Raw genomic sequence first — 60,948 nt, forward strand, 5'->3', positions numbered from 1 at the left:
TGACCTTACTACATAACAGAAACACTTTTGCCTCAATGGGGGGGGGGGGGCTCAAAAATAGCATATTTTCCCATAAATAGGTAAAATATGAAAAAAGCGGAGGTGATTTCGGCGACCCCCTAAGGGGGGTATATTCCAATATTCCAACACCTCTTTATATGTAGCAGACAGAGGAAGTTCTACTCTTTTGTCTCCATATAGTTTAAAAGCAATAAAAGTGGTTATTACTACATAGCAGAAACACCTTTTGCATCAATAGGGGCTCGAAAATAGCACATTTTCCTATGAAAAGGTAAAATATGGAATAAGGGTAGGTGATTTCGGCGCCCCCTAAGGGGGGTATGTTCCAATATGCCAACACCTATTTTTATGTAGCAGATAGAGAAAACTCTACTCTTTCATTTCCATATAGTTTAAAAATAATAAAGGTGGCCTTACTACATAGCAGAAACACTTTTGCCCCAATGGGGGCTCGAAAATAGCACATTTTCCAATGAATTCACAAATTACGTAAAAGGGGCAGGTAACTTCGGCAGTTCCCATAGGGGGTAGGCTTTGCTGTACCATCACTTCTTTATATGTAGCAGATAAAGGAAACTCTACTGTTTCGTCTCCATATAGTTTGAAAATAATAGAGGTGACCTTACTACATAACAGAAACACTTTTGCCTCAATGGGGGGGGGCTCAAAAATAGCATATTTTCCCATAAATAGGTAAAATATGAAAAAAGCGGAGGTGATTTCGGCGACCCCCTAAGGGGAGTATGTTCCAACATGCAAACACCACTTTATATGTAGCAGATAGAAGAAACTCTACTTTTTCGTCTCAATATAGTTTAAAAATAATAAACGTGGCTTTACTAAATAGCAGAAGCACCTTTTGCCCCAATCGAAAAATAGCATATTTTCCCATTAATGGGCAAAATACGCATAATTATCGGGTAACTTCCGCAGTTCTCAGAGGAGGGAGGCTTTGCTGTACCAGCACTTCTTTATATGTATCAGATAAAGAAAACCCTACTCTTTTATCCCTAAGTGGTTAAACAACAATAAAAGTGACTTTACTGCAAAGCAGAAACGTCTTTTCACTTCGATGAGACTCCAAGAATGTCGAATTTTCCAAGAAATTGGCAAAGTACGAAAAAGGATGGGGCTTCCAGCAGTCCCATAAGGGGGGGGGGTGTAGGCTTTGCTGCGCCCTCATTTCTTTATAATGTAGCTAATAGAGAAAAATAGTCTGTTACAGAGGTGAACAGGGTAAAAATGGTCAAAAATTTTATTTTTTGATATGTTATAGCTATTACCATTCTCTAAATAACAAAAAAGTTTTAAGTCTCGAATACCTTTATTTTTCCTTAAAATGACTAATTAACAGCTAATTATTACATAGACGTCAATGTAAATGTGAATTTTGAAATGTGTTTTTCTCAAATTGGACCTGCTGCACATAAAATGGTGTCAAAAGTTAATGCAACATTGGATCACCCTAGTATTTTGCAGTTATAATCTTGAAACAATGTAAATTTTGAAATGTGTTTTTCTCAAATTGGACCTGCTGCATATAAAATGGTGTCAATAGTTAATGCAACATTGGATCACCCTAGTATTTTGCAGTTATAATCTTTGAACATCAATAATTAAATCTGTACCAAAAATAAAATAATTATCTATAATTGTATGCATATTAATTATACTAATTAATTAACAGTACTTAATTTCACATTTTTGCCCCCAAAATACCTGTCACTGTATTTATATGCTTGGCAAAGTGACAATATCATGGGTAGAAATGTTTATTGCAATGATACACAACATTTGTACTAAAAATTAAGATTACAAATTAGATAATTAACCAAATCTCTCCGGTTTACTAATTAATTAGGTTGCAGATCCGAGCTGACATACACATGTATTCCATTGCTGCATATTTTCAAAATTGTCAATTTTTATGACATTTAGCTGTTCCCTGCTTTAAAACGCCCAAAAATATGAGGATAACAGTCATATTACATATTATAGTAAGTTGTTAATTAGGTTTAATTAATATTTTATCATTTACCACATCCACCGGCTCCGCATCCACCGGCTCCGCCACCCCTGTTACTTTAAACTTAATGTGCTATAGTTTTTGTTCCTGATATTGTATTGATTTAATTCATAGTAATATATTTAGCCTATAGTTCTAGCTTCAAAATGAGATATTCCTCAATAAATTTGGTCAAGATGCTGTGATGTAGCAACAATTTATCCATGGCACCATGCGGAAAATTGTTCATACCCCACCCTTTTTGCATACCCAGCTTATGAAATGCGACCATATACATAATTAATTTAGGGGAAATAAAACAGTGAGTGTTCTGCATGAACTAAATTAGTAATACTTCAATTAAATAAAAAGAAACAATGTTGCAAGGATCTCGTTGCCATGGCAACAGCTTATTTCCCTCTCAAAAGGTAAAAATAATGATTACATGTAAAATACATGTATGATCATCACTCCATTTTCAATCATTTTTGAGGTACTAATCGTGATATGTTTGTGACTAAATTTATAAATATAACATCTTAAGTCATTGCCATGGCAACCAGATAACATCTAATTAAAAAAACAACAACATGGATGACAAGGTTATGGAAAGGTGAAAAGTACAATAAAAATTAACTTATATGTACATGCATAAAATTTGACCTACTCAATTAATTTAGGGGAAATAATGCAGTGAGTGTTCTGCAGGAACTAATTGGAATGATACAGATTGATGTTGCCTTGGTAATACTTGAATTAAATAAAAATAAACAATGTTGCAAGGATTCTGTTGCCATGGCAACAGCTTATTTCCCTCTAGAAAGGTAAAAATATTGATAAAATGTAAAATGCATGTATGATTAACATTCCATTTTCTATAATTTTTGAGGTACTAATCAAGATATGTTTGAGACTAAATTTATAAATATAACATCTTAAGTCATTGCCATGGCAACCAGATAACATCTAATTTAAAGAAAAAACAACAGGGATTACAAGGTTATTGAAAGGTGAAAAGTACAATAAAAATTAACTGATATGTACATGCATATAAAGTTTTGACCTACTCAATTAATTTAGGGGAAATAATACAGTGAGTGTTCTGCAGGAACTAATTGGAATGATACGTATTGGTGTTGCCTTGGTGATACTTGAATTCAACAATCAAGGATAAAGATCAATGTTGCAAATTGCCTGTTGCCATAGCAACGGATCATTTAGTACCAGTTTTTATTTAAAAAAGGCTATAGAATCTTATTTTTCTTGCATTTCCCCTAATCTTAGTGTGTTAAACATGATTGATATGTTTGATCAAGGAGATATCATCTCCTTGGTTTGATGTAAAATGTTTAAATAACATCTTAAGCTATTGCAATGGCAACCAAATAATATCTAATTTACAAAAATATTAATTTGGATGGCAAGATCATGGACATGTGGAAAATATGTACAGTATAACTCAATGTGCGAAAGGTTAGGCCAGTCATTTAATTTTGAACAAAAAATTCACTTAGTATTCTGCATGAGTTCATTAGAATAATAAATTGATGTTGCTTTGGTAATACTTGAATTTAATGATAAATATTAGTAATTCAAATGTTCCGTTGCATGGCAACAGCTCATTTCCCCCCAGAAAAGTATAAGCAGCTTTGATAAACAAAAACATGGTTAAATCTGATTTTTCTTTCATTTCCCCTAATTTTAGGGTGCTTAGCATATATATGTTTGCTGTTAATATGTACATAACATCTTCATCCATTGCCTTGGCAACCAATTAAGATGTATTTTATAAATAAAATACTTAAATGTTTGACCAGTCATTAAGTTTTGAACAAAAATAACAGTGAGTGTTCTGCATGAGTACAATAGCATAATAAAACTGATGCTGCCTTGGTATTGGTTGAACTTAATGATATCAATGTTTGCAAATGTGTGTTCGGTTGCCATGGCAATGCAACATTTTTTCCCCAGACAAGACCATCTATGATTTAAAAAAATACCTAGTGGAATGTTATTTTTCATTTATTTCCACTAAGGTTAGTGTGCCAAACATGCACGTACATTTTTTTGTTAAATGTATAAATAACATATTAAGGCATTAATATTGCAATAACATAACACTTAATCTAACAAAAAAGAAAACATAGCTGACAAAATAATGAACAGACGGAAAATACAATAAAATTAACTTAATATGCGCAAGATTGGACGTGCTCTTTTAATTTTGAAGTAGAGTTACATTAAGTGTTATGCATTGTTTCATTAGGACAAAAATTACTTATGTTTTGGTAATGCTTGAACATAATGATGAATGTCAATGTTGCGAATGGCTCCAGAAAAGTACAAATTTCGATAAAAATATGTATATTTATTTCTTTTTCCCTTATAGGAGGGTGCTGAACATAAAAATGCTGAATGATAAGCACCATCTTATTTCATTATACATGGCATCGAAATAAGACCTACAAAAATTGTATCAGAGTCTTTTGGGCTCAAATAAATGCCCGAAACTCTAATTTCGATGCTGGACAATTTCGTTCAAAGTATTTGCAGGCGGCCATTTTGAAGAAAGCGTCTTGGGATTTGTGTTTTAAAGCTGTTCATCATATGAATATATAAGGGGATTATAGAGGTTGATATATCAAAGTCTCAAGTCTATTTAAGGAGTTGACATGGTCTTGATACCTAAATAAAGGTAAATACAGTAAATCAACTTTTACATGGAGATCATTGAAATCATGCCTTGTCTGACTGTTTTAGCATACTTGGCTTGAAATATGATATCAAAGCACTATTAAGCATCATCTGCCAGAATACGCCTTTTAATTCCTGCATACAAATATCAGAAAATATGAAAATACTTACCTGATTTTCTTATTTACGAGATAACTCATACATCTACTTGATTTGCTAGTTCAGCCCTCTGGACTGCCATACCCGAATAGAACTCCCAAGGATTTAAAAAGCGTGAGCGCGCCCTCTCCCGTTCAGGCTTACTACCCATGATCACCGCGCAATTAGCGTCCATCTTCCTCACCTTTCACAAGCCCATACGTTGAAACATGTTGCTACGCAAGGCGGAGGGTCGGTGGGAGGGTATCAAGTAGATGTATGAGTTATCTCGTAAATAAGAAAATCAGGTAAGTATTTTCATAATTTACTTCAATAACTCCATACATCTACTTGATTTGCTAGACCAGCACGGACTCAAACCGTAGGGAGGCATGTTTTCAATTGTAAGCCTAAGAAAATTTAAAAGAAAAAAACAAAAACAACGAAATTTAGGGAGAGGGGGAAAAAGCCGCAGCTGCTTTAAGCGCCAAAGCAGCAAATCTCGCCTCGCTGGACGGAATGTCCTTCAAGTAGAAAGAAGTGAAGGAGTTAGTTGAGCGCCAAAAGGCGGCCCTCAAAAATGTCCTCGAGAGGAATGCCCTGTATACTCAGGAATACTAAGTATCATGGGCCCTCGGCCTAGTGTCAGGAGAACAACATCACCTGCTGACTAGAGCGTAAGAATCGAAATTTGTTGAAAATTTCAACAAGAATCGTGATCGGAAAACTGAAGCTTTTAAGGCTCAGTAAGTGATCAATCGACCAATCTGAGAAGGCGAGATATCTCAGAACCCCTACCGAAATTTAAGCGTGCCGCTTGCTAGTAACTAGCATGCGACTAGCAGGGCACTCGCTTAATAAGCGAGTGCATGCTAGCGAACAGTCCCTGCTCGCTAAAAGATCGCTTAACTATTACTCTGCACGCATATCACACGCTTATTAAGCTAACCGCATGCTAGTTACTAGCATGCCGCAAGCTTGCGCAAGCTAGTCGCACGCTTCCCGCAAGCTTGGAAATTTCTGTAGGGGAAGCCTCCGCGTGGGAGAAAGCGCCCAGAATTCGATATCTGTCTCAAATGCGTGAGGGCAGAAATCTGCAGAATTCTGATAGAGAGCTGTGGTAAAAAGTTACTAGCGGTCCGAAGGGGACCAGGAACGACGGAGAGTAGGGATTTAGGAAGAAAACCACTCGTAAGGCAGACAAGGGTCGAGAAAGCGACTGAGTGCCATCCTGTTAATAAGGAATGCCGCGGACATGTTGCCTATGTAGAATAGAGCAGTCTGGTCAAAACAGCTCAACCGGGCGTGTCAGGGATACAGCGCGGTACACATCACGACAAAAGTGTGTTAGACCGAGTGATCGAGAGAGAACTCAGGATCCCCTTTCTCCCATACTGATTGAAGCACCCATCTGAGGGTGCAGTGCCCGCGGTGGAAGAGGTGGCTTGGCTCAAGCCACCATCGCCGAGAGAGCCCGTGAGGCTAGGCTGCGATGGCTGTCCGCTGGGCGGGGGAATCCCTAGCAGCAGCAAGTGTCCGCCAGAGGGAGCTGGCGAAAAAAAATCTGTCACGATATTACGTGTAAACGACCATCAAGAGATGCTCTAAACGAACAGACATCGCCAGATATGATACCTCAACCGTTACATTCCCAACGGAATCGAATGAGGTAGCAACGGCCCTGTCCTATCAAGTTAGGGACGGAAACTGGCTAAGAGTGTCGAAGTCCTCGCTTGAAGAAACAAGCGAAGGAGACTTGAGGAAGTAATCACAAAATTTCCATCAGTCTGCGGTGAGAACCAGTTGTTTATGAAAACAGTCACAAGGCCTGTTTCTCAGGTGATCGTAAGAGCGAGCACCGCCGGCGCCGGTTGCGGCAGCGTGGAACAGTCCGATATCGGTAAGATAAGGAGCTCCAAAAAGCTGCGGGGGGCGGAAAAAATGACGCCCTAAGCAGCGGGGGATGAGAATCTAAATTTCTAAAAGAAGAACTCCAGTGAAGTAAATCACTTACATGGAGAGGCTCATCCACAGTCGGCCCGAGAGAAGGCGGGTCGTAGTGATCGTGGTTAGAAGGCATAAGCATACATCCATCCACTGTTACATCATCCTCGGTCGTGCGGTGACCCTGGCCACATGCCTTGCATGGAAGGAGGATGAAAGCAGCATGCGGGGCGACCCGAGTGTGCCGTGAAAAAATTTCTAAGAAAGAAGCCGATTCGACTAACGGGCACGGTAAAGACATCCACCGTAGACCACTCCGCACAAGGAGGGAGCGGCGGAGACGCCCGCAAGATTGACCCACATAGAGGGCAGTCTATAAGATAGACAGTTAGAGCTCGACCGATGGTCCGGCGGTGTACAGTTTGGTGTGAACTCGCCGACCCGGTACGGTGGGTGTGCCCAGAAAGTAGGCATAGAATGCCGACAGAGAATCCTGGGGCTTTAAACAAGTTTGAACGCGCGTACATAGCCAACAATCTCATGAGATGTACGGCGGTTACTTTCCTCCGAGATGATGTTTACCCAACTGGGAAAGACTCGGGGAACAGCTGTGAATGTCAACAGGAGGGATATCTAGCATATGAAAAGCTGATTCCTTCCACGTATTCGGTGCGGGTGCTGCCGGCGGTGTCCGGGGGGACGACCGGTGATGGCAGCTCGGGCAGGGTTCGTACGAGCCGCCCGAATACGAGACAAATAGGTTAACATAACCATAATGCACCGGGTGGTGAAGGCATAGCGATTATTAAGCACAGGAGAACTTTTAATCGCCGTGACATTCAGATCGGATATACATACTCATAAGCTCGGAGAGCTATGAGATAGTGAGACATACCGCTGAGCGGTGATGGTGCTCATATCAGAGTCGCCCTCTCTTCAGCGGCGATCGCTGGAGAACGGGTGTCTGTACTAGCCCTGACTCTGGCGTTGCAAGGGTAGGAGCTAAGTAAGACAGGGCACCCTTACTTTCGAATAGAAAGTGAGGTTCAGGCCAGAAAAGCGACGGTCCCGTCGCCTGGGCGGACGGTCCGCGGACGTGATAGGTTGTCCTCTCAAAGCAGCCAAACATTCTCACGAGAGAAGTGCAGCATGCGGTATGTAAGAGATTCATACCTCCAATCTACGGGCCCGCTTAGGGGGAAGAATGGAGAGAGTTACCGCTGAAGGAGTCGTCGCCGTATGTGAGCTTGACGTAGAGGGCGAATTCGGGAGAACCTGCATAATAATCGCCCCCCCCCCCCTGCCTCTGCCTTCTCGCTAGCCTCGAGAGGCTTGAAAATTTCGAGACGGCGGCGCCGGAGCCTGGCGCTTCCGGGCAGCAGCAGAGCGGGGGTGGGTTTACACCCACGGAGCTGGCGGCTTCCTCGTCGTAGGAGCCGCCTCGTCTAGAGCGACCCCGTCACTTTCCGAGACCCCCAATTCGGCCGATTGAGCTCGGAGCGCCTGAAGAGGCGGGGCGAGAAAATATGGACTCCCTTGCTTCATCAATACCCCCACTCGGAGGGTAGATGTGAGGTAGATACTTGTCAAGCAGCGCCTGAGCGCTTACTGAAAAGTCGACCGCGGGATAGGGGTTGTCCTCGTAAAGGGAGTCTCGCTCTATGGACTGAACCGGGGGGTTGTCCAGTAAGCGCCGGGGTGGCCCCGCGTGCCGGCTGGGACACGTGCTCTGAGATCGACGAAAATGCTGGAAAGCACACGCGATCTTGGGGCACCCGGTTAGTCGGTGCACTGGCTGGCGATTTAACAGAATCGCTCGAGGATTTCCCGGGTGTCTGGTGGTTATTGTCCACTTGTCTCGCTTGATGCTCAGGGGCATCAGCGGGGTGAGTAGACGTCGAGGGTGGGGTGAACCCGCACTACTCGAAAGCAGAATGTAGCAGCATGAATAGCTGTAACATCTGACCACCGAAACAAAGGGTCTGAAGGAGGGACGCCCATGGCAACAGGGCTGGCCGACCTCACCTTCGACCTCTTCTTCTTCGCGGCCTCCGCCGGTGTGGCCGGGGCAGAAGAAGGCACAAGAGGCACGGGTGATTTCTTACGATTTGCCGCCCCTGGCAGGGCGGCCGTCAACAACAAAACTTCACCCGAATCTGACGGGGTCAGATTGTGGTCACAGTCTGATGTGTGACGCCTCTCGCGGTAGCAGAATGTAGCAGCATGAATAGCTGTAACATCTGACCACCGACACAAGGGTCTGAAGGAGGAACGCCCATGGCAGCAGGGCTGGCCAACCTCTCCTTCGACCTCTTCTTCTTCTTCTCTTTCTGCGGGCTCCGCCGGCGTGGCCGGGGCAGAAGAAGGCACAAGAGGCACGGGTGATTTCTTACGATTTGCCGCCCCTGGCAGGGCGGCCGCCGACAATGAAAATTCACCCGAATCTGACGGGGTCAGATTGTGGTCACAGCCCGATGTGTGACGCCTCTCGCGGTAGCAGAATATAGCAGCATAACATGTATGACTGTAACATCTGGCCACCGATAAGAGGGTCTGAAGGAGGAATGCCCATGGCAACAGGGCTGGCTGACCTCTCCTTCGACCTCTTCTTCTTCTTCTTATTTTGCGGGCTCCGCCGGCGTGGCCGGAGCAGAAGAAGGCACAAGAGGCACGGGTGATCTCTTACGATTTGCCGCCCCTGGCAGGGCGGCCGCCAACAACGAAACTTCACCCGAATCTGACGCGGTCAGATTGTGATCACGATCAGATTGTGGTTACAGTCTGTGTGACGCCTCTCGCGGTCAGGGGCTGGGCGATCTCTCCCGATGCTGTCAACGGAGGACGACTTATACGGCAGAGATCCTGACCTGTGCCGGGGGGAGAGAACCGCACTCTCCCTCCGGACTTCTGGTGACCCGGTAGCCGGTGGGTCGCATAGCCCTATGGGTGCTGCGGCGGCAGGACCTAGTTTAGGCTTGGAAGCCTTGGCTACCACTTTTTCCTTTGTCCGAGACCGTGGCACCACAGTCTCGGCCTTCCTTCTCTTAGCATCCGACCGCAAATTCGGAATGCTGATCGACGCACCCTCATACTCACCGCCGCTGGGCGCTCACCGCGGCGTCCTTCCTGCTCGCCTGGAGGCGGCCGACTTCTGTAACTTGCAATCGGGACGGTCCCCGTGGAGGGCACCAGGTCCTCTGGGGCTGTGTTAGTCCCATTCAAAGATACCTCTCTCTACCCTGAAAAAGGAAAAACAAAAATTTTTCTTTTTCTTTTTTTTTTTTTTTACAAAGATCTCGCTTATATTAAAGGTGGAGACCGGAGTGGTCTTTCCCTCCTCCTAAAAGGAGTTTGTTTGAGCAAACAGAACAAAACAAGAGGGGAGGGGTAGGGAGGAAGAAGAAACTAAGAATAGTTTAGGTATCTGCCTGTAAGAAAATAAAAAGGAGGTCGGAGACTTTGAAAAAAGAAACTCCTACAAGGTTCCCCTACTTTATTCTCTTTTTTGTGCCCGAAGGAAAAATTCGAAACAAAAATTCAAAAATGAATGCAAGTTCAGAAGAGAACGAACTTTCCACCTGCGAAGAAACACAAAAACAAGCATTTCAGAGCAGGAAGAAAAGGGATTGAGAGACAAATAATTCCAGATAAGAGAAATTTTACGATAATTTCCAAGAGGAAAAAAAAAGTAACCTCCTGTGGAAAGGTAAAGAAATTCAGAACAGGAGGAAGGAGGAACGTCTCTAGTAACTATTCCAAGAGGAAGAACGACACAGTAAATCCTCAAAGGGAATCGTAGAGCCCGCCTGTCGAAATAAAAAATATATAAGACTAGGAGGGAAGACGGAATTGAACGAAGAAAACAATTCCGGGACAGGTCAAAAAAAATTTCTAACAGGAAGGAGACCCCACCTGTAAAGAACAAAAATTTTTTTTTTTTTTTTTTTAGGGGGGATTGAATAACCAAACAATCATCAGGTATAATTGCGTAAGCCGAATTAAACAATCCCCGAAGCGTCTGTGAATAAAATATTAATCAAGAATTTTATTCAGAACAGAAAGGAAAAGGAATTGAGCTTTAGGATGCGCCTGTGAATAAAATATCAATCAAGAAATTTATTCAGAACAGAAGGAAAAGGAATTGAGCTTTAAGATCCGCCTGTGAATAAAATATCAATCAAGAAATTTATTCAGAACAGAAGGAAAAACGAATTGAGCTTTAAGATCCGCCTGTGAATAAAATATCAATTAAGAAATTTATTCAGAACAGAAAGGAAAGAGAATTGAAGAATTAATCAATCAATAATCAATCGAAAATCTTAATAAATCAATTCCAGAAAGCAAGGAAGGAACAGAGTTGAAGATCCCAACCTGCAAAAAGAAATAACAATAACATCCTCGACAACAAAGTGTAGAGGCTGTCTAGAATTTAATTCAAAAACGGCACCAAAAGCCACCACGCTTTGAACGTGAAGAACAATAACCATGACAGGTGGTGAAGGCTTGCTGCCACGTAGGCAGGCCAAGCCCGGTGCCTCGCGAACGCGCTAGCGATGCGGCGCGACGAGAACTCAAACGTTAGAAAAACAATTTAAGTGTCACCAAAAACACGTCTAAAAAGTCACGCCAAGTGTAAATTCTGAACACAATCTTACACACAAATGGAAAGATTGAAATTAAAAGGGAGAATGCACCACAGATAAGCGAAAATAATATACCAAAGCTCAAAAAGATTTGAGCTCTTAGGAGACTTATCTGAGCACGTCTTGACAGGTGGCTTGCCGAAAGCAAAAGAGGAAGATGGACGCTAATTGCGCGGTGATCATGGGTAGTAAGCCTGAACGGGAGAGGGCGCGCTCGCTCTTTTTAAATCCTTGGGAGTTCTATTCGGGTATGGCAGTCCAGAGGGCTGAACTAGCAAATCAAGTAGATGTATGGAGTTATTGAAGTAAATTTGTTACTTTTTGAAAATTCCCATCATTTCTTAAAAATTCCTGAAAATTGCCGAAAATTAAAAAAATTCCCAGAAATGTCACGCTTATTCCCATGAAAAGTTTCCATCAAGAAAATTCCCAGTAATTTCGCAACCCTCCCCCCCCCCAGCAGAAAAAAATCATTACCAAAAAAAAATAAAGAGGAAGTGAAAGAGAGATGGATGAAATATGATTATTTTACAATTAATATACCCAACATGAAAAAAATGGAAATTTTTGCTGTCGCTGGCTTGGTGAGAACATTTTAAAGTAAATTTTGCTCGATACGTCATATCTATTCACTGGTAATTTTACATGAAAGTAAACTGGTCAAATACGATAAAAAATACCCTTACTGGTTGAAAGGTTAAAAATAATTCAAGCACTCAAGGGTATTCCAAGATGGTGCCCTCACTGGCTGCTGTAGGCTAAAAAACCACAATTCATCCATTACTTGATAAAAATGCTTTAATTTGGTTTCTATTCATTGGTTTTAAGGATCAAGTAGTACATTGGGCCAAATAAAAGGGACAGCCAGTGGTTTGGAATGTCCAAAAATCCAAGATGGCTTCAAAAAATGGAATCTATAATGGTTGCTGATACCTAAAGCGGACATAGCTCATTTCATATTGGCCTAGAGGATGATATTGGTGTCTAAATCATTGGTTTCAAGAGTCTAACAATATCAGGACAAGTTACAATGAGAGTTGTGCTCGAAAATCCAATATGGCTTCCAAAAACTATCCTAAAATGGTTGCTGATACTTGAGTTGTTGTTATTTTGAATAGGCAAACTAGTCAGTTTTGACTAATCTTGCCTTATAAACATGCTTTTCTTTTTCTCCAAAATATGATAATTTCTTTGTTCAAATTATGTCAGTTCGAAAAGTAAAAGAAAAAAGGAAAGAAAAGTTCTCAGGAAATTGTGCAAGACCGCCTCTCCTGCCCTGTATTAGTACGTTATCCTGACAAGCCCGCTCGAGGTGCATTACGAGGGCGTCTCAGGAGTACAAAACAATTGCATTCCCTATGTCTTGAAAATGGAATAGCTCCTTTTATATTCACCTGTGAGATATGATTTTGGTGTTGACACTATACAGTGCGTATCAAAAAAAAGTTTACACTTTGGAAAAATCCTGTAAAATTATATATTTGTAATTTCCTGAAGATTTTTCCACACTTTTACATTGGTACAGATCCATTTAAGCAAATGATGATATAACTGTCGAAAAATATTTCCGCTTGAGTGAGCACCACTCACTTTTGAAAAGTTAGTGAAAAATGATTTGCGCAGAACTTTGAAATAGTTATGCGGATAAAAGAAGACCTTAATCATGAAGAACATGTGAAATTTAGCTAGGAAAATTGATTTGAAGATATCTTTTACCTTATCAAACTTGTTTCTTTGCCAAAAACACTTTGAAGAGTGCATTGCGCCCCACCACACTTCCCCACACACAGAGGCCATCTTGACGATATTTGCTTTACACTGAGCTGTAATTTTCATGAAATGGCTAAGGCTTGATTTTCATTTTGATAATCATTGTCAAGCTTGGGAAAAGTGTGGAGAAACAAGTATTAAATGAAAAATGAAATGTAAACCCACTTTAAATGATAAAGACTTAGTGAAAAATGCTAGAGATGTCTGAAATAAACTTTTGTTCAGATTCAGTTATGTCCTAAGATCCAGCTGGCACAAAAAAGGTTAAAGGTTATGCTTACTAAGTGTTGAAATGTCAATTTGGGCGGCAAAATTGTTACAAGATGCTTGAATGTATCCGTTTTATTTCAGTTGACTAAAAGTGCAAGGGAAATGTATGAGAAATGTTTCGCAGGGTAAGTTTGATTTCGCCCTTTCCACTTGACACAGCGTGAAAACAAGCATTTCTGCACAAACAGATTTTTGCGAGCTTTACAAAAAATGACAGTGCTCACTCAAGTGTATAACATTCTGTCAAAACTTTTACTTTCATTGGATAGATGAGACCCAAACCTAAGATTATATGTGAAATAAATACCCACATGTTGTATATTTTTTTATTCCCAGGTCTTTTTCAAAGTGTAAACTTTTTTTTGATATGCACTGTAGTTTAAAGAGTCAAAAAATAAATTAGGACATAGTTTGTTCAATATCTGTCTGAGGAATATGATTTTGATGTCTAAACCATCATCATAAAACCATGTTTTAATGCATTAGAACAAGTTACAAAGACAATCGATGGAATGATATGTTGAAAATCCAAAATGGGGTCTAAATTGACTGTTGTTACTTCAAAATGGACATATAGTTCATTAATAATACATTTTGGGGATATGATTTTGGTGTCTACACGTGTTGCAAGGGTCAACTAATACTGTACATTGTGTCCAGTTGAACATGATGAATGGACAGTCAGGCGTCAATATTGTGTCCAAAAATTCAAAGATTGTTTGAAAAATGTGGGTTTTAATGTTACTTAAAAGTGGACATAGTACATTAAAATACACCTTGAAATGTTGTTTTAGTGTCTACACTAGGATTTCAAGGATCAAATGATACGTTGGGACTGGTTACAATGATGTAGAGTTGTCCATTTTGTGTGAAAATCCAAGATGGCTTCCATAAATGGGTTCTAAAATGGCGACTGTTACTTTGAAGTGGATATGATATCCACTTGTGAGAATCTACCCTGGATTTTGGAAAAAATGGAAAACTAACCATCTGTGTTACTTGTCCTAATGTAATAGTGGACCCTTCATACCACAGTGTAGACAACAAAATTGCTTCTCACAGGTTTTATGAACTCTGATAATTTTTGAGTGATAGAAGTAATTTTAGATGCCATTTTGGAAAACCCTCTTGGATTTTTAGGCAAATGGACAACTGGATATCATTGTAACAATTCTAAATGTATCTTTTAAAAATTGAAACCAAAGTGTGAACACCAAAATCACTTTTCCTTCAAGGATTTTAAATGAACTATGTCAATTTTTAAGCAACAGACTCCAATTTAATAGACTCCGCTGGTTTGAAGCCATCTTGGAAGTTGGAACATACTGGATTACTGAACTTGTAACTTGTTCCAATGTACATGATGTATCTACTGACTTCTAAAACCATGGTTTAGATGTCAAAATAATATGCCCTTGGCAGATATTACACAAAATATGTCTATTTGTTAGTAACGGGCTATTCTATATTCCATTTTTGGAAGCCACTTTGGATTTTTGTACATACTTGACCACTGACTATTCTTGTAACTTGTTATAATGTATAGTTTGACACATTTCACTATGGCATAAACTTATTCCAGGATGTTAAACAAACTACGTTTTTTAATGCAGCACCAGCAATTTTAGACTCCATTTTCAAAGCCATCTTGGATTTCTTTTAATATACTGGATAACTGACTGTCCGTGTAACTTGTCATAGTGTATTATCTGACCATTGAAACCATGGTCTGGACAACAAATCATATAATAATCCAAAACGGATATGAAGTGAGCTATGTCCATTTATGTATCAACAGCCATTTCAAACTCCATTTTTGGAAGCCGTCTCAAGGTCTTGGACACATCAGACCACTGCAGTTTTTCTAATCAAAACTGATACTTTTCTTTGGAAAATGAGTAGTTGCTATGGCAACGGATCATTTGCAACGTTGATATGTATCATTGAATTCAAGTATTACCAAGGCATCATTAATGTTTATCATTCTAATTAGTTCATGCAGAACACTCATTGTATTGTTTCCCCTAGATTGAGGTCAAACCTTATGCATGCACATTAAGTGAAATTTCATTGTATTTTTTACCTGTCCATACCCTTGTCATCCATGTTTTTTTTTTTAACAGAATAGATGTTATCTGGTTGCCATGGCAATGGCTTAAGATGTTATATTTATAAATCTAATCACAAACATATCTCGATCAGTACATTAAAATTATTGAAAATGGAAAGATGATCATACGTGTCTGTATTCTACATTCTTATCAATATTTTTACCTTTCTACAGGGAAATGAGCTGTTGCCATGGCAACGGCCCCTTTGCTTTTAAAACAATTTAATTCAAGCGTTATCAAGGCAACATAATTTGTAATCTTTATGAAGAACTCCTGCAGAACACATTCTGTTCTTCATGTTCAAATGAGGGGTTCAAAACTTAAGCATACAGATTAAGTCAATTTCTAATTGTATTTTCCACCTGTCCTTTGTGTTGTCAACCATGTTATTTTTTCAAATTAGATGTAATTTGGTTGCCATGACGATGGCTTCAGATATTATTTGTATGTTCAGCAAATATATTGATTTTTACCACAAAATTAGGAGAAATGAAAGACAAATCAGAGTCTACAGTCCTTTTTCTAATCAAAACTAGTACTTTTCTTGAGTAAATGAGCCGTTGCTATGGCAACAGTTGCAACATTGATATTTATTGTTGAATTCAATTATTACTAAGGCAACATGAATGTTTATCATTCTAATTAGTTCAATGCAGAACATTCACTGTATTATTTCCCCTAAATTAATTGAGTAGGTCAAACCTTATGCATGTACATGTACAATAATATAAGTTAATTTTTATTGTACTTTTCGCCTATCCATAACCTTGTGATCCCTATTGTTTTTTAATTATATGTTATCTGGTTACCATGGCAATGACTTAAGATGTTATATTTATACATTTATTCACAAAAATATCTCGATTAGTACCTCAAAAATTATTGAAAATGGAATGATGATCATACATGTATTCTACATTTTTATCAATATTTTTACCTTTCTAGAGGGAAATAAGCTGTTGCCATGGCAACGCATTCTTTGCAACAATGTTTTTTTATAATTCAATTCAAACGTTACCAAGGCACCATAAAGTTTTATCTTAATAAAGAACTCCTGCGGAACACTTTCTGTATTTTTGGTCCAAATGATGAGGTCAAAACTTACCACAAAATTAGGAGAAATGACAAGCAATCAAATTCACAATTCACAATCTAATTTTAAACCTTAAGAGCTTATTTCTATGACACTATAGTTTATATACAGGTCTTGTCATATGTCATGGTGGTCATTGCATGGAAATATGCAGTGTAGTATGTACAGTAACAGTACATTGTATACTGTATAGCCCCTGCCTATGGATAATTAACATTTTTTTATTTAATAAGATATATTTCACAAATATCCGTAAAACCCACCGTAGAGGAATAAAAGCAATATAGCTCTATGAAGCAGCTTGCTATTGTTGACCTCGTACCATCTAATATCCAAGAACTCCAGGACGATAAAACCTATATTTGGCTGAAAAAGGGCTATAAAAATGGGAAAATTTAGGTATAATTACCTTTTAACTCTACAAATAATGGTTTAAAAGTGCTAATTATAGGAAAAACAAATTGCCTGCCCCCTAAAACATATGAATAGACACCAAAACCAGAGAAAAAGACCACCAAATAAAGAAGTTGTGGCCAAAACTGTGATTTTGGGGGATTTTGGCGGCCATTTTGGATTTTGGCCCGGCACACTTTTTTCTCGGACCCGAGACAAAAAATATTGTCATTTCATGTTGAGATAAGGTAAAAGGAACACAAAAAAACTGTTCCCACAGAAAAACCAAAAATCACCCATTTATAGCCCACTCCTACTATTATGCGGATAATTGCAGCATCAAAATAATGCGGATAACTCTGGTCCACCTCCGATTTTACGACCAAATTATGCTGCTATTAGCCGCATAATTGGGTTTATGAAAGGGGTATGAGAGAAGTAGCACACTGGTTTTGCGATGCCTTCTTCATCTTCTTGGAGCAATAGTGCTCCTACTCCAACATCACATGCATCAATGGCTACTTTGAATGGCTTTGGGAAGTTTGGAGCTGCCAAAACAGGCTCATTCACCAAAATGGCCTTTAATTTCTCAAATGATCTCTGACAATCGTCAGACCAAACATACTTCACTTTTGCCTTCAGCAGGTTTGTCAGAGGGCTAACCACTGTACTGTAATTTGGAACAAATTTTCTGTAGAAGGCACTCATACCTAAGAATCTGAACAATTCTTTCTTTGTTGTGGGAATTGGGAAGTTTAAGATTATATCTTGGCTTCTCTTGGTAGCACTTGCCCTTGACCAAGATATGTGTCCTTTGCCTTGGCAAATTCACTCTTCATCAGATTCACTACTAAAATTGGCTTTATCCAGCCGGTCAAACAGTGTTCTCAAATGATCGAGATGCTAATTCCATGTATCACTGTACGCTAGGATGTCGTCGTATACGACACAATTGTCAAGTCCAGCAATAACTTGATTTGTTAACCTTTGGAAGGTTGCTGGTGCATTTTTCATTCCATAAGGCATGACTTTGCATTGAAATAAGCCTTCAGGTGTGAAAAAGGCTGATATCTCTTTGGCTAGGTCAGTCAGTGGCACTTGCCAATATCCTTTAAGCAAGTCTATCTTTGTGATATAGGCAGAATTTCCAACTCTATCAATACAACCTTCTAACCTAGGAATTGGATACGAGTCAGTCTTAGTTACTGCATTTACCTTTCGGTAATCAATGCAAAATCTCTGAGAGCCGTCTGGATTTGGAACCATTACAACAGGAAAAATCCAACTTCTCTGACTAGGTTGGATTATGTCATTATCTAACATAAACTCTATTTCCTTATTCACCATTTCCAACTTGCTTGGATTAACCCTATAAGGATTCTGTTTGATAGGTCTTACATCACCTACGTCTACATCATGTACAGTTAAAGGTGTACGACCTGGTTTGTCTTTACACACATTTTCATATTCTCTTAACAGGCCAGATATATCATTTCTCTGATCTTTAGGCAGGTGTTTTAATGCCTCATCCATATTTCCTAACATCTCTGAGTTAGACAACTTTACACCTCATGGTTCATTCTTAGATACATCTGTATAAGACAATTCATTATCTGTCTTTTCATAGCATTCATCTTCATGTACATTTACATGTTTCTTGTCTTCTTTGACCTGTGTTGTACCTATTGGCTGACTAGCCTCTCGCTCAAAGCATTCTTTCAACATGTTTACATGACAAACTCTTAGAGACTTTCTTCGATCAGGGGTACTGATCACATAGTTTACATCATTCAGTTTCTTTTTGACTATGTAGGGACCACTAAACCTAGCTTTCAAGCGCTCACCTTGCAAAGGCAACAACACTAACACTTTGTCTCCAGGCTTGAAACTTCGCTCTTTTGCATTTTTGTCAGCTTGAGCTTTCATTTTTCCCTGCGACACTTTTAAGTGTCCCTTAGCCACATCACAAGCTTTTGAAAGCCTTTCTCTAAACTTTGACACATAGCCTAGAAGGTTTACATCATCATCCTGAACCATAAACCTCTCTTTGATAAACTTTAGGGGACCCCTAACCTCATGACCATAGACCAATTCAAATGGACTGAAACCTGTGGACTCATTTGGGGAATCCCTAGTTTCAAACGGTAGGAATGAGATCCTTTTATCCCAGTAATTGGGATAGTCTTCACAATAAGCCCTAATCATGGTCTTCAGGGTCTGATGATAGCGTTCTAACGCTCCTTGGGACTGTGGGTGATAAGCAGAGGACTTGATCTGCTTTATTCCCAACTCCTTCATAACTTGCTGAAATATTCCTGACATGAAAGGAGGCCTATCTCCACTACCCTCATGTGTGACCTCAAATTCATCAGCTACTATGGCTGCTTTACTGACTTCGGTAACTCTATGGTCATCTAAGTGAGATTTAATGCCAAAAGGAAGACTCTTTTTGAATTCTTCTAGGAGGACAACTTTCCTATGGTGAAAAAATCTTTGTCAACTTTCAGTGATCTATACCACTTATCGAACATCATCTCTTGTTCCCTAGCAATTCAACATAAGGCGGCTTGTCAAAGGTGTGCGTGCGTTTTTACCTTTATATTCTGCGGCGAACCCGCTCAGCGTGCCATTGTCCATTTTTCTTTCCTACGGGTCAGTGCTCTTGCCATTTAAGACGACAGCGTTCCCTTTTGCAGCGAAAACGGAAGCGTGCGCTTTTATCTATTCTTTTGACACCCCCGGTTGGCTCTCCGATTAGATGTTTCTGCATGAGCGCCCTCTATGTCCACAATATCGACGTCTTAGGCAAACTATAAACGAGCGATCTCTGGTCACTGATCTGGATATCGTTGTGTCCTTGTATCGGTGTGCGTAGTTCAGTGGGGTGTATATTTTCAAAAGTTACGCTTTCACATTTTTTTGATAATTTTTCGTTTCGGGTTTCAGTATATGACAAAATTCAATAAGATTTAGATTTCATTTCTTTAGTAGAACAATTAAGCTTTAGCCCTTTAGCACGAGCATGTTGTTTTATTTTGAAGAACATACCGTTAAGAAATTGAATTTCTGAAAGTAAGTGTTCAGGCGAGGGTAAGATTTTTTTTCATCACACTGAGCCCGCACAGTCAGCATTGTCGGGTGAAAAGGAAAGATATGGAATTGACCTTAACATCTTTGTAAACGAAATGCAAAACCCCACGCAAAAGATGCAATATAAATCATACCTGGGTCCAAAAATGATGGCGTTTAAAGCAATACACTGAAACGCTACTGTGAAAAAAAAACACTCAAAACATAAAATGCGACGTTTTTTGGTGGAAAAAAGGCTGAAAACTAAGGGCAGCGTTGAAATTCAAATTTGAGCTTAACATAGGTCTATGTTTAATTTAGCCCTCTTGTCAATTTGTTTTTGCTGTGAAATGTCCTTTTTTGAGGACTCTTTTTTTGGCGATTTTGCCCCCCCCCCTTGTGGAAAATCCTAGATACGCCACTGCATTTGTTTAAACATTTGAATTCTAGAAACTTATATATTCACACATAATACAGATGCCGTGCAAAACAAACGAATAAAATATCATTTATTTGAACTTTAAAAAATAAATTGGATGCTCAAGCTGTCATATCGGTCATTGTAGCTTAAATGCACAATTCTTGAATTTCATTGCCCGAAATTACAAAAAGTACTTTCGTTACTTTTTAAGACCATTACAAACATCTTTACCTTCGAACGAAATCAAAAGCACTTAAAAATGAATATTGAAATTATCAAAGTTGAGGTAGTCTTGACCATGAATAGAGTTGAGTGTTTATAAAGGAATTATAGCGTCTTCTATTAATCACATTCTACACTTTAATGACCGATGAAAAATATCGTGTGAATGAAAATGCAAATTAACACATTTAAGTGACTCCGACATGATATTGGACAGGAAAATCTATAAAATCTTTTTACCTGGGATCCTTCTTTATTCTCTTATATAAATTTCCCCTGTGATCTAGAGTGCTCTGTGACCTAGTGTTCTTGATTACCATCCTGGAGCCACATAACCGAAGGGGGGTCTGGGGCTGAGGCCTCAACAAGTACCATGATTTTATGCATGGTGACCCCACCCCTTCAAACCAGTCCGCTGGGGGGAGGCGACTTAATTATTTCTTTCAATTTTCCTGTTCTACTTATAATATTCAATTTTGTCAACTTAATTCTGATGGCTTCTTTTTTCATCCAACTTTATTTCTTCCTTTGAATTTTTCTAAAACTTTTCTATACCTATTCTTTTTTAACCTTCACGTTTGACTTGAACAATACGTGTATATTGCCGTTGATTTCTTCTTCCTATCAAATATTTAAATTAATCTGCAATGTGTGTATGTCAAATTATTGCAAATTAGATTCCCAGTGTCTAAGGTAAACATAATTTACCGACGTAAAGTTAGTAATACGAAAGCCTCTTTGGCCTAGTTTCCCTTCCAACTTTGTACTTCACCTGTTAATCGTATAGCTGCATTCTGTATAGCTTGCATATTTAAATATGCACCAAAAAATAAATTAACGTACAGAAAATGGTAATACCTCCGTCACATTTGCTCTACGGCGGCCATACAGCGAGTCGAAAACAGCCGTTTTATTCATTTTATTAAAACCTATATTTAGAATGTCCAAAAACTGTTAAAATGACTGTTTTCGACTCGCCTTAGAACAAATGTGACCGAGGTATTTAGCATACTAGATCAACAAGAATGGAGTGCATGCTGATGCGGATCCTGCCGGAGTAACACAATACAATCCAATCAGCACCGTATTTATTTTGAACAATAGTTGGGCTCTCAAAAGTATTGTGGTCTATTTTGTGACCTCTACTAAAAGAAGTCAGTGGGTCTATACGATGGTCTATATTCTGCACATCAGAGGGTACAGTTAGGTAGTGAATCCCGGGGGGGATCATCCGGTCCGTGTGCCCCTCCCCCCCCCCCCCTTTGAGAGCCTTTATCATATTTGTTAATGTAAATATGCCATTTTTACACAAGTGTGCCCCCTTTATTTGAAACTCACAACATGTATTTTAATGAGAACATGTCGTTCATACACAAATGAGGACCTTCACTTTAGCCTGGTAAACAGAGTTGGTAGGCAATAAATATAACTCAAATGTTCACATTAAGAGTAGACCTATAAAGAGGGAAGTTACATGGTTAATCAAAAATGTGTTGATAAAATATCAGTCGAACGTTATGTTATAATCTGCTTCGCCAGATAGGTTTTATGTAATATTGCTCTTTATAAAGGCAAGCATTAAACTACATTAAATGTCGAAATGTTAAGAAATATAATGGAAACCATATCAAAATGCACATTACGAAAAGAAACGAAATCAAGGTTCTAGTATGGGGACAAAATGAGAACAAGAAAACTACCCATTTGATGCTCATTTTAATTCCCCGAAAGCCGGACGTTGAAAATGACATGGGCCAGCGCATTGCAAGCTGTATTTAACGGCTTACCCCATTGACAAGGTAGATTTAAATTACCCCATTCTTGATTGGGGAGATTAACGTATATTCTTGAACATAGAGGTGGTCTGACGGGTTGCGGATTTCAATAGAAAGATGACCTCTTGATTGGTAGGGGTATGTCAAGGGGAGATTATCACTTTGTCAGCGCGGGTGACTGTCTTGATACGTTGATGTTCCCTGATGTGCCTTCTATTCGAAAACCGTGTTTGCAACTAATCCCAATTATGAGACTATTTGGAATCAAAATTAAAGCCTAACTGCACCCTTTTCATAGATTTCGTTTGAAAATAAAATACTTGCGTTTAAGGTAAAATTGGAATATGAGAAGGCCCTTCATAATATGTAAACCAAATAGTGTCACTTTTAAGCTTTATTCTTTTAATTCAAATGTAAAAATATATGTAAAATAATCTCACAAGCCTAATCTAAATAGTGCGAGCACGAGGCGCGCGCTAATTTTTTATTTTTTATTTCATGTATTTTGTCCTAAAATAGCATTCTGGCAATGCTTGTGATCCTAAACGAGATGAATGAATTTAGTACGCATTGATCGTTCTGATAAAAAAGAATCTGTTAACGGCTACTTTTAATTATCTGTAAATGAAAACGTTACATATTTCAACAATCAAATAATGCGAGCACGAAGCGTGAGCTAAAAATATTTACTTTTCTACCTGAAGAATAGAAGTTCTAAGCAATCTTTGTAATCATGAAAAGGGTAAATACATAACTAAGCAAGCCAAGCGAGCGCGAGGAAAATTTGAGATTTGTAGAATTGTGAGTGGATATGGATCACAGTTAAAAAGAAACATATATGATTCATTATTATTACTTTGAGTTTTGACATAGGGCCGGGATATTCTAAGAACAATATTCCATCATGTGAAAATTATGACTGTCTTCATATTTCTCTTCTTATCAAATCGCGAGATGAAACTTTTTGATATTCCATTCTGAAAAAGGGACAATTTATCAATAAATTAATTAATTAATCTAATAAGCCTAATCAGAGCGCGAAATCTGTCAATATTATATATTTAAAGCACTTTTGTAATTATGAATAAGATGCCTGAGTTGATATATTTTTAACAATCAATGTGCGCGCAAATCGCCAGCCGAAAATTGTTGATAAACTGTCATAAAATGGAGATTTTAATTAGTTTGTAATATAATTAATATTGAAATTTTCATAACTCACCAATCAATATGCGAGCGTGCAGCGCTAGCTAATATGTTTTACAATCTGTCATGAATAGGGATATTCTGATAACTAAAATGGAATACAGGAAAATAATAGGTACCTGACAAATCAAATTTTGTGAGCGTGCAGCGGGAGCAGAAAATGTTGATATTCAGACAATAAAAAATAATTTTTTACAGAACACTTTTTAAAAATCAAAGTTCGATTTCCGAGTTGAAATATGTTATGTATATTGATTTCAAAATTTGATATTTTGAGTTCCATATGTGTAAATCACCTAAAAGGCAATGCGAGCGTGAAGCAGGAGCGAAAATTTTATATAATGACATGACATAATTTTTTTTTATTGTTTTCCCCTCATCTTATTTATTCAATCGTTTTCCTCCTATGTTTTTTCTCCACTCTTTTCCTCTTTTCGTCTTTCTTTCCCCGTTTTGTTTTTTCTCCGCAAATAGAGGGAGGAGGGAGGGGCGGGCCCCATGCCCCCCCCCCCCCCCCCTAGATCCAACTCTGGAACAATCTAACAGAAAGTATTAAACAAGCAGATTCAAGAGAGAAATTCAAGTCAATGTTAAAACTTTTTTTCTTTTTATTCTTTTTTTTTGGGGGGGGGGTTAAATAGCCTTTCCCTCCGCATGAGAAGCCCCCTATCGTTTACAGCCTACTGTGAATTGTGCAAATACTTTAAATTTTGGTGAAATTCATTCTCTCTTTCTATTTGTTCTGTAGCGTTTAGATACATATTTTGTGCTTCACTTGTAAGTGGCATACAAATAATGTAAATTACTATTAATGGCGTGCGTTTCCCGAGCACAATATTGTTCTCGCTCTAATGGAGGGGGGGGGGTCAGTGTTCTATCAAGCAAAAGACGTAGGCCTATATGTGCATAAGTTCATATCATTGTTGTAATGATAAAGAACCTGATGAATTCTGTTTTGGTATATCGACGTTATTATAAAGTTAATGACAAATGACAATCAATATGATTCAGGCGTACACCGCTTTAACTGATATAACATGCATCCAGAAATCAAAATATCTCATGAATTCAAAACGAATATAGCAGGAATGACATGCAGTTCGGATGTTACAGCACTCAAAATTAGAATAATCTCGTATTACAAATGTCAATTTTGCTAAAATGCACACAAACTCATAACTTGATAGACTCTGGGGGATGATATCGTTGATATAAAAATCGCATCTACCTCGATATGCAATCATTTTTATACTGCATCGGACTTGACATCCCGCAAAATCTTTTCCATAATTAGATGACCATCCATTCTCTTTCTTTTTAATCTAAATATAATCTATGTCTTTCAGGATCATGATATGAAAACCCTTTTATAACAAACATGATAAATGAAAAACGCGTCTCAAGTTATACATGGTTCATTGCCGCAAATATACCAATCATCTTCGTTTGTTAATGTTTAATCATCAACATTATCACTGATATTATTATTCGTATTATCATGTCCATTAATATCACTTCAAAGTTCTAATTACCACCATCATCATCACTGTTATCATCATCATTCATTCATTATCTATTTCCAATCGTTCTCCAGTATCAATTTTATAGTTTATATAATCCCAGGTGAGGTGAATGGGTACCCGGTAGGAAGAAATTCCTCGAATGCTCGAGCGCGGCCCGATCAAGGTAGCCGTGCTAAAGCCGGTGTAATAATAGCAGGGCCCTCTGGCCGGGAGAACAGTTTTCGGAACTGAAGTGGCTACCCTGGGTAAATATGCCACTATTATTATTATTAAAAAAAATGAAAGATAATGGTAATGATTATGGTGATGTTGGTAATCATGAACATTAGATCCGTTTTGTGAGATAATTTATGCGATTTTACACGCTAATCGCTACTCAATGATGGTGAAAGAAATCTTTTAAATAGCACAACAGAAGTCGGGGCGGTAGTTACTGCATACACATACTTTAATACACTACATTATTACAAAAGATTCCCCATCGGGCGGGCCAACGGTCTTTTGAAGTAGGTTTATCTATTGAAATTACGACAATAATCACGGCAGCGGATATGGGGAATTCAAGACTGTGAGCTTCTAGCTCTCCCATTGTTTTCTGTGGCGACCCGCTGAGCATGCTATTGTCAATGATTCTCTACTATGCGGGTGACTGATCTTGCTTTTTCATGATCATAGGCCAGGGCAATGACTAAGAACAGTTCGATGAGTATCAATGCCAAGCAATCCTGAAAGGTCAATAATGTTCAATTCTCTTGATGGAGAAGCTTATATCATGGCCCTATTTGCTTTTGCTTTTAGGCCAGTAAGTGTACTAACTAATATTAATAATAAATAATCAAATTCCATCTATTTTAGAGCAATGACCTAATGCTAATATCACTCTACATATCTCCCTGCAGCTTACGGCCCCATAATTTATCTTCACCCGTGAATTACCGAATTTTGAAGCTTAAATTATTGAACATAATGGCATCCTAGTATTGTAATGATGTAATCACTGCAAGTGCAATATAAATAAAAACATTAATTTAATTCTACTCACATTGATTTTACTTTAGAACAAACTCACCCCCTCTTCTACTTCTTCTGTTTCTCCGTCGTTATTCTTCTTTTCCACCTTATAATTCTTCTTGTTCTCATCCTTCACTCCCTTCTTCATCTACTCTTCTTACTCCTTCTCCTTTTTAAAATCTTTTTTTCTTCTTCATATCCTTTGTCGTCTTTCATTGTTCTTTTTTCTCCACCTCATCCTTTCCTTCTGCTTCTTTCTTTTCCTTCCTCCCCTTTTTCTACGTCTCCTCTCTTCTTGTTGTTCTTCTGCCCACCTGCCCTTCTTATACGTCTCCTACTGCTTTTCCTTCGTCCTTCTTCTTTTTCTTCTTGCGTCTCCTTTTTTTCTCTATCTTCCTTTTCCTCCCCGTATCCTTCCTCATCTCTCATTATTAATCTCATCCCTTTTTACTGCTCCTCCATTCTACATGTACGTCTGCTTCTCCTTGGTAATTCTTCTTCTCCTCCTTCTCCCACCCCATCGATTTATGATGATAAAATTATAATGAAATAATAGAAATGTTAACGAAGATAATACTTATAATAGAGAAATGAAGATGATTGCGATAGTAACAGCGGTGATGACGATATCGATAACTATGGGAGGATATAGACCATGTACAGCACAACGTATCAGCCGCAATTTCAAATATGATTACATGACGATCTCGATACGAAATATTCATCATAAATCTAGACCTATACATTAATATACACTTATCTTTGTAGAATAATGAAATCGCCGCTCAATATCGATAATTCTGATGATCACTAAAACAGAAAAGCATACGTGGGACAGTGTATTATAACATTCAGGGATTCGATTTTAAGGCGCGCGAGAGCAATCGCGCGCTACATGCGCGCCTTAATCCATTTTTGGTAGCGCGATTAATAGAGCGCCTCGCGATCGTTGACCTGCGCGGCAATGCCTAAAGTCGCCCTCGAAATCACCCAAAATCATGCTTATTGCCGAGTGAATAACAACTCAATATGCTCGAGCTCCGCTTACCATTTAAAAGTCATCCAAAATCCAACACTCAAAGTCATGAATAATCCTTAAAAATAGCGAGTAGTGCAGTTTCAAATTCAGACGTTGCGTTATTTTTTTCTGTACCACGTATTTCCATATACATGGTACCAAGTACGGAAAAAAAAATCAATGCAACGGTCGGGAAACAGTTGCATGTATAGGGGTCTATTATGACTACCACCATGTGCAATTTCGAATGCACATGTTTCCCCTACAGATATCACGATTCTGTGATTAAATAATTCGAATTACACAGGAAATAAATCCCTGAGACTTGTAACCTAGCATTAGTGAGTTGTCATTCGGCTTTGCTTTTCAAAACGGCTTATTAACTTCCAAAATAAGTTACCTTATTTATTAATTATAACTAAAAAATCATTTATTTTCTTTTTCTAGGGGATGAGGTATTATATCAGACAATAAATCATCAAACAAAGCTCCATCTATTTTACAAGGCTGGCGGCAGGCTCACGCATTGGCGCTTTTACTAGCTAGCCAGTTAGAGCTCTGTCTCTGCCAGAGCTCTGGGGGACGAATCACTCAGTAAAGGCCTCAATGATGGTGATTTTCTGTTTCAGACAGAGTTTAAATTTCATGAATATTATTCAAAACTATCAATAAAGTTTGATGATTTCTTCATTGTCATGTATATTTAAGTTCTTAATGAATACATTCTCACCGAATTTAGACTCCCAAATAGAGAAATGAAATTTTCATGGAGATCTGCGTTTTCAAAGAACTTCAGGAAAAGTTTGGGGATGTGGGCCTTTATTACATGTACATGGCTGAGTACAGGGTATTGTACTGGAATAGATGGAGTAGAAATTAGTTATTGAATTCATTCATATCCAAGTCCAACTCACAGTCTCACACACACACGCACTCAAGCACACACACCCACATCCACCCACACACACCCACAGCCAAGATTCTAAGCATGAAAAATAACTTTAAAAATCATACAATATTGAACAAAAAGTAATTATTCATTAATAAATGAACAGGTATATCCAAGTCCAACTCACAGTCACACACACACGCACTCACCCACACACACACACCCACATCCAAGATTCTAAGCATGAAAAATAACTTTAAAAATCATACAATATTGAACTAAAAGTAATAATTCATTAATAAGTGAACAGGTATAACCAAGTCCAACTCACAGTCACACACACACGCACTCACCCACACACACCCACATCCACCCACACACATCCACATCTAAGATTCTAAGCATGAAAAATAACTTTAAAAATCATACAATATTGAACAAAAAGTAATAATTCATTAATAAGTGAACAGGTATTCCTCAAAATACAAAAAAGTAGCATTTAAAAAGAGCCCCCGAAATTTGCCCAAAAAAATTAAAATGGAGCCCCTGAAAAAAAAAATTGTTAGTGACTTAACTTTAAGCCAAAGTCAAAACCTAACTCAAACAGGTTTTGATAATACACAATCTAATTACAATTTTTTTTTAAACAATTACAAATACTTCCTTTGGTTGTTGATTGTAACTTTATAGTACATACATTTCCTCCATCTATTTTGTTAATTGGACAAAAAGCTCCCCTTGTATGTTGAAGAAGAGCTTTTTGCAGTGCTCCTCTACCGCTCTCCTTAAAAGATCTAGGAGAGCTATTTATTGCTCCCCTCATAATTATAAAACTGAGTCCCTGAACATTGCCTCGAAAAATACCTGACATTTGATGGAATTCTGTGCTTATAATCGCTCATTTCTCAGCACTTTTACTACTTTCTTTCACAGGGCTATTTGGCAAATGTTTTTCATTTATACAAACACTTCGTTGGTAAATTTCATTGGATTCTGATCGAACAAATTTTCAGATCGTTACCACAGTTGGTATTTATCTTCAATTCCGAACATTACGTTTAATACGTTCAACCAATTAAATGAAGTTATACTTTAGTCTGTAATATGTTGTTTTTATGTTGTACTCTCATACCCCGAGAGGCGATCGATAGGGTGAATACAATGTAAATCTAAATCAGGGGTGGATCCAGCCTCCGCCAATAGGGGGGGTGATTTTTTTTCACCCATATTTTCCCCGATCGGCCACCCAATGTTGATATTTAATTATTTCTTTGAATTGGTTGTCCCAGTGGCGTAATGATTATTAAAGTTATTTAATAAGTCTTCGCATCATCTTATTCACTCGCCTTCCTCCTATGTTTTCCTCTTCTTTTTTTCTTTCTTTCCCTTTTTTTTGCTCCGCCAATAGGGGGGGGGGGCTTTGTAAATGTAAATCCAACCAAGAATCGGATCTATACAACATAATGTCTAAAGGTCAGGGGAGGATCCATGACAGGGGAAAAAAGGTTCCGCTTTTAGGGGGGGGCACTCTTCTGTTTTGGCTGCATTTTGCATTACAAATTCTAATTGTGCCTCTCATAATGAAAGGGGGCAAGGGCGGCTCCCCCCTAAATCCCCCAGTGATAGAAGGGTGACAGGAAGTTTGAGGATGCTGATTCATTCATGGCATACTATTTTCGAAATAGACGACCACAATTTTGTAAATATCCAGTCCACGCGCATGCGTACTCTCATTTCGAAGACGCAAGTCATAAAATAATTTCACCCCACTTGATCACGGTTTCTGCGAGGACACAACTCTGCTTTCTCATGAATATTGATTTCGATGTAGAGGCAGAAATCGGGAGAACCCCTCTCAAATTTCCGAGTTTTGTCCACTCTTTCAACTGTATTTCCTCCATTTTTTTCACCCTTCCTCTTATTCCATCCCAATATTATTTTTTTATTTCTCTCTGTTTCCCCTTCCTTTTCTCTCCCTTTGACCTCTTAGTTTCTTTTTCCTCTTTTCACAATCCCTTTTGGTCCCGTTTTTTAAAACATGGAGATAAAGAAAATTAAGAGACAATATGTTATCCTGGGGAAATGGTTGCCCGTCAAAAATATGAAAAAACTATTTAAAACAGTTTCTAATAAATCTTTGTAAATCTTTTATATTTCTATGCCTAATAGCGCTAAGCTAGCTGTTCCGGTCATATTTATTTTATCATTCTATTTCCTTCTGTTTTTTTTTTTTTTTTGGGGGGGGGGGCGTTCTCAACACCTGCTTGAGATGCGAGTAATAATTAATATTCCAAGTCGACGTGAATTCTACGAATGGCTTGGGCCTACGAAACGAAAATATGTGGAATCTTATTTTCCCTAAAACATGAATTGACTGTCTTCCAATTGCAAAAAAAGAGGTTTTCATGGTTATTGCAGCAAATTCGAAAGATCAGTAACGATTTTTGACACATGCGTGATTTTTTTTTAAGCTACCGTGGCTTTATGAATGCACCCGATAGATGCGAACCACAGTTCAGAACAGTGACCCGAACTCTCGATCCGACAGTCAATATGAACATGATGAAGGCACACATTTGTTTTGGTCATAGAGGGAGCTATTAAGAATAGATTCTTCGGCCTTTCGACAGAAATTAAGACTTGCAGGAAAGACGAACAAAAGAACGGTGGCATTAAAGGGCCTTTGATGGCGGCCGTTCCTTTGAAGACAAGGGAACGTTGGGCGGGAAAGCCGAAGCGAAAACCCGGATGCGGGAAGAACGATGAAGAACGGTGCATGGACTTTTGACAAGCTACCTAAGTCTGGCCTGATTGTCTTTACATGTTCCTAAATTTATGTCTGTACGCTTCTGGAACCAACTCATATGCATTGAGAATTGTTTCTTTCACTGTAGCATAGTCACGTGATTGCATTTCAGCAAATACCAGAAAAACACTCTCGACATCTTGAATAGACTTTTGAATAGACTTTTGCAGCCTTTCCAACAAAAACACTTTGGAAAAGAGTCCAGTATTCCTCAGGCCAATTCAGTCTCTTGGCCACTTTTTCATACGACACAAAATATGTATCAACTCCCTCTTCATCAAATTTTGGCACAAGGCGAATGTTCTTCGCCACATCAAAGCCTTGGGGAGATTTATCTTTAGCGGAGTTAGTATGTGCATGAGCTAACTCAATTTCTTTCAACTTTAACTGGTACTCCAATCTCATTCTCTCCTTTTCAATGTTTATTTTCTCCATTTCAATGTTTTCTCTGATTTTCTCTTTCTCCAATTCAATAATTGCTAGTTGGATCTGAGCATCATCTGAAATATTCAAGTTTCTGTTATCAAATCATCTTTCTTTAGTGACTTCAAATGATCATATGACAATTCTGTCTCATTGCAAGAAATTCTTCACCATCAAATGTAGCCATAGTGGAATATACAGAAATACAAGCAAGTAATAACACAGTATAGTATATTCTAGAACTTTCCTAAAATTTCCAAAATGTTTTCAATTCAAATTGGCTTTTATTTCAAATTGACTTTCGTCTCAAATTGGCTTCCTGTGCAAATTGGCTTTCGTTTCCCGGACAAGCCCCCAAAATTATTTGTTACGTTACTGCAACAAATAACAATTAAATAATTTGAAATTTGATTCCCCTTTTTTTTAATAGAGGAAATAATTAACCATATACAAAGCATAAATAAATATTGATCTTACATTTACATCTCTTGAGGTGACAGATGTGCAATATATCCGAAGTGAAATCCTATATCCAAATAAAAATCCCAGTTGGTTCGGGAAGATTCTGTAAATTAAAGTTCACAATGATGGCGACGATGAAATGGATGTTGAAGCACGATGAATAATAAAGAGTCACTGTAACGGATGCCAAGTGCACTTTTGCGTGAAAAGTATCATTTTAGCGTAAAATCTGAAAGACTGTCGAAAATTTAAAAAAAATAAAAAACATATTTTTACCTTTTAATGGGATTTGTAAGGAATTTTGATTCCCTTTGATATGCAATCATTTATATTTGGAGTTTCAAATTATAAGTCTACTAAATATGCATTTCAATTTGGAATATTACACACACATATATAGCAATATGACAGAATAAATAGTGATTTACTCAAAATAAAAGTTTGTAAACACTATCAGTAGTTCTAAAAAAAATTTACAACTTAAATTTTTCGATTTAAATTGGTTCATCTATTGAATATCGATTGTTTCTTATGTCACAAATATTTAAAAAAAAATTAAGATGGAAGATCTATTTTCCGAAAGGGGACATGCAAAATTTATCGGGGAGGAGGGCATTTTGAATGTAAAATTGAAGATGTCGTACATTTGTTACAATACTGCAACAAATAACAAGAAATATTGAGTGTTGAATTTCCTTTTCTTTTATTACAGGAAATTATACATTAACAATCATAAATAAAACAAATAAATATTGATCTTACGTCTATTGAGATTGCGATAATAATACAAAGTAAAATCCAATGATAATCCAAGTTGGCTTGCGAAGATAAGTTCACAATGATGGCGATGATGAAACTGATGTTGAAGCACGATGAATAACAAGAGTCACTGTAACAAGTTGAAATGTCCGTGAAGACGATGTTGATGATGATTAATAGTCATTTTCAGCAATCCCTGGGTTGAAAAGCATTCATTGAAACAGCTTTATGATCTCGATGAGAATTCCTCTCTCAAAGTAACTGCAAACCGTTCATTGATGGCGGGTAAATAATTCCACAGAAGATAAATATTCCAGGTGGAAATAAAGTCTGGCATGAAACTCTAAGTTCTGATCTGATATGATGATGTCCTTGAAGAATCTGCCAGCTAGAGGTTTCTAGTATACACCATTCTGGAATTTTCTAGTATTGTCTATAAAAAGAACATTCTCCTTCTTTCAGGAGCAGTCAAATTCCAGAAGACTCTTAACCCTAAAAAGACTAGGGGGGCTGATTTTTCGTGATAAATCCGCCGCGCGAAATTTTTTGACCGCGACGCTCGCTGACTTTTTACTTTCAAGTCTCACGCAACTTTTTAGAACAAAATTGTGACCCCCGGGTACGTGGTTCCAAAATTACGCAACATTTCGTAAGTGCATGCAGACCCAAAATTACTCAAAAACGTGAATTTGTGTACAAATCCAATGCAAATAGTGTTCTTAGCCAAAATTCATAAATGTATCATAATTTTTCCTTTTACTGCTTAAAATCAATTAATTTTATCTTGTTTATGGTCAAAACAAAGTCCCAGACAATTTACATTGAAAAAACAATAAAAAAAAAGTCGAAAAACAAAGAAATACATAAGAAATTTGGAAAATAATAGAATACATAAGAAAATAAATGTGATTTTGAAATTTTTTTTAAAATCAATTTGATCAGATGCCTATCTAGAGTATGTGAAACAAAAATTAGCATTTCAGGGGCATTATTTTATTAATAAGAGCAAACTTATGATTTTATGCATAAATTAGCATAATTAATGAGACATGTGATTTTTGCAGAATTTGATGTTATAGTTTTGTAGATAATGCCATGGGTAATGCGTGTGCCAATTTTTGTCACAATCGTGCGATTGACAGCAGAGATCATAACCCCCCCCCCCCCCGTCTCCTTAGGCGTCGAAATAGCCCAGTCTATTTAGGGTTAAATGACCTCAGTGAAATTAACAATGTCAACAAAATAGCTAAGCCTATTTTTTTTTCACTGCAGGAGGAAGCTCTATTGTCTGCCTTAAATAATAAAATTCTTCAGCCTATTGTGTAGCCTTCTCTATCGTGTTTCTTTGCAAATTGCAGAAATAACAGAAATTACTTTATCTCATTATATATAGTGCCGAACAAAGATTTACTGCCAGGACATTCTGGAACACTCTCAAAGAAAAAATAACTAAATAAATGAATGTAATTGCTCTAACAATTCCTCTTACACATAACACATGTATAAGTACATACTAAAGCGAGTATTTAATTACATACATACTAAAGTGAGTTTTTAATTAGATAGCACAACTTGTCAATTTTTTTGCATCCCAGCTAAAAGCCTGCGGGGGCACTTGAACAAAAAAGTGGTGGGGTTGTGCCTTGGGAGAGACAAAAAAACGGGGGCCTTGAAGCGGGCTTATTGTTAAGAGGGACCTCGGAACGGCTTTGGAACTACAAATGTTTGTGAAAACGGGGGTCCTTGGAACGGATCGCCAGCGTGTGAGTGCGTATGCATCCCTATGGAACGGGCATGCGTGTATGATGCAGCTAGCCGCCGGGTGCGCTCACGCAGAGGCGATGGTCGGACAGTGCTCTGTGGCCGCTTTTCACCAAAATTGCAGCTCATTGTAGCAGATCAATGCGATCGGAATGGCTTAACGAAAAATATGCGAAGCTTTGGAGCGGATTTCTTTCTTCTTTTTTTTTTCTCGATAAGAAGAAAATGCTATGCTTTGGAGCGGCTTTCTCTCTTCTTTTTCTCAATAAGACAAAAATGCTATGCCTTGGAACAGAAATTTGAGTGTAAAAATGGGGATCCCCTCCACGGCACATACCCACTATGCATTATATACTGAGTGCCCGAATACCATGTGACCTCAGACTGCAGCATAACATGCAGGTCCCCCAAGTCCATCTACCATCAAAGTTTAGTTGAAAAGCGACTTACAGTTGTGGAGTTATGTGTCATTAGATTTGTGATGGATGGACGACATTTGGATCCTAATACCATGGTCACATTTGCTACGGCCGCCGTAGATAAAAAAAATTTCTACGGCGAGTAGCAATTCTACGGTCGCCTCGGAATTTCCACGGCCACTTACTCTAGCGGTCACATATGTTACGGTCCTTGAAATCATGACGTACGGTCGCCCTAGGGCGACCATGCGCTGACCGTAGGTTTTTGACAAATACTACGGCAGACGCAAGGTAGCCGCAAGGCGCCCTCACGGCGGCCGCAGGGGGACTATACAGTGAGAAATAACATCATTTTACATTAGACATTTCATTTCAGAAAGTTTTCAAAGTGTCGCACCATGCCCATGCGCGTATTCTGGGCAGTAAGGAGGGGGGGGGTTCGGGGCCCGGGCTGCCGGGTCGGCGAAAAGGGGGCGCCATAAAGAGGGAGGAAAGAAAGGGAAAGAAAAGGGAGATAAAAAGGAGGGGGAAAGAAGAGAAAGAGAAAAGGGAGAAAAGAAAGAGAGAAGGGAACAAGAAGGGAAAAGGAGAGAGGGGGGGTAAATTCGACCTTTGTGGTGATTCGCGCTTCGCGCTCGCATCGAATGATTAGTTAGATGACATCCTGTTTAATGATTACCTAATGATTACCTCAATTGCGTAGAATGTCTAGTTTTGGAACGGAATATAATCGAATAATTTTTAAGTGCCCATCCTGATCATGATTACCAATAATGCTTAGAATTTCCAAACTTTGGGTCATTTTGGAATATAGACAATCATCAGCTCGCCCTGACAAATAGATACCCATCCTGCTCATGCTTACAAAACTTCTCAGAATTTTCTATTTTCAGGTCTATACACAAGCTATCAAAAATCGCGATCGCATTATTTATTTGGACTTATCAAATAAATCTCCCTTAACCATGTTAACTTGTTTGTATGAATAAAGTTAAGATGTTGATAAACACGTTAGTCTTAAGTAAGAACTACACCCTAGGAAACAACAACAAAAATCAGCATTTAACTCGCCATGATAGTAATAATAATAATGATAATGATAATAACATCATATTTTACCCAAGTTAGCCGCTAGTGAAAGGGCAATATCTGTGCTTCCTGGTCACATTTGTTTTTTTGTTTTTTTAATTGGTATTACAGTATATCATACTCATGGATAGTTTGCTTTTTATTAGGTCATAATTAAATAAGTTATCTGCAGTTGTCCTTTTTCATGTGATTATGAAATACGATAATTCAACATGCATTTAAGGCACCTGTTTGCCTGACGAGGAGAGGTCACCATTTTTTTCCGAAAAGTACACATGCATATGGGCCATAATTATAGGGCGGGCCCCCGAGGTGCAACATTCTGAATACGCGCCTGGTGGCTTCCGAGCAGATAACACAATAGGAAAAGGGGAGAGGGAAGAAAAACACGAGGGCAGCCGCACGGCCACCGTACGCTCAACGTACGGCCGCCGTAGACTGTTCTACGCCATGCCTACGGCTAGTCTAATTTCTACGGCAGGCGTAGAAAAGAAAAAATGTTATAACTCCGAGTTAAAATTCTACGGCCACCCCTACGGCCTGTAAAAAGTAGGAATCCGCCGTACGTCGACCCTGCGGCCACCGCAGATTTTCTGCGGCCGCCGCAGAAATCTCTCGAATCTACGGCCGCCGTACGGCTGCCGTAGAGCATATGTGACCAAGGTATAAGTCTCGCCTTCACCTCTGGTGGGCGAGACAAAAGTAATTTATGAAATTTTAAGTGTATAAATATATTGATGAAATTCACATCTTTTTACAATTGATGAATATGTTGTTGTCTCACCTGTTTTTCTTGTGGAGCAAAGAATGACAGCACTTCGTTTACCATGACTGGTTTATGGAGACAATCAGCTACTCTCTGATCCTCCTGAAATTTTTTTTAAGAAGAATGCTAATTAATTATATGAGAATTAAAATATCAAAGCAGGGGCCACATGTACTGCACAACTGCAGGTTAGATGCATTAAGTTCTTTTCACAAAACAATTGAAAATTCCCATCTATTTTTCCTCTTTATTTTTTCTGTTTTTATGGGATTAACAAGTGGAATGCCTCTGGCCGTCTCACCTGCATCACGCGGTTCAATATAGCAGCAGTGCTCACTTTGATTACTACTCTAACTCGCACAAGATGTTCAGTGATATATGGTTACTCTTATTTCCCTTTTTTATGAACTAGACCAATAAACTTACAGAGATGATGGTTATTCAACAAAAAACCCCATCATGGGCAAAGTTCATTGACCTTACATGACCTTTGACCTTGATCATGTGACCTGAAACTCGAACAGGATGTTCAGTGATACTTGATTACTCTTATGTACAAGTTTCATGAATCAGATCCATAAACTTTTAAAGTTATGATGGTAATTCAACAGATACACCCAATTCGGCCAAAGTTCATTGACCTTTGACCTTGGTCATGTGACCTGAAATGTGCACAGGATGTTCAGTGATACTTGATTACTCTAATGTCCAAGTTTAGTGAACTAGACCAATAAACTTTCAAAGTTATGATGGTAATTCAACAGATACCCCCGATTCGGCCAAAGTTCATTGACCTAAATGACCTTTGACCTTAATCATGAGACCTGAAACTTGCACAAAATTTTCAGTGATGCTTGATTACTATTATGTCCAAGTTTCATGAATCAGATCCATAAACTTTCAAAGTTATGATGGGAATTCAACAGATATCCCCAATTTGGCCAAAGTTCATTGACCCTAAATGACCTTTGACCTTGGTCATGTGACGTGAAACTCATGCAGGATGTTCAGTGATACTTGATTAACCTTATGTCCAAGTTTCATGAACTAGGTCCATATATTTTCTAAGTTATGACATTTCAAAAACTTAACCTCAGGTTAAGATTTCGATGTTGATTCCTCCAACATGGTCTAAGTTCATTGACCCTAAATGACCTTTGACCTTGGTCATGTGACATGAAACTCTAATAGGATGTTCAGTGATACTTGATTAACCTTATGTCCAAGTTTCATGAACTAGGTCCATATATTTTCTAAGTTATGATGACATTTCAAAAACTTAACCTCAGGTTAAGATTTCGATGTTGATTCCTCCAACATGGTCTAAGTTCATTGACCCTAAATGACCTTTGACCTTGGTCATGTGACATGAAACTCTAATAGGATGTTCAGTAATACTTGATTAACCTAATGGCCAAGTTTTATTAACTAGGTCCATATACTTTCTAAGTTATGACGTCATTTCAAAAACTTAACCTCAGGTTAAGATTTGATGTTGACGCCGCCACCGCCGCCGTCGGAAAAGCGGCGCCTATAGTCTCACTTTGCTTCGCAGGTGAGACAAAAACCAACTTCTTGTCACAGTAAACTTCCCCTTTTATCACCCTACTGTAAGAGTTGAATTTTGCCATATTTCATCTAATTGTTTATTTCACACTTTGGATTCCATACTTCTCTTCACTTCCCATTTCTATGCCATTGTCACACACCTGTTTCTCTCATTCCTTACTTTCTACATCACATCATTCCATTGCCATTCCAACTCCATGCAGCTCCACATGTTTTGTATTGGCCTTTTCTCATTTACATTCAGAACATTCTTCTTCATTCATATCATCCTATCTCATCCTCATTGGTTCACCTTTCACCCTTGGTTCTTCCACTTTTCTGGGTTCTCCCATTCTCTGTTCCTCTATTTGTTGAATTTATCATGTGACACTATTTTTTAATATATTTGAATATATCATTTGTAAAGCCAATGTCTAGTGAGGTCTGGATTTCAGGCCAATACATGTAAATCAGATCATTAATGGACTTCATTTTGTTGACATCTTTATTTTGAGTTTAGTTCAGCTACAATCATATTTTAAGTTCTTCTTATTTGGTGCTTCTGGCTGTTTGATATGATTTGAGTTTGCACGTTTACAACTGTTTTTTGTGAGGTGTATCATTGAACATTCAGCCACTCTACAGTACATTTATTTATTTATTTATACTTGGCAAAATTTCAACCTACAACAATTACCTCTATAACAATATTAGGATTCTCTCTGCTCTTTCCTCTCCCAGAAGCTCCTCTAAGTATGTTTAAAGGAAAGCCTTCCTGAAGGTCTAGTATCACTCGATGTAGTGATTTCAGCTGGTATGCAGATAGTCTCTTTGCCATCATAGCTTCTCTAAAATCAGAAATAACATAAGAAATTATTTAATGGCAATTGGCAAAATTCAGAGCAAAATACAAATTTCTGGTATTGAAAAAGATAGAAACTATTGGCAGACTCATCGCTGACACAAACTGTCTTTATTACTCTTCAGTAACATCTTTCATTCTACAGCTACAAACACTGATGTTGTTGGGTCCTTGATTGAGGCATCAGATATCCGTGAGTGTGAACAGCTCTTGTTGATCTGGTACATTTGGTGATGTATCCATCAGAGTTGAATGGGACAAGCTCGTTGTGGATCTTGTGTAACATCACAAGGCGAGAGATTTCCCGTCGTTGTTGAAGGGATGTCCATCCTAGCTCCTGCAGCATCGATGACACACTGGATGTATTGTGATATCGATTCAGTGTGAATCTAGCAGCTCTTCATTGGATCATTTCAAGCTTGTAGATGTTCTTGGAGGTTGATGGATCCCAGACAGTAGATGCATATTCCACCAAAGGTCTGACGAGTGATTGGTATGATGTAGCTTTCAACTTGGGAGAGTTTACTCACAGGTTTCTTCGTAGGAAGGCAAGGGTGTTGTTAGCCTTTTGACAAACATTGCTGATGTGACTGTTCCACCTCAGGTCTGACGTGATAGTGACACCAAGATATTTTGTTGCTTCTACAGGAGTAAGGATAGCATCTTTGAGTTTATACTGGTGTACAATTCTGTTTCGCTTCCTGGTGACTGTGATGACTTCACACTTATTGGTGTTCAATTCCATCATCCACTTACTGGTCCACTCACATAGTCTGTTGAGTTCTTGTTGTAGCTGGTCAGCATCAGCATCTGACTGAACTGTGAGGTAGACGATAGCATCATCAGCAAACAGTCGAACTCTTGACTTGAGTTGATCAGGCAGGTCATTGATGTACTAGAGAAAGAGACAGGGGCCAAGGACAGAGCCCTGTGGCACGCCTGAAGTTACGTCGACTTGAGATGAACTACGACTATCCAGGAGCACTTGCTGTTTCTGATTTAAAAAGTTGGCAATCCAGCGGTTGTTATGTCCTCTAACTCCAACTCCCGTTTCCGGAGAAGGCGCTGGTGACCGACCTTGTCAAATGCCTTGCTAAAGTCCAGCAATAAGATGTCTGTCTGCTTTCCATCTTGAAGGTTCTTGGTCAGATCGCTTACCAGTCCTAACAATTGTAGCTCACATGACCTGTGTTGTCTAAAGTCATGCTGAAGGGGGTACAGAATATCCTGGTGGTTTCCATGCTTCATGTTGTTACTTGCAAGGATATGCTCCATCAACTTACATGCGATGCAAGTGAGTGAGATGGGTCTGTAGCTGCTTGGTTCCGCTCTATCTCCCTTCTTGTAAACAGGCACTACATTGGCATTTCTCCAGTCCTCTGGTATCTCCCTGTGCTATAGGACTTCCTGAAGATATCCCTCAGGGACGGTGTGGCTTCAGATTGTCAAGCAGTTTCTTGATACCATTCGTTGTAATGATGACATCTGGCATGGTTTCATAAGGCGAAGAAGGGGGAAGCAAGTCTGGAGTCTCTTCAGTTAAAATTGATTGGAATTGATGGTTGAGTGCATCTTATCAGTGGGGTCGGTAAGCTTCTTTCCAGCTGACTTGAGATGGCAAATTCCTCCACTGTCACTTCGGTTGAACTTAATGAAGCTCCAAAATCGTTTCGTGGCCATGAATTGATTGTCTTCATCATCAGACCAGCAAAGATAGACTCCAGATATATCCAGTATTCTTTCCTGATGTCTGACTGGATGATCTTCTTAAGACTGTTGCTATACTCTTCAAGGTTATATGGAAGAAGTCCTCTGGATTTCAAGATGTTTTTACATTTCTTGACAACCCTACTCCTTTTTTGATGAGCTTTCTAATTCTTGCAGTCACCCATGGTAGGTTGGCTCTGGGCTTCAACATTGCATGAGGAATGTGTGCCTCAATACCATTCTTGATTCCTGCTTGAAATATGTCCCACAATTCTCTAGTGGAGGCTCCCTCGAGCTTGGATGATATTTCATCAGCTACTTTTGACATGCTGTCCTTGAACCCTTCCCAGTCTGCTTTGCTGTAGACTGGAACCTTTCTAGGCATTTGATGTCTTCTTGATGGATTCATGTCAAAGGTCAGCAGAGGACAGTCATGATCTGATATGCCAGGAAGAACACACACGTTAAAGGCAAGGGTGGGATTGTTGGTGAGGAAAAAGTCCAGAGAGTGATACCGTCTTGTAGGTTCTTCTACGAGTTGGGTGAGGACATGATCATCCAACATTTCCCCAAACTTATCGTGAAGAGCAGGTTGGCTGCACGCTTTCACTGTCTGGGTTGTCCAGTCCCAGCCTGTAAGGTAAAAGTCGCCCCCAATGACAACAAGCTGAAGAATTTGGAAATTCATTAAAGGTCAAGTCCACCTCAGAAAAATGTTGATTTGAATCAATGGAGAAAAATCAGACAAGCACAATGCTGAAAATTTCATCAAAATCGGATGTAAAATAAGATTGTTATGATATTTCAAAGTTTTGCTTATTTTTAACAAAATAGTTATATCAACGAGCCAGTTACATCCAAATAAGAGAGTCGATGTCACTATTTCTTTTGTTTTTTATTGTTTGAATTATAAAATATTTCAATTTTTACGAATTTGATGATTAGGACCTGCTTGCCTGAAGCACAAAATGTTAAAATAATGGAATTTACATGTTCAGGGAGGAATGAAACTTCATTTCACATGATAATGACGAGAAAATCAAAATATTTCATACTTCATATAATAAAATACAAAAGAAATAGTGAGTGAGAGATGTCATCAGTTCCTCATTTGCATACCGACCGGAATCCATGACACATGCTCCGGTGACGATTGCTCCGGTAACAAATGCTCCCCAAAATGCGACATTTGCTCCGCGACGTTTGCTCCTCGACATTTGCTCCGCCGACATATGCTCCGCCGACTATTTCTCTACCGACAGTTGCTCCGCCGACAATTGCTCCACATTTAGCGACAAATGCTACCCTAATGATACATGCTCCGGCGACAATTGCTCCGCATGTAGGGACAGTTGCTCCACCGACATTTGCTCTGCATGTAGGGACAAATGCTCCGCCAATAATTGCTCTGTCCACAATTGCTCCATCGACAGTTTCTCGGCATGTTGCTTTAAAGGTCAAGTCCACCTCAGAAAAATGTTGATTTGAATCAATAGAGAAAAATCAGACAAGCACAATGCTGAAAATTTCATCAAAATCGGATGTAAAATAAGAAAGTTATGACATTTCAAAGTTTCGCTTATTTTCAACAAAATAGTTTTAAATATCAACGAGCCAGTTACATCCAAATAAGAGAGTCGATGTCACTATTTCTTTTGTTTTCTATTGTTTGAATTATAAATATTTCAATTTTTACGAATTTGATGATTAGGACCTCCTTGCCTGAAGCACAAAATGTTAAAATAATGGAATTTACATGTTCAGGGAGGAATGAAACTTCATTTCACATGATAATGATGAGAAATTCAAAATATTTCATACTTCATATAATAAAATACAAAAGAAATAGTGAGTGAGAGATGTCATCAGTTCCTCATTTGCATACCGACCGGAATCCATGACACATGCTCCGGCGACGATTGCTCCGGTAACAAATGCTCCCCAAAATGCGACATTTGCTCCGCGACGTTTGCTCCTCGACATTTGCTCCGCCGACTATTTCTCTGCCGACAGTTGCTCCGCCGACAATTGCTCCACATTTATCAATAGAGAAAAATCAGACAAGCACAATGCTGAAAATTTCATCAAAATCGGATGTAAAATAAGAAAGTTATGACATTTCAAAGTTTCGCTTATTTTCAACAAAATAGTTATATGAACGAGCCAGTTACATCCAAATGAGAGAGTCGATGATGTCACCCACTCACTATTTCTTTTGTTTTTTTTGTTTGAATTATACAATATTTAAATTTTTACGAATTTGACGATTAGGACCTCCTTGCTTGAAGCACAAAATGTTAAAATGATGGAATTCCACGTGTTCAGGGAGGAATGAAACTTCATTTCACATGACAATGACGAGAAAACAAAAATATTTCATATTTCATGAAATAAAATACAAAAGAAATAGTGAGTGAGTGATGTCATCAGTTCCTCATTTCATACCGACCGAGATGTGCATATAACTGTTTTGTGAAATGAAGCGAAACATTAAAATGCCGTAACTTTCTTATTTTACATCCGATTTTGATGAAATTTTCAGTGTTATGCTTTTGAATTTTTCTCTTTTTATTCAAATCAAGTTTTTGCTGGGGTGGACTTGTCCTTTAAAAAATAAATATAAGACCTTAATAAAATACCGACAAATGCTCCTCGAATAACAATTCCTCTGCTCACGATTGCTCTACTGACAGCTAACGAAGACAAGACACTTGCTCTGAAGAAAATATTTGTAACATCCTTTTGCGTTACATACTTTTTTTGTATTGTTTTGTTTACCATTTAAGTTGTTGTGCCACTTTATATCATAGGCAGATCCAGCTAGGCGGGGGCTGGCGAGGGGCCCGGGTCCCCTCTATTGGCGGAGCAAAAAAAAGAGGAAAAGGGGGAAAAAGAAAAAAAAACAGAGAAAAAAAGAAGAGGAAGACAAGTGAAAGACTTGGAAAATAAAAAGAATCTTTCATATTTCACTATAATAAATTTTTCGCTTGCACTTCTTGCACGCATTGCCTGTATCAAGTTTGGAAGTCAAATATGCAAAACATATTTCGCTGCGGAAATGGAACTTTCATATTATGTTTGATTTACAAATTGATTGTTTTAAAGTGATTTTTAAAAATGTTAGTGTTACGATCTGAACATTAATATTTTCTGCTCGTGCTGCATGCTTGCAAATGTTAACTTATCAGTTACCTTTATTATTTTCGACCATGGGGTCTCGAAAAGCACCCTAAACACGTATTTTCCATATTCTGAAAATGCACCCCTTAACAAGTATTGGCGTTCGAAACCCCACCCTTAACAAGTATTGGAAACAAAACAATACTCTTGACAAGTATTCCCAGAATTGAGCCCCTATACAAGTACAGCGATATGTCACGGGGACTCGGTCGTCGGTTTTACTTTTACACATCGATTTTCACGTGTGAAAATGATTCATTCGGTTTAATACGGCCCCACCTTCCACACGTTGCGAAATCGCACTCTAAACACGTGGTGTTGGGGCAAATAGGACATCCTTTATAAGACAGTTTAATTTTGTTTTATCATCCCCGCAAATTCGACCCTAAACACGTAGCTTTCCTAACGAAATAGATACCTTTTTTTCATTATTTTGGTGATTTTGACACCCTTATCACGCTACGTAACGTGCCCTATCGTGAAAACGACACCCTTTTTACGTGTTTTGGGGGTCGCGCATGGTATCCACTCGCCAATGTAAGTGACCCCCCGGGTTGCAGATCTGATTGTAAAAACGTATCAGCTAGCGCTGCACACTCACATTTTGATTGGCAAGTAATGTGTCTCAATATTAATATTACAACAAACTTCTTAAAATCCACATTTCGTCACAGTCTATCAAAAGTTTTCGGCTCGCGATTTGCGCTTGCATTAATTGATAAAAATGTTTTTACTCATGTATACTCATTCATAATTACCAAAGTTCTTGAAATGTCCAGTTTTCAGGCCATGATTTTGTGCTCCACTTAGGCATATTAGCTTAATAAATAAGATAAATAATTTCATAATTAAATTATCCCTTTTGTTTCATCTCGCAATAAGCAAGAGGAATAGAAAGATCATGTGATGACTTATAATGTCCCGGTCTCTAGTCAAAACCTAAATAATAATAATGAAAAATATTAGCTGTTTTTTAAGTAGGATTCATATCCACCTCACAATTTTCCTACAAATTGCTTGAAATATAGAGCTGAAATATACCCTTTTTTTATTGATTTTCATGATAAAAGATATATTTAGAATGCCTAGTTTCTAGGTCTAAATATGAAACACACGCGAGCATGTTTCATCAGATACGCAACTTGTTCTCTATTTAAATCATTATCCAGTATCAGATTACAATATCAACAATTTCCTGCTCGTGCTCTGTTCGTGCATTATTAATATAGGAAGATCCCCTACTTCTCATCTTATTCATGATTTACAAAACATGAAGAGTGTCCCATTTTTAGGACTAAATTTCGAATTGTGTTGCTTGCGCTTTGCGCTCGCATCAATCGTTTAGTTATATAGCTATCCTGTTCACGATTAAAGAAATTGATTAAATTTTTTATTGTTTATGTAGAAAGGTAAAAATGTTCAGCTCGCTATCGCATTATTTGATTGCTGAAATATGTAGAGTCTTCATGGCTAACTGCAAGCAGTCTTTAACAGGTACCTTTTCGATCAGTTCAAAACGTATATAAAAAAATTTGCTCACGCTTTGCGCTCGCATTATTAGTGTTAGGAAGATCCCCAATTACTCATCCTTTTCATAATTTACAAAACGTGAATAGAGTATCTCGTTGTAGGTCTTAATCTCGAAATTTTCCGCTCGCGCTTCGCGCTCACATCAATTGCTTAGTCGTATACCTATCCTGTTGAAATCACAAAAAAGTGCTATAAAATTTCCATTTTTTAGAAATGTCAAAAAAAAATTAGCTGGCGCTTCGCGCTCGCATAATTTGATTGTTAAATATGCAACTCCTTCATGGCTAACTGCAGGCAAACCTTAATAGGTACCTTTTTGATCAGTTCAAAGCGTGTATTAACAATTTCTGCTCGCGCCTCGCATTCGCAGTTTTGATCCAGTTGCATACACATCTTTTCATAATAACATTGTCCAGAATGTTCAAATTTTAGGACTAAACACATAAAATAAAAAAAATTGTCCGCGCTCGCGATTACGCTGTGTTACGCTTGTTTGATCTTTCTTTTTTTTATTCAAATCAATTTTTTTCTTGTGGTGGACATGTCCTTTAAGAGAGTTGTTTTCACACTGCACGTAATTGAAGGGAAGAAAATAAAAGAAAATGGAGTGAAAGTGACATCAAACACCTTTCTAACAAGATTGCAAAACTTTATTAGTTTTCAATTCCATTAGAGGGGGTAGGAAAAAGTTAGAAGAATAAACAGTGAAAACAGACCAAAATAGCATTAGAGCGAGAAGAAAGAGATAAGAGAAGGGAGAGGTTGTAAAAGAAATAGGAACAGACATTGCTAGGAATGCAGAGAGAGAGAGAAAAAAAATTAAAACAGGAGGATAGAGGGAGAGGGGAAAAATTGGTTTTCAAGAAAAGGGAGAAGTAATCAACGTTAATGCGCGGATGGGAAATTTTGAGCCGAACTATTTCTTTCCGCTGCGCAATTCAATTAGGAATGTTAAAAATATAAAAAAATAATGATAATGACCATACAGCTTTGAAGAAGCGTTGTTAGTTTTACAAAAAAAAAAATAATTTTTCGGTGGATGGCATTTTTGACGGAGCAATTATTGGCGGAGCATTTGTCCCTACATGCGGAGCAAATGTCGGTGGAGCAACTGTCCCTACATGCGGAGCAAATATTGGCGGAGCAATTGTCGGTGGAGCAACTGTCGGCGGAGTAACTGTCGGCGGAGCAATTGTCGGTGGAGCAACTGTCGGCAGAGCAACAGTCGGCGGAGCAAATATCGGCAGAGCAAATTTCGGCGGAGCAAATGTCAAGGAGCAAATGTCGCATTTTGGGGAGCATTTGTCACCGGAGCATGTGTCGAGTTACCACCGACCGAGATGTGCATATAACTGTTTTGTGAAATGAAGCGAAACTTTAAAAATCCATAACTTTCTTATTTTGCATCCGATTTTGATGAAATTTTCAGTGTTATGCTTGTTGAATTTTTCTCTTTAAATTCAAATCAAGTTTTTGTTGGGGTGGACTTGTCCTTTAAGTCCTATACACTCGGAGTGGAACCACAGGTCACATGGTCCTTCACATTGTACACCCTTTGACTTCCGAATCACTGCCTTGTGACATAGGCCACATGGAAATTTTGGCTTCCTGGGCATGACCAATATCAGATTATCCTTACAAAGTCAGAAATAGCTGGTTGAACAGTAGGCTTGCTCGTATCGAGAAATTAAATTCAATTATATACCACAAGCTATAAAGCATTAACATACTGACAAACCCGCCGATAATGCTACATGTACAGTAGATATGAAATTGTAATCATCAATATGATGGGCAAGAAAAAGGGGTGACAGCCCGCTAGACCGAGGGTCCGTCTTACGTTCTCGTATACATTTTTATTTTCTCGCTCACGTTTCCCCCCTTTTTTTGGGGGGTGGCGTTTTTTTTTTTGCCACGAGGGTGTAATCAATAAATATAATTGTTCATTCATTAATTCATTCATTCACTCATTCAACTATTCTTTAACAGATTCCCTTTTTAACATCATTTTTTTTATAGATAACATTTCAGCTTCTGCCGGAGTATTATTAGACTGGGAATTGTTTGCAAAAGTTCTTTTAATAATAATTTCAACATTTTAATGCGTTACACATTTCACCCAGGAAATTTGGCAATTGACTGAAAGTGCACAGTAGACTCAAACTAAGATATTTATAAACAGTTTTCTTTTCTCTCAGTTTAAAGTTGGGAGTAGAATTATCGAAATCTCTATAGTCAAGGGCTGATTTTAATAGTATGTGGCAATTAAAATGTACTGATTTCTTTCTTTGTAAATGCATTAGGCAAAATTGGGGAAGGGATTGGGGTACACTATTAACAAGGGGCAGATGAAGCTTACATGATAAGCGAGCAAAGCATCGAGAACTGCAACAATTATATTTTTCAAAACCCTGAACAAGGCCCTTTAAAAGGCTATAAAAAACCTATGAGATGCTGAAGGGAAATATAATGAGGGAGCAGAGCGAACGAGCTTCAGAAAAATGTGGCATTTAAACCCTCAGAAAACTCTATTTATTATCTGATGCATTTATACTACGGATGGGAAGGGGGCGCTTATGCCTTAAAAAATATATTTTTTAGTAATCAGTAAAAAAAAAAAAACATACTTCAAAATTTCTATTTGAAAATGCGATTGAAAACCAAAACAGTGGTTATTTTTGGGTCGCTCGCTTCGCTCTCTCGTAATATTTTAGAATTAAGATTATGAAATGTGATTAAAAACGAGAAAAGTGGTTCTTTATGGCTCGTTCGCTTCGACCACTCGCTAAATAGATATTCAAATGTGTGTATAGAGGGGGCAGGGGCGGATCCAGCCTTCGCCAATAGGGGGGCCCGGAATTTTGTTTTTAGCCATATTTTCCCCGATCGGCCGCTCGAAGATGATTTTTTGTTTGTTTCTTTGAAGGGGGTAGTCCTATTAGTCACTTCTTATCTTTATTCTTTAAATCAACGTAAATATACAATATCATAATCCTTATTTAATAATTCCAGTGCGAAGCACGAGCAAATTTTTTTTAATTGTATGTATTTTTTCCTAAAATTTTAACATTCTGAAAAAAAAGATAAAAAGATGTGCCTGCAGTAATTACTACGAACGCGAAGCGCGAGCAGAAGTTTTTGATACACGTTTTGAAATGATCGGAAATGTAGGCCTACCTGTTAAAGACTGCTTTTAAAAAGACTGTGAGCAGAAAAATTTGACATTTCTACATAAAGAATGGAAAATTAATTTTTGTAATCATGAAAGGATAGTTACATAACTAAACAATTGATGCGAGCGCGAAGAGCGAGCGAAAATATTCTAGTTTTAGACCTAGAACGGGAAACTATTCATGTTTTGTAAATCATGAAAAGGATGGGTAAGAGGGGATAATTCAAGCACCAAGGGCGAGCAGAAAGTTTTTGATATTGTGATCTGAAACTTGATAACTGAATGAACATGCGCGCGCGTTTAAGATTTAGACATAGAATCTAGGCATTCTAAATACATCTTTTAGCATGAAAATAAAGGTGAGCGCAAAGCGCGAGCTTAAAATATTTGATATTCCGATTTGAAAAAGGGGGCCAATTTCAGCTTTATATTTCAAACACTTTGTAGCAAAATTGTAAGGTCGATATAAATCGCACTTAATAAAGAGCTGATATTTTTCATTATTACTTTGAGTTTGGGACAAAGGACCATGACATCCTCAGGACATGTTATCATATGAATATAATGACCATCTTCCTATTCATCTTGTTAAGCGAGAGATTAAACAAAAGGGATAATTTAATTATTAAATTGATACATTTTTTATTAATGCATAATGAGGCCGTGGAATCTGATATTATTGCCTGAACAATGTACATTTCAAGCACTTTTATAATCATGAATAGGATGCTTCAGTAATCAGTTGATTTTTAACCATTAATGCGAGCGCAAATCGGGAGCCGAATTTTTTTTTATAAACTGCCAGAAAAAGGGGATTTTAAGTAGTTTGTTGAGACATAAATACCTCGCAAATCAAAATGGCAAGCATGGCAGCACTAGCTGATACGTTTTGACAAATAGACCTGAAAAGGAATATTTTGAAAACTTTAGGGAATACATGAGAATAATAGGTACCTGATAAATCAATTTCGCGAGCGCACAGCGCGAGCAGAAAATGTTAATATTCAGACCATAAAACTGACATTTTTACAGCAATGTACTTTTTTAACCATCAATTTGTAAATCACACAAATTAATGAATGTTCGATTTCCAAGGAGAAATATGTTTTGTATATTGACTTCCAAACTTGATATTTAAGCTCCATGTTAAACAAGATATGTGAATCGCCTGACAGGCAATGCGAGCGCGAAGCACAAGCGAAAATTTTATACAGTGACATGAAAGATTCTTTTTTTTTCTTCCAAGTCTTCCTCTCCTCTTATTTCATTCACTCGTCTTCCTACTCTTTCTTTTTCTTTTTTTGCTCCGCCAATAGGGGGGGGGGGTGAGCCGAGCCCCTCGCCCCCCCTGGATCCGCCTATGGGGGGGATAAAAACTCGATCATCCCCCTCTCCTCAAAGTGGATTTACGCCGGTGTACTCAACACACCCTTTCGAGACAATCCCCCTCCCCAGTTCCCATGAATAGGTGTTTATTAATGGGTGTCTGTAATGAGTTCTTGGAGTATCTAAACATCAAGGAACTATTCTTTCATGACAATGACCTTGAAAATACAGCTGAAAATCATGAAAAATCAATAAATCAGACTGAACTCAAACCATATCATTTGACCTTGAAATTATTTCCAAGTATTTAAATGTGTTGCTAAGTACAATGTACATGCACGATTTGAATTTTGTATGCTACTTATGAAGCAACAAATAGCTATATTTGGAATGATTTCAAGGTCAAATGATATGGTTTTGAGTTCAGTCTGATTTATTGATTTTTCATGATTTTCAGCTGTATTTTCAAGGTCATTGTCATGAAAAAATAGTTCCTTGATCTGTATATCCTCCAAGAACTCATTACAGACTACTAATACTGCAAATATCAGCCTGATCAGGTATTCTCTCTTTGAGAAAATCCATTTTGAAATGTGCTGCAAAGTACACGTGTGATTTGAATATGCTACTTATGAAGCACAAATAGCTATATTTGGAACAATTTCAAGGTCGAATGATAAGGTTTTGAGTTCAAATATTTTGTTGCTTAAAGTAGACCAAAAGTGGAACATGATTTGCAATTATCAGCATGTGCTCACAATCTAAGATGGAATAACACACAATGAAAAGTGGGTAAAAACACTTGATTACTAATGGATATTGTATGATTTATTGATTTTCATGATTTTCAGCTGTATTTTCAAGGTCATTGTCATGAGAGAATAGGTACTTAAAGGGGAATGAAATCTTTGGAACAAATAGGCTTGTGTAGAAACAGAAAAATCAAAGAATAAGAATAAAGAAAGTTTGAGAAAAATCGGACAAATAATGAGAAAGTTATGAGCATTTTAATATTGCAATCACTAATGGTAAGGAGATCCTCCCATTGGCAATGCGACAAGGATGTGTGATGTCACTGATGAACAACTTTCCCTTTGGTGGACTATAAAATACCCTCAAAATGTCTCTTTTTGCTTTTTCTTATGATGATACAAACTCTCTATCCATGATGTATTCTTAAAAAATATGTATTACATGCCCTCATGTAGGAAGAACACATGATTTATGGATAGATGTGATAAAAGAGGCAATTCAAGTGAAATATATACTAAAGTAATGGGGAGAGTTGTTCACAAGTGACATCACACATCTTTGTCGCATTACCAATTTGCTATCTCCATAGCATTAGTGATCGCAATATTCAAATGCTCATAACTTTCTCATTAGTTGTCCGATTTTTCTCAAACTTTTGTTGATCTGTTTCTTTGATTTTTCTGTTTTCACACAAGCTATCTTGTTCCAATGGTTTCATTCTCCTTTAATCTGTAGATCCTCCAAGAACTCATTACAGACTACCAATACTGCAAATATCAGCCTGATCAGGTATTCTCTCTATGAGAAAATCCATTTTGAAATGTGTTGCAAAGTGCAATCTACATGCGCGATTAAAATATGCTACTTATGAAGCAATAATTAGCTATATTTGGAATAATTTCAAGGTCACATGATATAGTTTTGAGTTCAAATATTTTATGTTGCTTAAAGTAGAACTAAAGTTGAACATGTCTTTCAAGTTTTGGCTTAAGCTCACCCTTTGTATTGAAATGACACCCATTTGAAAGTCAATGTAAACACCATTTGAATGCCATATGATTCTGGAAAATTAGCCAATTTACTGTTTTTATTGAATTTTAGGTGTATTTTCAAGGTCATTACCAACAATAAAAACTATTTCTGAAGATATATCCTTTTAATACTAATTACAGACTATCATCACAGAAGATATCAATGTCTTTTGGCATTTCATCTTTGAGTTATCACAATTTGAAAAGTGGTGAAAAGCATGTATGTGTCATTAACGTCAAATTTAGGGTGTTTACGACCATTTTGGAATGCGCAAATCAGCCCCTAAACATTCTGATAGCAAAATTTCTCAAGTAACACTTGAAAATATGGGTAAATATCTATCAAAACACAGAAATTGGTCCCCCTCCTCGATGGGACGGGAGGTGATCCGCGACCTTGAACTTGGCATCTTTTGAAAAAAATCCAACTTTGAGGGCGCCCTACAGGAAAACGACACATACTCTTGGGTCAATTTTTTGGAATTCTGTTGAGTATATGAAAGTCCATAAATGTGCATAATATTTGGTTCTAAGCTAATTTAGTTTTGGATTTATGAGCCCCCAAACATGCTTCTGAAATCATTGACACGGATGCTTAACGCCATTTTCGGTGACCTCGTGTGCGAAATCCGGTTGACAAGTCCGCGCTACAGTATACTCTGCATGTTTAGACCAAAAAGTTCTTCCAATTTACTTAAAATGAAGACTGTAATCAATCAAACTTTGCTGCAGTAGTCAATCAAAAATAGGCAATTTTATTTAAAATAATTTCTTTGAGTGCGCATTGGTTGCTATGGGAGGCCGTATCTTAGCAACCATTTGACCTTGGGGCAAAATATTTCAGATTTTTCCGTCAGACACTTGGGGCATCATTTGGTGCGAGTTTTAAGAAAATTGAAGAGGGTCGGGTGACAAATTGCCTGAAAATTGGTTGATTTGACGTGGATTGACCCTATTGGCAAGTATTCCCAGAATTGAGCCCCTAAACAAGTACAGCAATGTATTTTCCATATTCTGAAAATGGACCCCTTAACAAGTATTGGAAACAAAATGATACTCTTGGCAAGTATTTCCTGAAATTAACCCCTAAAAAAACAAGTACAGCGATATTTTATTGTTATGTCATGGGTCCGTCGGTCGTCAGTTTTACCATTACCCAGCATTATTTTGGTTTAGTACATCCCCACCTTCCACACCTCGCGCAAATCGGACTCTAAACACATAGTGTTTGGGCAAAAAGGACATCCTTTCTAAAACATTTTGATTTTGTTTTATCATCCCCGCAAATTCGACCCTAAACACGTAATTTTCCTAGAAATAGATACCCTTTTTTCATTATTTTTGTGTTTTTGACACCCTTATCACGTTACGTACGTAACGTGACCTATTGTGAAAAGGACATCCTTTTTACATGTTTTTTTTGGTCGCGCATGGTATCCACTCGTCAATGTAAGTGGTCCCCCGGGGGTATCAGCATATAATATAAAAGAGTCTTGATGCAGTTTCACCCGACAAGAAGCAAATCACCATAAAAATTGATCGTATGCATGAACATAAATTATAAATGGTATGGGTGATTTTGTACCAAAAGAAATGCTGTTAAAAAGTTAGCACAAGTGCTAGTCGAGAATGGTTTCCCCAAAAGGATCAAAGTGCAATGTATCTACTCTACTAAAACAATTTTTTTCTCCAAACCCATGTCAATCATCAAACTTCATTAAAGGACAAGTCCACCCAACAAAAAATTGATTTGAAGAAAAAAAGAAAAATCCAACAAACATAACACTGAAAATTTCATCAACATCGGATGTAAAATAGGAAAGTTATGGCATTTTAAAATTTCGCCTAATTTCACAAAACAGTTATATGAACATCCTGGTCGATATGCAAATGAGGAGACTGATGACATCATCCACTCACTATTTCTTTTGTATTTTATTATATGAAATATTGAATTCTATTTTTATCCTCATTGTCAACTGAAACAACGATCAATTCCTCTCTGATGTGGAGTTAGCATTGTTTAATACTACATGTATATGGTTCAGTCAAGTTGGTCCTTATTGTCAAATCTGTAAAAAAAAAATATGAAATATTGTATAATTCAAACAATAAAAAACAAAATAGTGAGTGATGGACATCATCGGCTGTCTCATAATCTCATTTGCATATCACTGAGTTGTGCATACATGTATCATTGTTTTTTTTTAAATAAGTGAAACTTTAAAATGTCATAAATTTTTCTCTATTTATTCAAATCAACAATTATCTGGGGTGGACTTAAGCTTTAATCAAGTGAGTTTTCATATTTTTACGAAATGAAACCGTGTTCTCGAATACTCTGGGGCAAACAATTTAAAAACTCCAATAAAATATGGGCAAGTCCAAGAAACGGTCACCCTGAAAGGCAAAATTTCATTTTTAATTTAAGAAGTTATCTTTGGTGGGGTAAGAAAGCCCAAAAGTTGAATTTTAAAATTTCATTAAGAAAAATTTGATAATATGCATAAATGCTCATTTGGGGCACCTAATTTGCATAATCAGTAAAATGGGCGTTACGTATGGGACAATTAGAAAAACTCATAGAAAATGAAAACAAAACTTCTGAGTTTTAGTCACAGGTGGGACATAGATCCCCTTACATCTTATTACTTTTGGCAGAAAAAAGTGGTGTCATCTAATTAATTATGTAAATTAGGTCTTGTCCAAGGATGGAATGTCCCACACGTAACATTTTGAGGATGTTTTTTTAAGCTATTTCTCATAATACAATACTTGTATTGTTGCATCTCTGGGAAGTTCTAATTTATTAAGTATGAAAATGTTATACCACAAAAAGTTTCAAAAATGGAGTTTACTTTTTAATTAAAAGTTAATAAAAAATTGTTACGTATGGGACAACATGTTACGTATGGGACATTTACACACAATGTCAATGGGGAGATTTGTGTACAAAGTGAATGGAGAAAAACAAATTTGAAGAGTGCTCTAAAAACTGTTTATTTACCTTTTTAGTTTTTAAACACTGATTTGTCATGAATACTGATTAATGAATACAATTGAAGCCAAAAAAAATGTGAAAATGGAAAAATATGAAAAAATAAAAACAGTAGAAATACATAAGAAATTCATAAAACCACAAAAAACAAGGAATAAAAAGGTTGAAATGGCTAATTTCTCCTTCAGTGATATGTCTCAGTAGAACATTTAAAAAGAAACTCTTTTGTTATTTCCATATTTTAAATTATTTCAATTTTTTAATTATGGGGAAAATTGTGTACGTTTTCTCTATGGTGACAAAATGTCCCATACGTAACATGTCATTAATTTGTTTAATTAGAGTCTGTAATTAGAGCGATTTGGCTTATGACATCATGCATTAAACTTGCCATAAATATACTATAGTATTGAGACTTCTATCACACTAAGTTTCAAGTTGTCAAGTGAAATACTTTCAGAGAATTCTCAACTTGAAACAAATGTATTAAAAATTGTCTTTTTTCTGCGTCCCATACGTAATGGCGCATCTTTTTGCTCTAAAAGGTCAAGATCAAGGTCATATGTCACAATTTTTTGCATGATTATTCTTCTCCTAGATGTCTACCATCATGAGGGTATTCAATCTAATCAAAGTCATTTAACACTATTTTTCAGGTCATTAAACCCTCTGAAATGTCCCATACGTAACGTGTGCGAATTCTTGCCCATATATAGAAAAAGTGCCATGTGTAGTGTTACATTTGGGGAGTCTAAGCATGGAATGTTCTCCCCGCTTTCAAGCCATCCTGTCGCGATAACTGGGGAAGGGGTGGGGGGGCTTCTCTCGATAGGGTGCGGCCATCCCCGCTCTGCTCACCCACCTTTTCGACACTTCGACAATCCCTTCCCCGCTTGCTCTCACTTTATTTGCTTTAGTTTGGTGTTGTATTTGTTTTGTCTCCAGCCCGGTCGAAGAATTAATGTGTTTTTTTTTCTTGGGGGGGGATACCCCGCCCCCTCTGGCAATGTAATGACGCAATCGATCCGCATCTTTCAGTTCTTGTATAAGTCTCGAAATCACGTCGATCTGTCATCATCTGTGGGATTACCCACTAAGGTGGGGGACTCAGGCCATGCGGCATGTTATCTTTTAATGGAACTTTATACAGAATACTTACCCTCATCCTATTTGGACGAGCCCCATCCTCAACTTGGAAAACATTTGTTGTTGCTCGTCCCTGACATTGCTTCCTTCAACAACGCCAAGATATAGATGCCACATTTACTTTGTTTTTGTGATATCTGTGGTCATGAGCAACTAGAATGAGCCCCCTCCCAATAATGATAGTTAATGATGATAAAAACAACAATAATAATTAAACTGCTACAACAACAACTACTACTACTTCTACTACGACTACTACTACGGTACTACTACTACTACTACTACGACTTCTACTACTGCTGCTGCTGCTATCATGATAACAAAAAATAGTAACAGCAATAATAAAAAAAAATGGGTTTTAGGACAACTCCCCGAGAGGATTACTCCTCCTGAGGGCGACTCCCCCATGAAAACTCCACCGGAGGACCATTCCTCGAGGACAGGCTTCTCGGAGGAATACTGATTTAAACCAGCACTCTTAATTGAGTGACAATTTAATGTACGTTCTTTTCTTTAAAACTTTCACCTTCTTAATCTTCTTATTTTTGGTTGTTTAAATGAAAAAAAAATTGCTAAGACATGTAAGATAGGATTGCCCATAATGAAGGTTCAATGTTCCAGGTGTATGTATTTCCATAACATTTCCAGTTTTCTTGTTAAACAGTAAATGCACAAGATCATGAAGCAGAATTACCATAAAAATAAAACATTAAATGAGTAGAGGTAATGGTTAAGTAATGTCAGTGAAACTAGGCAATGTAAGTTTCTATTGTAAATTTGTAAGTATCGTAAAACACCCCCCCCCCCCCCAAGAAAGCCCTTTCATGCGCGCAGTAAGTGTTTCCCACGATTCGCGTGCTCACTACAGCCCACTATCAGGAAATGTTTTGGCTCTACCCCCCCACCCCCGAAAACAGGCATACGCCACTTCAACGAGGCGCTTTAAACCACTCTTCACCTGGGGGGCGTTTCATGAAATGACTTGTCGGACATTTTATCCAACAAGTACCAGTTTTTCCGACAGTTACCATAGGAACAGTGCATCTCAGCCAATCAAAATCAAGGAAAGGTGTCAGATCTGACAAATTGTCGGATGAAAATATTGATGAAGGAAAAAAAAGTCGGTCTCAAGGGCCTTCGGTCTCGCGGGTCCTTGGTCTCGCAGGCCCTCGGTCTTGCGGACCCTCGGTCTCGCGGACCTTCGGTCAAGTGGTCAGTAGAGGAGCACGGCCAATATGGGAGACTCTCTCCAATAGGGGAGACAATCTCCCACATTGGAGACTTGCTTTGCAAAAGGTCAAAAGAAACAACACCAACAAAAGCATGATTTTTTCCACTCAGAATTTTGTCTCACTGAGGTCAGAAGCCCATTTGTTTTGTGTGTGATTGACAACAAAAATCCTTATTAAACAAAAGTAGACGGTAAAAAGGGGTAATTTTTCACGAGGAATCTGCTTATCACATTTTTATTTGCCGCCAAGGTAATCCTTTTGCCGCAAATGTAAACAAAGGAAATTGGTCTCCAAAACTGGAGACTGTCTCTGAAATTGGATACCCAAATTTTTTACAAAAGTCTCTGATATTGGAGATATCTCCCACATTAGAGACAGTCTCTACTGGTGGTCGGACCCCCAAAAAGCTTAAAGGCTAGAGTCTAATTCAGAAGACTAAACAGAATAACATGTACATGTAGATGAAGCCTTCAGTTTTCAGCCACCAATTGCAATCAATACATGAAATTAAGTTAAATGTTACTCAGCAGCTATTTTCAACAATAACCTTGTTCATTGAATGAGTGGTACAGAAGGTCTTAAGTTAACTTAAGTCTCTTTCTCATCTCACCATGCTCACATCAAAATGCCCTGAAAGCGACAGAAAAATTGGCACATACATGACATAACCTGATATTTCGATCAGGTTTTTCTCAAGATGAACAATGACTTGTGCTTCATCTTATAGACAGGCTGAAGTCCTTCCAAGCCCACATACGTACGAACCTCGCAATAGTGTGAGTGTTCCAAGCCAGCAGTGTGTCAGCTAAAACTCTGTTATGAGTTGATCATCAGTCACTCAAAAGCAGTACATGGGACTGTACTACATAAACAATAAATCATGCCTTCAATCCTTGAGTCCAAAAACTGATCCTCGAAGTTCCTTTTCATGCAGAAATTCTCTCCAAATAGCAATTATGTGACAGATCCTTCACTTGGTTCTTAAAGGGATTCCTGCATATTGATTAGGATGCGGAAGATATTTGTAGATTTTTAGAAAGGAATTTTAGATATCCCCGGGTAACCCCCTTACCCCAGTGACACACACGTACACTCAAGGGGCTTATGCCGAAAGGGTGGATGATGTCGCGTTACACGTACGTGCAAAGCGCCAACTTAATGTGTTCCGCCATTTTGCTTGTTGGTTGCCGATAAAATGCGCATTTACAGGTCTCACGGGCCTAATCACTAGTGGCAGGCCCTAGATATTCATTCGAGCCAACCCATTGCTATTTTTTTTATTTTGATATGGCTGATTGACAAAGTGTATGCATATGATTGTCCATCTAACACTGATTCTATTTTTGGTAATCACTGAACTTCCTTTTCCCTAATTGGGAAGAAATATCACCAATTTTGGACTATATTTTGACTGGCGGAAGGATTACGGCTATTTTGCTGTTTGAGTTGATGAATCTGCTCCCCCGACGGTGTCTTCAAACACGCCAATTTATTTTTAAAATGAGCCGGTCGAGGGACCCTTTTCTGGTCAGATATGGATTGCCAGATATAAATCCTATCCACTGGTAGTAAACATTCGACCCCCGAATTTCATCCTTATTTTTCATGAATTTTTTAAAGTGCCAATTTAACACATGAGTCTATGGGGAATGAATTAGGCCTGTGAGACCTATAGGTAACCTTGACCATAGCCTATTACATGGGGAATTCCTTAGTGGATGAAATACCTGCCCAACTCTTCAGTAGCAGATTGTTTTTCTAGTAGACATGTTTCAATCATCAAGAGGTCCAAAAACTGAACTTCATGGCTATACAAGGCTACATAGGGGGTACTACAGGTACAATGTAACAAGTTGTTATTAGTAACTAACTCTGTGTTTGTGTACCTAGGCTAGGCTGTGTAGGCTGTGCGTGTGTTGTGCACTGGGTTGCTTGCATGTTGTCGTGTGTTTTCGTATACCGTACCGACGAGCGCTGCTGTAAATCGTGTATTGCACTCATCACAAGATAAAGTACACATTAGATAGGCCTTGCATCAATTGCGCTTGTGAAATTGGTTCATGGGGAAGGGAATTAGAAGAGAAAACTTTAGAATTTGGCTGAAGAGTGATGGAGAGGGAGGGGGGGGGGGAGAAAAGCATAGTTAGTATGTGGGGGGGGGGGCTGAGAATGAGTTCTTCTGCTATCTTGTTCAACTTTTACTGACTTCTAGCCAGGCTAGCCCCCATCCATTTAGAATACAAGCCATCTAACCCCCTGTCTCTTTCTCTTACACCCTGGCTTGGGCCCTTGTCATAGGAAGATGTGAATGTATAGTATGCTTGTATGTTGATTCTCATTTCTTTTTTTGTTATCTAATTAAACTCATGTGAATCTGGTATTTATATTGTGGGCAGATCTTGAATCCAGATATGCACACTATTCATATCTACAATTTGCATTATAGGATTTGGGCCCTACATTGCATCCATTGTTGAGCTACATATAGGCATGTAGGATGTATGTAAATCCATAGGGCACTAGACATTAGAAGTAACATTAGAAATGGTCATTACATAACACATCTGTATATTTCATGCATTTCTTTGTGATAAAGTGAGTGTACAGATGTTAAAGAAAAGCCAGGAAGGTAAATTAAAAATAAACCTTCATGTGCCATACATTACAGGTCTCACGGGCCTAATCACTAGTGGCAGGCCCTAGATATTCATTCGAGCCAACCCATTGCTATTTTTTTTATTTTGATATGGCTGATTGACAAAGTGTATGCATATGATTGTCCATCTAACACTGATTCTATTTTTGGTAATCACTGAACTTCCTTTTCCCTAATTGGGAAGAAATATCACCAATTTTGGACTATATTTTGACTGGCGGAAGGATTACGGCTATTTTGCTGTTTGAGTTGATGAATCTGCTCCCCCGACGGTGTCTTCAAACACGCCAATTTATTTTTAAAATGAGCCGGTCGAGGGACCCTTTTCTGGTCAGATATGGATTGCCAGATATAAATCCTATCCACTGGTAGTAAACATTCGACCCCCGAATTTCATCCTTATTTTTCATGAATTTTTTAAAGTGCCAATTTAACACATGAGTCTATGGGGAATGAATTAGGCCTGTGAGACCTTCAGATTTTTTTACGCTCAGTCATTATCCATGACTGAAACATTGACCAATCAAAAAATAAGATTCTATAAGAAATATGAATATTCATATACGAAAGTATAAACGTAGATAATTCAGTTTTATGTGAAATTTAAACACAATTCTTCAAAATTGGGTTAGTTTTATGTCTGTAAAATGACCCTTAAAACTAAACTTTTTTTCGAAAAAATAAGGGTTTTCCCAAGTTGTCATGGTAACATGGTCGGAATTACAAAAGCTTAGCAAACACTTTATTTCAGTGATCGAGGATGTATTTGTTTACGGTATACGCCCGGGGGGGGCACTCAGTATATAATGCATAGCGGGTATGTGCCGCGGAGGGGACCCCCATTTTCACACTCAAATTTCCGTTCCAAGGCATAGCATTTTTGTCTTATTGAGAAAAAGAACAGAGAAAGCCGCTCCAAGGCATAGCATTTTCTTATAGTGAAAAGCAAAGAAAGAAATCCGCTCCAAAGCTTCGCATATTTTCCGTTACGCCGTTCCGGTCGCATTGATCTGCTACAATGAGCCGAAATTTTGGTGAAAAGCGGCCGCTGAGCGAGGTCCGACCATTGCCTGTCTGCTAGCGCACCCGGCGCCCGTGCCGCCGGG

At 38.1% G+C, this 60,948-nt stretch overlaps 2 long non-coding RNA genes across 3 annotated transcripts; one reads left to right on the forward strand and one right to left on the reverse strand.

Moving 5' to 3' along the window:
- Positions 1–31,802: 31,802 nt before the first annotated feature.
- On the reverse strand, positions 31,803–58,297 carry LOC121415421. 2 transcript variants are annotated; one of them, XR_005970007.1, is made up of 5 exons: positions 57,952–58,297; positions 38,947–39,097; positions 36,720–36,803; positions 32,670–32,862; positions 31,803–32,010 (listed from the first exon to the last, which is right to left on the reverse strand). It is a non-coding gene; the product is annotated as an uncharacterized LOC121415421 (long non-coding RNA). The 2 variants fall into 2 exon arrangements; XR_005970008.1 differs by lacking the exon at positions 32,670–32,862 and having other exon boundaries at positions 57,952–58,288.
- A 15-nt stretch (positions 58,298–58,312) lies between these two features.
- LOC121415430 lies at positions 58,313–60,366 on the forward strand. The gene is made up of 2 exons (XR_005970009.1): positions 58,313–58,395; positions 60,321–60,366. It is a non-coding gene; the product is annotated as an uncharacterized LOC121415430 (long non-coding RNA).
- The last annotated feature ends 582 nt before the right edge of the window (positions 60,367–60,948 follow it).

This window comes from Lytechinus variegatus, chromosome 1 (assembly GCF_018143015.1).
Source record: "Lytechinus variegatus isolate NC3 chromosome 1, Lvar_3.0, whole genome shotgun sequence".
In the NCBI taxonomy this organism is placed as follows: domain Eukaryota; kingdom Metazoa; phylum Echinodermata; class Echinoidea; order Temnopleuroida; family Toxopneustidae; genus Lytechinus; species Lytechinus variegatus.